At 34.3% G+C, this 72,089-nt stretch overlaps 1 pseudogene; it reads right to left on the bottom strand.

Annotated features, from left to right (window-relative positions):
- Window positions 1-42,063: 42,063 nt before the first annotated feature.
- LOC124985613 (60S ribosomal protein L6-like) lies at window positions 42,064-51,327 on the bottom strand (annotated as a pseudogene).
- Between the last annotated feature and the right edge of the window lie 20,762 nt (window positions 51,328-72,089).

The following is a 72,089-nucleotide window of genomic DNA, read 5'->3' as shown; positions in this document are numbered from 1 at the left end:
TTAAACTCAGAGCTGAAATCAACGAAATTGAAACAAGAGAAACAATCGGAAAAATTAACAAAATAAAGAGTTTGTTCTTTGAAAAAATAAACAAAATTGATAAACCCTTAGCCACACTAACAAAGAGAAAGAGAGAGAAAACTCAAATTACTAAAATTCGGAATGAACAAGGAAATATCACTACAGACATGAGTGAAATAGGAAACATAATTAGAAGCTATTTTGAAAATCTATACTCCAACAAAATAGAAAATTTCGAAGACATCAACAGGTTTCTAGAGACATATGAATTACCTAAACTGAACGAGGAGGACATACACAATTTAAATAAATCAATTTCAAGCAATGAAATAGAAGAGGTCATCAAAAGCCTACCAACAAAGAAAAGTCCAGGACCAGATGGGTTCTCAGCCGAGTTCTACAAAACCTTTAAAGAAGAGCTCATTCCAATACTCCTCAACGTATTCCATGAAATAGAAGAGGAAGGAACCCTCCCAAACTCATTCTATGAAGCCAATATCACCCTGATACCTAAACCAGACAGAGACACATTGAGGAAAGAAAATTTCAGACCAATATCCTTAATGAACATCGACACAAAAATTCTAAACAAAATTTTAGCAAATCGCATACAAACATATATTAAAAAGAGTGCACCACACGATCAAGTGGGTTTTTTCCCAGGCATGCAAGGTTAGTTCAACATCAGGAAATCAATAAATGTCATTCACCATATCAACAGACTTAAAGTCAAAAATCACATGATTATTTTGATAGATGCAGAAAAAGCATTTGATAAAATACAGCATCCCTTCATGCTCAAAACACTAGAAAAAATAGGGATAGTGGGAACATTCCTTAACATTGTAAAGGCCATCTATGCTAAGCCCATGGCTAATATCATTCTAAATGGTGAAAAACTGAAAGCATTCCCCCTAAAAATTGGAACAAGGCAGGGATGCCCTCTTTCACCACTTCTATTCAACATCGTCTTTATACTCTAGCCAGAGCAATTAGACAAACCAAAGAAATTAAAGGGATATGAATAAGAAAAGAAGAACTCAAACTATCTCTGTTCGCTGATGACATGATTATATATTTAGAGGAACCTGGAAATCCCACCAGAAAACTTTTAGAACTCATAAGTGAATTCAGTAAAGTAGCAGGTTACAAGATCAATGCTCATAAATCCAATGCATTTTTATACATAAGTGATGAATCTTCAGAAAGAGAAATTAGGAAAACTACCCCATTCACAATAGCCTCGAAAAAAATAAAATACTTGGGAATCAATCTCACAAAAGAGGTGAAAGACCTCTACAATGAGAACCACAGAACACTAAAGAAAGAAATTACAGAAAATCTTAGAAGATGGAAAGATCTCCCATGTTCTTGGATAGGCAGAATTAATATTGTCAAAATGGCCATACTACCAAAAGTGTTATACAGATTCAATGCAATTTCAATTAAAATCCCAATGACGTACCTTACAGAAGTAGAACAAGCAATCATGAAATTCATCTGGAAGAATAAGAAACCCAGAATAGCTAAAGCAATCTTTAGCAGAAAGAGCAAAGCAGGGGGTATCGCAATACCAGATCTTCAACTCTACTACAAAGCAATAGTAACAAAAACGGCATGGTATTGGTACCAAAATAGACAGGTAGATCAATGGTACAGAATAGAGGACACAAACCCAAATAAATACAATTTTCTCATACTAGACAAAGGGGCCAAAAATATGCAATGGAGAAAAGATAGCCTCTTCAACCAATGGTGCTGGGAAAACTGGAAATCCATATGCAACAGAATGAAATTAAACCCCTATCTCTCATCCTGCATAAAACTCAACTCAAAATGGATCAAGGACCTCGGAATCAGACCAGAGACCCTGCAGATTATAGAAGAAAAAGTAGGTCCAAATTTTCAACATGTCGGCTTAGGATCAGACTTCCTTAACAGTACTCTCATAGCACAAGAAATAAAAGAATCAACAACTGGGATAGATTCAAACTAAAAAGCTTTCTCTCAGCAAAGGAAACTATCAGTAATGTGAAGAGAGAGCCTACAGAGTGGGAGAAAATCTTTGCCACTCATACTTCAAATAGAGTGCTAATTTCCAGAATATATAAAGAACTCAAAAAACTCTACACCAAGAATACAAATAATCCAATCAACAAATGGGCTAAGGAAATGAACAGATACTTCACAGAAGAAGATGTACAAGCAATCTACAGATATATGAAAAAATGTTCAACATCTCTAGTAATAAGAGAAATGCAAATCAAAACTACACTAAGATTCCATCTCACCCCAATCAGAATGGCGATTATCAAGAACACAAGCAACAATGGGTGTTAGCAAGGATGTGGGGGAAAAGGTACGCGCATACATTGCTGGTGGGGTTGCAAATTAGTGTAGCCACTCTGGAAAGCAGTATGGAGATTCCTTAGAAAGCTTGGAATGGAACCACCATTTCACCCAGCTATCCCATTCCTTGGCGTATACCCAAAGCACTTAAAATCAGCATACTACAGAGATACAGCCACATCAATGTTCATAACTACTCAATTCACAATAGCCAGACTGTGGAACCAACCTAGATGTCCTTCAATTGATGAATGGATAAAGAAACTGTGGCATATATACACAATGGAATATTAGCCATAAAGAACGATAAAATTATGGCATTTTCAGGCAAATGGATGAAATTGGAGAATATCATGCTAAGTGAGATAAGCCAATCTCAAAAAACCAAAGGAAGAATGATCTTGCTGATAAGCAGATGATGACATATAATGGGGGGTGGGAGGGGTTAGTGTTAGGGTTAGGGTTAGGTTTAGGGTTAGGGTTAGGGACGGTGTCAAGAATGGAGGAAGGAAGGACTGTATAGAGGGAAAAGAGGGGTGGGAGGGATGGGGTGGAAGGGAAAAAATAACAGAATGAATCAAACAACATTACCCTATGTAAATTTATGATTACACAAATGGTATGCCTTTACTCCATGTACAGAGAAACAACATGTATCCCATTTGTTTACAATAAAAATAAAAGAATACTGCTATCTAGCAGTCAATGATAAGAAAAATAAAAGGTCAAAATACTTCCTCCTCTTTTCTTTATAAATGGTGTAGTAACTGCTGTGAGCAAGTGTCTTGGCATTTTTGATCTGAGGTCTCCCAGTTTGCAAACTCTTTTCTGGTATGCACAATTAACTTCTACAATTCAAATTTTTGATGTGATTTCATTTTTGACATAACAAAACCATGGAATCCACAAGTCATTGTGTCAACTATAGTGGAACTGGTTTAAACTTGGGTTAAAATTAATATATATAGTGATATAAATTCATAAAAGTAATAAATTTGCAAATTTCATATACATGACCATATGAAGTGATTATATCTATAATTACACAGTGATAAGCCATAATAGGAAATTCTGACTGGCAGGACATGACTTTCACTTATTTAGAGTTGGAGAAGAGCATTTGGAAATTGGATGTCACAATGAGCAACCTTCATAAACATGATAGCTGTTTGTCCAGCAGCTCATTTTCAAAAACAAATATGTATGGAGTTTGAGAACCTAGAAATTTATTCTCTTAAAACTATCTAGGCTCACGTGATCCTTGGAAAACCTTAAGGTTCCCCAGAGCATTCCAGACTGATGGCTACTGCCATTTAAAACCAAGTAACTGATCTGCTTGGACCAAGCACAACCATTACCAAACTGAGAAGGGTCAACTGCTGTCCAAAGGTATGCATAGACCAATCCACTTTTAGTCCCATTTTTTCAGAAAGGATAAATAATCAAATCATTCTGGGCTTGGTGGTGCACGCCTATGATTCTAGTGGCTCAGGGGTCTGAGGCAGGAGGATCAAGAGTTCAAAGCCAGTCTTAGCAACTTAGTGAGGTCCTGAGCAGCTCAATGAGACCATGTCTCTAAATAAATATGAAAAAAGGGCTGGAGATGTGGTTCAGTGGTTGAATACCCCTGGGTTCAATTCCCAGACCAAAAAAAAATCAAATCACTTTATTAATCCCCTAATTACCTTTCTTTATGTGTTAAGCAAGGGAGGATATAATTTGTGTTAAGAGAAGGTGCTTGTCATGATGAAGAGGGAGATGAAGGTTATCTCAGGAGGCATAGGAGAGAAAAGTTCCCAAAACAATGTTCAGACAACTTCACGTAGCAGAGTTTGGCACGCAGGGTAGGAGAAACATGCTCGGATAGAGTCTAGTATGACAAAAAAAGTCAGATCACATGCTAAGACCTAGTGCTTCACTTGCAGTTGCTGGTTTTTTCTAGAGGCAGCATAGGACATGTAAAGCTTTGTTTTAAGTTGAAACTAATAAAGCATTGTTATCAGAGAAATGGAAAAACCAAAACATGGACCCAAACTAAGGCAGTGGCAGGAAGGTCTGAGAAAGTGCAAATGAGAGATTCTAGAGATATAAAATGATCAGGGCTCAGGGGAAACCTGGTGGATGTGAGGTGCGAGGGAGAAGAAGCCATGAAAAGTGGTCTAGGTTTCTGAGTCAGGATTATGCTTAGCTAGAAAGGTTGGCAAGTCTCCAGCTGTTCTGCAGATTTGTGATGCTCCTCCCAGCATTCTGCTCAGCCTTCCTTAGCACAGCCTTTCAACTTTATGCTTGCTGTCTTGTTATTGCAGGCAGATGTGCTACTTCCAGAATCCTGATTGTGAGAATTTTTACTAACAAGTTTGTCATAAAAGGTTTTGATTGACCATAGTATGAACACAGTGGTGGTGTGCTTTCTTCTATTCTAAAATGTACTGTTGAGTCATTTACAAATTTTCCAAAGAACTGTATTTTCCAAAATTCTAACGACATAAAGCTATGAAAATTATTAGTGATCAATGTATAAGAATTACTGTAAAAATTAATTCTTCCATTTTGCTAATCTGGCAAATACATAATATCTGGGTTGAATTGCTATTTGCTTGTCGTTTTGATTGCTGAAATGACTTTTAATTGATGCTATTCCTTGATGTATATACTGTGCAATTTTAGAAAGACAAATTATGATAGTATTTAAAATATTTTAATGCCTATTTATTATAATCCTATCTTAATTTCATTTCTCATAGGCTTTTATGTGTGACATCTTCTTTCATTGTTCTATAGCTGTTAAATTTCTAATTATCAGTGTTTATACTGCAAGACTTTCCAAAAGTCTACCTATCTACAGATTTGTATTCATTTTAATAGGAAATACAATGATTATAAAATGTTTTCAGCAAATGGACACTCCAGTTTCAACTTATCTCAATGTAGGCTTTCCTCTGTCTCTGACAATCTGATAGAGCTAATTCACAAATTGTTTGAAAAGTATTTGTTTTGTGGAATTAAGTTTTCCCTTTATAACTTCAAAGCATTGGATTTTGTTCTTTGGAGACAGAGAGTAAGCTCATCTTTTTTTGAAATGATGATTGCTTTTGTTTGTTTGTTGCCAAGGTCAGGCATTGGTCATCATTCCACAATTCAGTTTACTCTTTTCCAGGCCCTGCAGTAATGATGATGATCACAAAACTGATATTAACTGAGCATCTACTATGGTCAGAAATGATTCATCATTTTTTGCACGAGTTAGCTTACTTAATTCCCCAGTAAAATCACAAAGATACCAGTATCCTCATTTAACATCAGAAAACTGAGGCTCAGTGAGTTTACACTGCTTCCCCAAAGTCATACCAGCTAGACAAGCAAGGGAGAAGCACACTCAGGTTTTTCTGGCATCAAAGCTAATTTCTCCCTACAACATACTCTGTATTTTACTATATTTCATGGGTATTTTGTTTCATTGTTCTTATGGCAACAGGATTCTTAGACTCATCATGGGAGTCTTCTTGTCTATTTGTTAAGTCTTCTTTTTTTTCTAAATCACTGATAGCACTCTTTCTGTGTAATGCATATGTTTATATATATATATATATATATATATATATATAACTGAGTGAATATATATATATATATTCATGTTAACTACAGAAAGGATTCCATGTTAGTGCTAAGTCATTCTTGAGAAATATGAATTACTGGGCCCTATCCTCCCAGATGGTTCTCCCAAAATCTCAGTTTTTCTTTTATAGTGTACATATTTAAGTACTTCAGTTAGTACTCTCATTCTACTCTAAATGCCGACTCGGTTACTGTGGAGACATAAATGTAAGCTAGAAAGCGATCAGGCCACTAATTGAGACCGACAGTCAATTAGTGCTTCAAAGGAGCTGGCTCAGTGTTTTACACATAGAGAACATGAGAGAACGATTATAGTTTGTTGTGGCCTAATCTCTGTTGCCTCATTGTGGACCACAGCTATATATGCTACTGGACGGTTTCTACAGAAACTAAGCAAGTTTCTCCCTGGTTGCTAATGGGATGGTAGCATTATGGGAAACAAAGATATTGTGTGATTTGAACCCATTAGCTTTCCCTTTCTAAAGTTCCAGACTGAACCAACTCCGGCTCTGTTCAGGTCAAAAGTCTTCTTAATCTCTGTGTTGTGCTGATCAAACCTCAAACTGTCGGGTCAAATTATTTCCATTGGGCCAGTTCTATTTGTGATTAATTAAAATTTCTTCCTGATTGCTTACAGTTCTTTTAAATGTATAATCCCTTTATTGTGTAGCGAATTGAGAATATGGTCCTAATTTAAAAACAAATATTCATGTGGGCCTCTCCATATGATGTAAGTCACCAATTTCAGTAAAGTGAAGAAAGAAAAAAAAAAAAATTTTACTATTTTTGCATGAGTATATGAATGCCATAACCAAGAGAAAATTATACCTGACTTGTCGATTATTGCATATTAAAAGAATTAAGGGGAAAAAGTCTTTCTATAAATAGAATGTGCGTGAATTTTTACCCAGAGGGATTTTGGTTTTAAAACAATATAAAAGGTGAAACTACACAGAAAATTTTAAAAGGTGACAAAACTTTTCCTTATTAGACTATAGGCATTTGAAAATAAAGGTTAATTTTCCTTAAGGTTATTCTGTGATGTAAGTGCAGAATTGGTTTGAAGCTTCATTCTTTCTCTCTCTTTCTGTATAATTTTGTTGTAATTAGTTACATGATCTTTTATGTTGTGTTTATTGTGAGGGATAGGGTACCTTTTTGTTATTTTATTCATTTTCTTCCTGCCAAGAAAATATCTACTTTGTATGAGTTAAAACTTTTCCCATAAATCTTGTATAGCTAGGAAGGTTGTGAAACATCAATCCTTTACAAAAATAAACTTGACTATTCTCACCATTAATGACTCTCCCAAGGGGGTGAGGTAAAATATATATTTATAAAAGCAGTTGAACTAAGCAGCCCAGAGAACTAAAGAGTATTGCTGAGAACAGTGGATTTGGCAAAGGACCAAGTAGTGGGCAAACTATGAGTCCCTGTGTGAAGGGGAGTGAGGAAAGAGATGAAAAGGAAACACAGCAAAGGAAAGACAAGAAGCAGGAAGAGGCGGGGAAGGGATTCTCTGAGAGGGACTCCCAGACAAAGAAATAGGAAATTCTCAAGGCCAGAGAAAAGGAGAGCTCCTGAGAGTCTGGCAAGAGACCCCTGAGATGAAAGAGAAGAGAGTGTTCTGGTCTCTGATACACTAGTGGCCATGCTCTATGGGGTAAAGATAGAGGAATAGGGGTCACATGGTCCTCAGCAAAGAGTCCAAACCCTGGCACAAGTCCAAGCAAGGCCACTGGCCTGAATAGGACTTAAAGTGATTAAAATATGTGAAAAGAATACACTTGTGATATCATAAAAAAAAAGCATTTTAATTAAATATTAATAAAGTTCTTTGTTTGGCTAAATTTTAGTTAGGTTTCTGAAACTTCTCCTGGGTTCATCTATGCACTACTTTGTAAAATCTGGTTTTAGTGAAGAACGCTGCTAAGTTAGGATTTAAAGTGTAGCAGAACTCTTCTCACTTTCATGCTGTCTCTCTTCTCTTCACATTCTTTCTTTCTCTCTTCTCCTCGCTTTTCACACTCTCTCTTGCGTGTGCTCTCTCTCTTTTCCTCTCATTTTCTCTCTTACCCTGCAGGGAGACACTGCTTAATAAATACTCTCATGTGAGTTCCCGTGTCCGGAGTGGTTTCTGGGTTCTTACATTGGTGCCGTGACTTGGATGGGCTCTTCCACTGTCTCTTAAGCAAGTGGAACCCCATCTGACGCCCCAGTACCCGCCGGACACAGCCTCACCTTCCATTCGCCCAGACGCTCTGCTTTGCTCTGCATTCATCACCAGACTTCAGATTGGTATACAAGCCTTTAAAGCAGAACATTTATCAAGCTACTATTCTCCAAATTAAACTTGTCTGTAATGAAGCACTCACCCCTAGATGCCTTTACAACCTGCTCTTCCCCAACCAGATTTCTACCATGGACCCCTAGATTAACCAGATTTCTAAAAAGGGAACTCCAAACTGCTTGCCCCAGGCTGCCCCCTTCCAGCTCAAAGAAGCCAGAGTGGTCGTCATCCCCCTTTCCCTACAGCAGTAAAGGAGTTCCTAAAACTAGAGGGGGGGATGAAGCCAGAATTGGGGACAGGCAGTTAGTGTAGAAATAGGGAATCAGTCAAATCGAGGAAATGAAGCCCATGAAAGCCATCTGCCTCTGGAAGTCTGGAAGTTGGAGATTATCCCTGGGAGAATGGACTTTACATCTCACCTGCAAAACCAGGCTTAGTCCCGTAGGCAGGAAGGAGAGATAAGGGGGAAAGAATTGGAGAACAAAAGAGCTTACAAAAACAGAAACGGGGCAATGTAATATAATATAAAGCTGCTCCCCTGCCCTTTATGCTGCAGTCATTTCCCCACCTCCCAACTTCTTGTCAGTCTGTGAACATCCTATCTAGCTACTGGTTCATCCGTCAGCTTGCAAGTATTCTTCTCGGTTATTGGTCCCGTTAGCCCGCAGAGTTTGACTGCTTAAGAATAGCTCCCCTGCCATTTTCTCTCTCTCTCCTCCTCACTTTCATGCTCTCTCTCTTCTCCACACATTCTTTCTTTCTCTCTTCTCCTCGCTTTTCACACTCTCTCTTGCATGTGCGCTCTCTTTTCCTCTCATTTTCTCTCTTACCCTGCAGGGAGAAGTAAAAAAAATTAAAAAAAATAAATAAATAAATAAATAAAGTGTAGCAGAAGTCCCTGTCTGAGTCCCTTTTCTATTATTACAATGTACTATCTAAGGTTGGTTATTTTGTAAAGAAAAAGGACTTATTTAGCTCATAGTTCTGGACATCAAAGGACACGGCACTGGAATCAGGTGCATACTTCATGGTGGATGGCATCACAGTGGTGGTGTGTGCACAAGAGGGAGAGTTTACACTGCAGAACAGAAAACCAAATAGTGATTGAGCCCCTAAGTTCAATGTTTTTTTTTTTTAACAACCCTCTCCTGAAAACTAACCAAGGTTCCATGAGAAGTATGTCAATTCCTTCCAAAAGCAGTGTGCCCTCGATGACTAATTATTTCCCAATAGGCTTCACCCCTTAAATGTTGGCCTACCAACTCTTAATATTGCCACACTGAGGACCACACTCTCAACCTATGAACCGTTGAAGGACACACTCAAACTATATGCAATTCACTCCATCCATCATATGCACTCCTTCCTCCTCAATATCTGATCACACTTGACATCTGACCAAGGCCTTCACCCTCCACCTTAGGTGATCAGAGGATGTGAGATCACTTTGGCCTGTGCTCAGCAAGGATCCTGTTAGGTTGATTTAGACAGAATCTCTCAAAGCTCTTGTAAAGTCTGTAAGTAATTTTCTGTCCACCAACCCCCACACCCTTACACTGCCCCATGGCAATAAATTCCTACTTTATTAAAAATGAGCCCAGTTTCTCCCAATCTCTGGCAGCCCCTGCTATAGTGACTCCTGTGACCTACCACAATGGCCCTGAATACATCTTCCTTATCATGATTTAACCAGTATTATGGAATTTTTTTTTTCATTAACAATGTCATGTGTTTCCTAAATTGAGTTGTCTTGAAACCAAGAAGTAAAGGAAACTTGTTTACCCAAAGTTTTGAGTAAAGGAGAATCTGCTCATAATCTTTGGAGTGCAACATTAATTGCACAATAATTATGTAAGAAATTCAGGACCAGCAACACTGTTTTGCTATGCCATCAATTCATATTGCTATGGCCACTTCCTAAGGGAAGTTACTGCATCTCTGTGCTTTCATATCTTCATCTGTGAAATGTATACATATATAGAATAATAACTGTCTCAGGGTTATGACTGCATGAGTGAATATATTTAAATCATTTAGGGTATGTCACACAGTAATATTTATACTTACATATGTGTGTGTTTACTCAATAAAATAATATAATTTGATTTCATAGAATTAACTTTATTTCATGTTATACAAGCAAAACAATGTCCTTATTAGAACACTGTATTTCTTTACTTCTTCCAGTTTTATGGGGGTTGCAGGGGAGGTGCTGAGTACCAGGGATTGAACCCAGGGGCACTTAACCACTGATCCATATCCTCAACCCTTTATATTTATATATAAAAATACATATTATACATATATACATGTGTATGTGTGTGTGTGTGTGTGTTCATATATTTAGAGAGAAGGTCTCACTAAGTTACTTAAGGCCTCACTAAGTTGCTGAGACTGGCTATGAACTTGCAATCCTCCTGCATCAGCCTCCCGAGCCACTGGGATTATAAGCATGCAACATGGCACCCGGCTATGTTTCCCAAATCCCTTTATTTTTCTTTTTTTGTGTGGGGGGGCGCATACCGGGGAATAGGAACACTTGACCAATGAGCCACATTCCCAGCTCTATTTTATATTTTCACTTAGAGACAGGGTCTTACTGAGTTGCTTAGCACCTCGCTTTTGCTAAGGCTGGCTTTGAACTCACGATCCTCCTACCTCAGTCTCCTACATTAATGGGATTATAGGTGAGCACCACCACATCTAGCTATTTTCCAAATTCTTAAACAAGGGGACTTCCTAGCTTCATTGCAGGGCATTCCACCTACCCTTCCTTAAAAACAAAACCAAACAAACAAAAAGAACTATAAACAGAAAGAAAAAGCAAACTTTTCAAAACAAAATCATAAGTAATCATCCTATATTACAAAAGATTCAGCCTGACATCAATCAAAAAGATATTTAAAAAGTGTGATACTCACTCCATGTCATTCTTCACTGTGAGTATGAACTTTTCTATAGTATATATTTTCTTTGGCCTACTCTCCAAGTCTTTGGGTAGTTTGAAAAATATTTTGTTCAGAGTTGACAGAGTCATATATCAATGAGATGTCAGTCAAAAAGAACCTTAAGTGACTTCAATCAAAAACAGAGCCCTGTGAATTCTACTCTAATAGGAGCAGGTGGAAGGGATCAGATGTGGAACCACTCCCTTTCTTGTGGGACCCCTTCTGGCATGTCTGGTGACCCTTAATTGTGAACTAATATATAAAACTTAGTTATTAAAGTTGCGTACAAGTTCTAAGAGCAGGAAAAATATGAATGAGCTACAAACAGATTACTTACTATTCAACCTATGTTTTAAAAATTTCCAAAAATCAGAATTTGGAAGTATTTTCTCAGGAGCATTATGTTTCTTCAGATAGGTATCCTTTAGTTGTCAGTCTTGAGTACTGCTCAGCTACCAGCAAACTTGACATAGGTATGGGAAGGGAACTGTATGTCTTAATGTTTAGGATATAGACATTGACATAATCTCATCTTTTTAGTTAGATTTCTCCCTTCTCTGTGTCTAGAGAAACTGAGTTTGTAGTATCCTCAATTAAAATTTTCTAGAAAATATATGTCCTCTCTCCTGAGGATGGAAAGAGAAGTAATAATCTGAGCACAAGTGGTAAAGGTGTGACCCTGCATGTCTAAAATTCCAATAAAAACCTTCAAATAAAGCAACTATTTCAGTCCACTCCCAAACTTAATTTCTGAGTCCCATCTGTTTACTATTTTTTTTTTTTTTAACATTCTGACATGAGTTGACCAGTCAGGCACAGTGGCACATGCCTGTAATCCCAGCAGCTTGGGAGGCTGAGACAGGAGGATTCAAAGTTCAAAGCCAACCTCAGCAAAAACCAGGTGCTAAGCAACTCAGTGAGACCCTGCCTCTAAATAAAATACAAAATAGGGCTGGAGATGTACCTCAATAGTCAAGTGGCCCTGAGTTCAATCCCCAGTACCAAAAAAAAAAAAAAAAAAAAAAAGAACCAATCACTGATTTGATCCTTCTTGTAAGTATTTAATTTTGATCCTACTTTACTTTGTTTAGTCATTTGCTGTGTCCTCATCTGATTTCCATTTTCACAAATTGTGGGAGAGCTTTATAGATTTTGACAAATTATAACAAAAAAGTGTCATTTGTTATTGTGTTTCTTATTCTTTTTGCAAGATTGATTTTTAAAGCAGGTAGATACATTTTGCATTTTCAAAACTTCTTTTAAGTATACTTTTAATTAAGTATAATATAACTGATTGAATAAACCAAAGTATTTTGAAAAATCAGTGAAATTCTCATATATCATTATTTTCAAGATTTAAAATAAATTCTAAGTTTTTCTATCACAAGTGTCTTACTATGTTCATTATTGATACAATGTAATTTTTGGCCTACGAATGCATTAAGTATATTTTTCACTTGCAAAGATACACTGGTTCTGGTTTTAGGAAAAAAAATAAATTTAAACTGGAAAAGCAAAGATTCTGAACTGTAAAACAATGTATAACATTTGTCAAGAAGAATGATGATAAGCAATTTTATGTCTTAGAAATGCTTATTTCTTTCACAAAAGAAATGGAAATTTATACATATTTTCAGAGCCAACCTTAAAAAGTAAGAAATTTATTCACTAAAAAAAAAAAAAAAAAAAAAAAAAAAAAAAAACCTAGCTTTAATCTGGCTTGAAAAAGTAAGAAATGGGTCACACTTATTCCCTGTTCACATGCAACTGGCAACAGGGAGTGAGTCCATGGTGCCACCTTAGCCAGAACCTGCTCGCTCATCGCATTCCTGTCTCTCCCTGCGGTCTCTGAAGCTTTTCCACATTACATTATCAGGCTGGTCCTTATAGGGTCAAAACGATACTCTAAAGTGCAATTGGCTGAATATTTGTGTCTCCTCCCAAATCCACAAGATCTAATGCTAACGCTCAAGGTGCTGGTATTAAAAGATGGAGACTCTGAAAGTGATTAGTTCATGATGGCAGAACCCACATGCCCCTGTCTCTCTAGTCACTTTTGAGTCCTCTTCCCTGACATGGGTATAAAAAAAGACCCCTGTATATGAGGTGGGCTCTCCCCAAACACTGACTCTGCCAATGCCTTGATTAAACTGCCAGCCTCCAGAACTGTGAGAAACAAATTTCTGATGCATATAAATGACCCAGTCTGTTGTTTTTATTACAACAACCTGAACAAACTAAAGCATGAATCTGATCTGTTCAATAGACAGTTTTGTACATAGATTTTTTCCCAAGAGTAAACAAATCAGTAAAAATTACTAAATTATACTACTGCAACAACTATTAAAATTATAAATGTATACTACTGCAGCAACTATTCATTTAATAGTTTTCAAATATTTAGTCTTATGAAATGAATATAATATAAAGGGAATAAGATCATCCATTCACCCTTAGCTTATGTTGTCTTAAATAGTGGTTATGTATATACAAATATTGGGTTTATTTTGACAACATATAATCTTATATCACACTTTTTAATACTTTATGATTAACATGTCTTACTTTGTGATATGCATTCTTTCTGGTTCTTAATTCTTTTTTCTTTTTGTTTGCCAAATGACTATCAATGGCTGCAGAAAAACTTACTATGTGATTAAGTCACTTTGGAATAAATATTTAAACAGAAAATTAAGTGTGTTTCACTTTCAATTGTGTTGAAACAGCCAAGATTTTATCCCTGAGAACATCTGGAATTGTGGAGAATGTTGATCTGAGATATAGTTTGTAAAGGTGATAATGAAAACCATACATCACCTGACAACTTGGACACATTAGTGTGATGCCTCTGAGAAAAACCAAAGAACATAAGCCAGGAAAGCTCTGGAGACCTACCAAAGCATAATCATAGAGGGAAAAAGAGGAATGAGCTTTCCAGTTAATGAATAGTCTAAGCAGTCCCAGTGAATAGATGAAGTCCTGATTAAAATGCAGAAAAAAAAGATGAACTGGCTTGTCAGAATCATTTTAAAGCTGAAGAGTAAACTTTCAAATGCTGTAGACATTGTCAGTCTTTGCTTCATTTCTCCAGAGACTAAGTTTCTCTCCCAGTTTTTCCATGAGCTTGATGTGTGGAAAATGACATTTACTAATACTCAGTTCTGTCGTCAGCAAAATGTCCCTAAATAAAATGCCTCTCACTAATGGGATCGAGGAGAAAATGCCTGGAATGATGATCAGCACACAGTTGATACTTCCCTATCACTCTGCTATTTTTTCCTTTCCTCAAAATTGAGTCTACACCATTTGAAGGTTCATCCCAGTCCGACATCCTACCAGTATGAGGAAGCACTTCAGTGCTGTTCCCCTGCATTTGCTAAACTGATTCAGAAGATGGTACTATGTGATATATCCTGTTTTTCTTGAATTTAAACACTCTTCCTTTCTGAGAATGGGACTATCAAATCAGTTTCCCTTGCTGAAATAATCCTTGCCACTTTTTCTTCCTTATCACTGATTCGGTTCTTAAAACTGGATCACATCACCCCTCTTTCAATTATCAAGAGATTAAGTGACTCCAGCAAGACATAAGTGTCTAAAACTTTCTTCAATGATTTACAGAGAATCCTACTGAACAGATATTTTCCTCCAGCCCATAAAGGTGTCATCAGTTTTAAAGAATAGCCAAAAAGTTTAGTCTTCCCAGCAACCTCATGCTGTTCTCTATCTCTCAGTGGTATAAAATTTATGTAGACAAGCTGTATAAGACATACCTTTAAAAACAAGATGCTTTTGCACTGAATCTTCCATGTTTTTCAACAGAATCAACTATGCAGCTATGTTCCTTATTTCTTTCATGCTGGGCCACTCGCCAAAACGCCCCTCATTTGCTGCCAACCCCCACTCAGAGTTCAATTTATCCATTAGAAAATTTCGCTAATTTTTAGAAGTTATCACATATGATGCAAATAATCCAAAAAAGTTTATTTTCTCTATCTTAATGCCATTGAATATGAAATAAAGAATCTTTGGCACATCATTCTGAGCACACAAAAAGACCATTTTCCAAATAAATTCTCTCTCCTCCTCCTAATTTTTTTCCCCTGTGTGGAGGGCCTCTCTCTCAAACCTACATTGATTTTAAATAGCTTTAATTTATATGCATGACCTTTTTGACATGTTCACATTCCCTCCTTGCCTAAATTAAAACCTTACTTTCCTGAGTATTAGAAGACACTGTTCATTCTCTTCTATTTCACATATCACATGATTCAAACTATTGGGATTAAGTATGCTTAGCTTTCAGTTGTGCTGAGACAGCCAAGATTTTGTTCTAAAAAGCATCTAAAAGTTTTGATTCCAACTTATTGGAATCAAACTTCTTTACATTTGCTATTATAACCTACTGATCTTCTGTCCCCATTTTGACTTTTGATCCTCATGTCATTCTTCATCATGTCACTCATGATAAGAAAAAAATTACCTTTGCTTCATCTAGATACTACAGACCATGCTGCTTATAAGGCTGTTATATCAAGCAAGTTTCTCAACTGTGGCACTGATTGTTTAAATCAGATCATTCACAGGTATAGAGCTCCATTTCATGCATTATGGCAAGTTCAGCTGTGTCCCAGTCCTGGTCATATCAGTGCCATCTCTGTCCCTGCCCCAGAATCTTAATGACAACAATGTCTCTAGATGTTACCAAATACCCCCTGGATGAAAAAAATTACTAGTGTAAACCAAATGACAAAATAATTTTAAAATTCATTTCTTTCCATTACCAGATTAATAAACTTAAACTAGCAAATTAATTCAGAAAGGAAAGTCACCAAAATATTAAATAAGAAATCTTAAACCCATAATTTTGGAAAATTGATCAGATTAAGATTCTTAAAACAATAGATACATTTAAAATTTAGAAAGCTACATTTAGGTTAAAACATCTGAAACTGAAGAATAAATCATTTCATAATTATACACTCATTTAATTTATGCTTGGAATTGCAAAGGGTTTTGATTTGGTTCTTATCATTTTCCAGATACTGTAATGAAGGAAGAAATAAGAAAAAAGCATGGAACTATTTAAGTGGCCTTAAAGGTAATAGATTCAGAGAGAAACAATATATTCAACGATAAAAGTAACTTGAAATGTCATGGATTTTTAATTATGTAATTATATTTTTAAGATGAATTAAAGCTAAAAAATATAATCTATTTCATGAAAAAGTAACACTGTCAAAATCAAGATTTGAATAACAATCATAGGACTATGCCATATATAAAGTGGCAAAAAACAAATTATCAACTGATGGAAATGAATCTAATATCAAATATAGCTATTTTTCAAAAAAACTATTATTTTTTCATTGTAATAGGTTTTTGTAGTGTAGTTATTATCCTTGAAATTTGAATTTGGAGTTGTCCAAAAACAATTTCTTAGATTTTTAGTAGAGAAAGAATGTTAGAATTACTTTTGGGATCTGATATTCCCAAGTGCATTGAGGATGACAAACCAGCCTGCAGGTGTTACAGCTTGAGGCTTGAATTTCTTCTCTCCAGTCTTGGCTCTGAATTTCTATTGTGCTGGAAAATGATGGCTTTTCCAAGTATGGGAGCGTCCACACCATTACCATGTATGGAGAAGTTGGGTTTTAAAAAAGATATCCATGTATCATTTCCATTTCCTGACAGATACAACTATGGTAAAGAGTGAATAATTTATTTGCTAAATTTATAGTTTGATTTGCATTGGGCCAGCATGAGCTTCCTTTTCACTCCAAAGTTATGTAAATGAAGTTTAAATAACACTAACAAAATGAATATAAAATACAGAAGCTCTTCAGCTTTCAGGGGGTATGTCCCAATAAACCCATTGTAAGTGGAAAATAAACTAAGTTGAAAACGCATTTAATATACCTAATTTACCAAATATCAGCTCTTATTTAGCTTCCACTTACAGGTGAGAACATGGTTACTTGCCTTTCTGTGCCTGTGTTAATTCACCTAACACAAGATCCTCTAGTTCCATTCATGCTAAAAACAATAATTCTTGTCTTAGCAAGATTGTTGGAAAATAAATTACCTTTGAGAGTAATTAGTTACTTTTGCCCCTGTGCCCTACTTATGCTTGAATAGGATCTTACTCCGTGAATTAGTTCTTACTGTGATAGTTTACATTTTATATTTCTTTTAATTAGAAATCTTTTTACTACCCTGCAAGAAGGTTACTGGTTTGAATGTACTTATTATACATCCTGCTATGATATATGAATTTCTTATAAGCTTTAAATATGTTGTAGCTTTTCTTCCTACAGATTTTTAAATATTTTAAAGATTTTTTCAAAGTATATAACTATACATGAAATTAAATATTTATTTCTAGTAATTATAGTACTTCATTTTCTCACATGATTAAACTTCAAAAACAATTCAATTTATACAATTGACTTTATAACATTAATATTTATTATGCTAATTACTATTCACTTGTAATAATCTTTCCATGATACTTATGTACTTCTTTTTTTCTTTACATGGACTTTTCTTTTTTTTTTTAATAAAGAGAGCCTGCTGAGTTTTTACCAAATCTGATTGATTTAACTTGTTCCTTAAATGCATTACTCTGGGAAATTTGTTAATATTAAATAATCATTGAAAGCTTAATTTTTGTATATATAGTAATCGAATTGAAGAAAATTCTTATGGGCTTTCTCTGATTTTTTTTACTGCTTCCTCCTTCTTTACTGACAGGCACCTCCACACTGGTGAACTGCTCTGCTTCCAAGCACAGTGGATGCAGCAAAACTGTGTGAAAAAACTCTGGCTTGACAAGCAACCTCCCTATCACTAAATTCTGAACCCTCTGAAAGAAAGCCGGTGGAACATGGACCAAGAAGAAACTGCCCATGAAAAAGAGCAAAGCAGATAAATCCCTCCTTATTTTCCCCTCCTCTTGACTACTGCTCTCAATTTTTCTTTCTTTTCAGAGCATTCCCACATCCGCATGTCTGTTGAGGGATCTTCTATATATCTTTGCAGTAGATTGGGAAACAATTGCCAACCCAGGCATGCAAGAAAGACGCTCCATTTCTTCCCATCTTTCCTTTTCTCATTTCATACTCTGGCACTGCATCTTCTAAATAAATCGCATCCTTGCTTTAATTCTTGCCTGAGGCTCTGCTTCTTAGAGAACCCAAACTAAGACATTTTACTGTGTACCATTAGCATTGATAAAAATTTTGTTATTTTTTTTATTTTTAATTAGGTGAAAAATACCATTTATGTTGCCTTTTTAAATATATGTACTTTTTTTAGTATTCTTTGATTGTCCTACTTCACAACTCCACTTACAAGAAAAAGCAGCAATAAATATCATTATTGTATTATTTGCTTTAGATAGAAGTTCCCAGTATTTCTCCACAAAGGGTCATTTTATTATAGCAATTGTTGTTTACACTTATTTAGCATAAGGATATATCCTTCATTCTGAGTTTAAAATGCAAAATTCTTATCATTAATAGTCATAGTAATAGTAAGAATGCATGTTAAATTTCTCAAATATTTTTCTGAGGATTTTTGAGAAAATTATCGTTTTAATTTTGTTCTGTTAATATTTTTAAATTATGTTACAGATGTTTTAAAAATGCTAACCCATATTTGCATCCTGTGATTGACACAACTTGGTTTTACTATATTTTAATTTTTTGTCTTCTAACTGCAAACTTTTATCATGATTTTTAAATCTCTGTATAAAACCGATACTAATAATATCTAATAATTTTTCTCCTCATACTTTAGTTTTCTGACTTGGGGATCAAAGTTATATTTGCAAAAATCTGTATAAATTAATGCTTCCCCTTTATCATTTCCTTAAAGTTTTTTGAAGCATTTAACTATGACACTAATCTTTTTCTTATTTTAATTTTGACAAATTATATAATTTATTTGATACAAGAAACAAAAAAACAAATGAACTCCTAAGAAAGTACAAACAATTAAAATGAAGATGAGCTTGGAAACCAATGGAATAAAAAACAGACAAAGCCAAGAGTTGATTATGTTTTTAGTTTAAAAAAATTGATGGAATACCAGCTAGATTTCTTTAAAAGAAATAAAGGAAATAGATTACTGGTATCATTAAAGAAAAAGACAGTTTGCATACCACCAAGACAATAAAAGTATAAAGATTATATTATAAATAATTTTAAGCCAATAATATTGGAAATAGGCAAAATATATTCTTGAATAATATAATTAAATTGAAGCAAAAGACAGGGAATTTCTTATTATCCATGTTTTCTTTTAAAATTCACAATTATAAACTATCTCACACAGAAAAATTCAGTCTTGTGTGATCATGTTTGTGATCCACAAAACATTTTAGAACAAAATGGTACCAATTTCATATGAACTCTTTCAAAAACTAAAGGAGTAACAGAACACTTTTGCAACTTCTTACATGAGTAGAACACATCTTGATACCAAACCATGATGAAGAATTACAATATCCCTCACAAAGATGTTTCAATTGACTATTTTCTATTTTCATCTCATTTTGATAAGATTTTCTGAATACTTTTACATCATCATAACCTCACCATTAATTCCTGAGATGACAGACGGACATCACTTAGAATTCTTAATTACAAGTTATTACATCAATGAATATATTGGGAGAGTGAAAAGAAAGATGGAAAATTTATGCATCACTAATCATATAAATTCAGTCTTTTATTTGTTCCCTGTCTATATTAATAGCTCTATTCTGACTCTATTTTTATTTTGCTAGTTACTTTTCAGATATTTTTGTAAATGAGTGCCATGTTTTCATTTCTATATACCCATGATACAATGTGTATGTGCGTGTGTGTGTGTGTGTGTGCACATGCACATGGCTGTGTATACTCAATCCAATCGAGCAATTAGAAGAAAGTTTACCATTTCAAAATCTTGTTCCAGCAACTCAGGTTCTAAGCAATGAACCAACCAAGAAAACATTTTTGTGAAAACTGAAGCTGCACCTGATGCTGGTGATTAATTGTCTTAAATTTCCTGCAAAGAAAAAAAGTTTCATCTTCTTTGAAGCTGGGGTTGAAGTAGGAATAAATTAAAAATCAGCTTATAGGGAAGATTTGTTTCTCCTCAGAGTCTGAGACTATCTCAGATTGTGTGATCCCTTAAGGAATTCATCAGATCCTCTTGGAATAGTATTATACTTGCCTTTTTGAAGTATGTTCCTCTGCATTGGTCACTTACACTTTTGCTGAACTTTTGTCTATAGAAATTGACTAAGAAAACAACTGAAATCACTCCTATCTCTACCTACAGAGATTTGAGAGCATGTCTTCTTCACACCTGACTCTACACTTGAATTTTCAATCATTCTTTGATGGCCTTCTAGATCAGAGACTTGTCTTCCAAGGTTTGCTTGTATCATTCATAGATTGCTGTTAAATTTGGTAATATCCATCAAAAGCAAAGATGATTATACTTTTCATGCATCAGTCTTTCTCTGGGGAATCTATATGGTTACAGGTACAAATATAAACTTACAAAATGATATATGTAAAAATTTTACAGTTGTGGAAAGTCTTATTAAAGCAATATCTGAAAATAAATAAATGTCAATTCAGGACTTGTAAATAGAGTATATTCACAAACAGGAACATTCTGAGTTACATTAATAAAGGATGTACTAATTTGGAGTTATTTCTAAGATATAATAAGCAAAAAGCAATGTCAGTTTAGTATGACGTGATGAGATGGACATAAATTTTACTTATACTTGATTAAATTTTCATACACTTTTGGAAAAAACTCAAGTGCCTAATAAAAAGTGTTTCCTGCTTGCGCTGGTGCTAACGTATGGCAAGGCATACATTATATATTTTATATATAATTTTATATATAATATTATTTTATATATAATTTTATATATAATTTTATATATATTATATATATATAAAATATATAATATTATATATATATTATATATAATATAAAAAATATATATTATATATATATTGAACCAAAATAGCAAGTACATACAGAGAATTTTTATCATTAACTACCATGGATACTTAGTCTCTTAGTTGTCCCCTATAGTGAGATTACTATTCTGATTGCCTTTTCATTTTGCTAAAGGAATTAACCCAGTTTTGATGAATAGTGTATTTTTTTATTTTTATGTGACTTCTCTGTGGATGATGTACCTGTATTTACTTATGTTGGGTTCAAATGCACATATTTATTACCTGTTTTAGTCAACTTTTTCACTGCTGTGAATAAAGGACCTGACCAGAACAACTGTAGAAGAGGAAAAGTTTATTTAGGGGCTCACAGTTTCAGAGGTCTCAATCCATAGACAGCAGGCTCCATTCTTCAAGGCTTGAGGTGAGGCAGGTCATCATGGCAGAAGAATGTGGCAAAGGGAAACAGCTCACATGATGATCAGAAAGAAGAGAGAGAGAGAGAGGCTCCACTTGCCAGATACAAAATATGTACCCTATATCTACACCCCCAATGAACTACTTCCTCCAGTCACCACTCAGTTAATCCCATCAGGGATTAAATTAACCCAGTCATTAGTATTAACCCTATCATTTCTCCTCCCAAACTTCTTGCATTGTCTTACACATGAGCTTTTGGGGGACACATCTAAACTATAACATTACCTATTACAGAAATCAAATAAAGTCAAGGACAAACACTAATCCCCCAAGTAAGGGTGCTTTTGTTTCTCTCATGCTCTCAATTCCCTCATATAATAACATCGAAGTTCCTTGTATTAGATAACAAGCTAAGTTCTGGAAATATATAAAGCCAAGAGAGAGAGAGATTACATGTAAAAGAAAAAAATAAAGAAAAAGAAGAGAGTCATTGTCCATAGGAATTTGCAATCTAGTGGGTAAATACCTGTTTGATTGCAATATTTTTAAAAATAACTCTTTTGGAGGCAGTGTCATTTAAAAAACCTATGCAAGTAAAGCTAAATATAATAAAGCAATAATATTGAGAATGTGACTTAATTTAACAGTGATTTTGCTGTAATGTAATTTAATTATAGATTAACTGATTTGGTTTTGCCAGTAGTCTTGTCAGGTGAATATCTTCCTTTTGTCTACTCCATGTGTATGTATCTCTTCCAGTTAAGAAGGGTTGTGGAACAGTTTCTATATAGAGCTTCTTAGATCATAAAAAAACATTTTTTAAAAATTTAAAGGGTAGAAGTATTTGGAATTGACATTATTCAGATATAGTCACCATTGGTTAGCATTCCTATTATCACTGAAGGATGCAGAGAGGAAATTATATCATCATCTCTGGTGACTCCTGAAGTTTGCAGAACATCACTGTATCCTCCCAGTGAATGTTCCAATCATGCTCTGAGACTGAATGGTTGGTAAAATGGTCAATGGCAAGGATATTAGTGTTAATGTCCTTCAAGACTACTCGATTCATTTTTCAATCCTTCACAGCTCAGGTTCAGTGCCTTATAGGAACTTAGCACGTACACAGAAAGATAAACAACAAAATCTCGTATTTGATGTTTCCTTGATTTTCCCATTTAGCCCTCAATCTACAACCTATTGATCTGGCTACCTGAATTCCCTAAATAATTCCATGAGCTGAGAAAACATTAAGTCACCAAACTGTATTTCAAAGAACATGCTTCCTTAAGTTCTATCAACTTTGGGATAAATTATGTGGCTCCTTTGCACTATTTCACTTCCTAATTTGATAAGTATACTACCCTGGTAACATGCCTATTGTTAAAATACCAGCTGATCTTTCTAATGAATGACATAATGCTTTGCAGAGAACCTAGTATTCAAATTTTTTCAAGCAGAATTAGTTTAGCATTTTTTAATTCCCTATAACCTTCTGGACCTTTAGTCAATATAGATACATTTGCTCTTATAACATTTCAATGGATGAGTCATTAAATTTATCTCCTTAGTATCCCTCAGGAAATTTATTTTGGCAGCCTGATCACTGACATAACAAGATAAAAAATTAAAGAAAACTACATAAAGTATTAAGAATTTTCTTAATTAAAGAAAAGCTTTCTTTAATTAAGAAAATTTCTTAATTTCTTCAAAGTTAGGAAGAAATTCACAGAGTGAGGTGAATATGAAAGAAATAAAGCCAAATCCCAAGTGTCATAGACCTATAGAAGAGTATTAGTCGGATTTTTCTAGAGAATGCATATATAATTATAAGAGGGGAATTTTTTAGATTTTGGTTTACAGGATAAAAGGCTGAATAGTCACATAATAGCCATCTGCAGGGTTCAAAGCTGAGGAAAGAAATAGTTGCCCAGTTTAAGAAAACGGAAGCCTTAGAAAAAGAGGGACCAATGACACAGTCCCAGTCTGAGGTTGAAGGCCTGAAATCTTCCTGGAGAGTCACTGGTTTAAGTTCACATTCAAAGGCAAAAGAATCCAGAGCCCCATGTACAAGGATGATCACAACAGCAAAAAAGTGTACCCCCCAAAGACGAATGGAGCTTACAGGTAAGCATTTCCCTATTCTATTCTTTGCACCTTTGGAGTCCCCCAACTTTTTCTTCCTGCCCTCAGTTCACTGACCACATACCAATCATCTCTGTAAATACACTCACAAACACACCCAGATGTGTGCTTAACCATTCTTGTAGGTGCCTATCAATCAAGTCAAGTTGACAACCAAGATTAACCATCACAAGAGGAGAACCAAGTTAGTACTATGGGACTGAACTTAAGTAGGAAGGGACTCTATCATGGGCAACTACAGATAAGAAAGGAAAACCAGAAATTACCAAATTTCTTGTCTCCCCCACACACATTTTTTAATTGGTGCAACCAATTTGTCTTATGCCTTCTGAAAAATCATTAATATCAATCACCAGGATATTCTTGTGATAAGCATTTTATGCAAGCATCTTCTAAATATATCCATTGTGTTTCACCACATGGAATTTTCTTTTGTTATTATTTGTACCTCTAAGGGGCTTCTTGGAAAGGAAAGATTTATAACATTTTGAAATCAAGTTTGTGAGTTCAGTGTTCTATAACTTTTATGCATGGGGGGAGAGTATATCTTTTTTCTTCTTATGTTAAAAATACCTACCCAAGAAAGCATCATATGTTCTTTATCACATTACAATAGTCTATATCCTTACCAAAGAGGCAGAAAGAAGAAAGATTAAAATTTTGTTTACTCTGTGCTATTTTTATCATTACTATAAAAGTCTGATTCTTAAGGTTAGATGTTCTCTAAAAAATTTTTTTTTGTTCTAAACAAATAAATAGCTTTAAATTTGAAAATCTCTCTCAAATAATCTAACCAACAGTTAATAAAGGTACTATCATTTTTGGTTCCTTTACTCACTGAGTTTATTGTGCTATTCCATGTAAATTACCCCTGCCCATTCCATAGCAAAATTTGGAGTTTTCCTATAATTAATTTAAATAATTTATATTAAAAAAGTTTAAACATCTAATACATTTCTCAAATATCATTTACTTTATATAAGTTTGTGCAGCAAATTGAAAAGAAACAGATTATAAGACTGTAGGTTTGGAAGAAAGTCAGTAAATAAAACTAAAGTAGAATCACACATTTGTTTTTCTGTCATGCCAGTTTGTTGTTGATGAACCTAACCTCACTACAAAACTCACAAGAAAATGAGTTTTTAGAAACAAGCACTGTAAAAATTCAGGCATTTTTAAATATATGAGTTATTTGTGATGTATGTCCTCAATTTAGGGAAATTAACTACCCTTCCTTCCCCTCAATATTTCATAAGATTGAATGCACAGACCTCTGTGCATCCCAAAGTGTCAAAAGATTATTTTATATGTTGGAAGATTCATTCCTTGCCTCTCTTAAAAATGTAGAACTTGTTTGCTTCTAAGCCTGAGTGCATTTTGGAATAACTTTGTGTTAGCTACAAATAACAATCTTTTCAAGCCCTAGCAACCAGGCTGTGCTCTTAGCTAAGGCTTTTGAAGAGTTTCTTTCACCGCCTTTCCCCCCTCCTCTTTCTACACCCACCCAGGTTCCTGCCATCACAATTTTTAAAAATAGGAAGGAGGGAAGGAAGGAAGGAAAGTAGGAAGAAAGGAAGAAGGAATCTTGGTTTAAAAGGAGATAGTACAGTGTTTCATGGTTTAAAAGCATATGAAGTCAAATGTACATTTTCTCACCTGCTTAACATGCAAGTTTGGGGATGTAATCCTTCAACAAACAACAGGTTTATTGATTATAAAGACTCCAGTAGAGCTTTCTTGCCAATGTGTGCTTTTTTGTAAAGAAAAAGAAAAAAAAAAAAAAAAAACGATTTGGAAATGAGCCATCTTTATTTTAAGTTCCCCAGTCAATATGTTGCCACAGCAACCAAAGTTCTTGCTATCCGGGAAAAGACAGATGTCTTTGCTTCAATCAAGATGCAAAGCTTAGTGAAGGAAAAAGGGAAAAAAGGGATAAAAATTCATCATTTCATTATTTTAAAATGTGAATTGCCCTGAGCTGGCTTTGAGCCACACTTGGTCGCAGTATCCTTCAATGTGTACTCAGTTCTTTAATATTGCAATACTTCATTTCCATTAATTAAATAATTATACCAAGTGCTGTCTCATGATAACATTCAGTTCAATTCATTCATTGCCAAAACAGTCATTATTCAATTTAAAGTTGAATAATGATTCTTCGTGTTATTCTGCAGTGTATTGACAGATGATGTTTAACTTTACTTAATGGGAGTGGTTGTGTCCAAAGGGGAAAAACAGGAGAACCAGGAAAGGGTTGCAGATAATGAGGACCAGAAAGCTTTCTACACTTTCAGTTAAACATGGTTGTTGGGCTCTCTATGTTTAGTCCTTTTTACCTCTGAATCTTCACTAAAATGGAAGCAAAGTAATTTTGAAATTAACTTTGTGTTTTGCCCTTGTTAGTTTAAACTAGCAAGGATAAAAAGGATGCAGAAAAAGACAAAGTGAACAGGAGATTAGTTTTTTTTAACATGGAAAATAAATTGGTGAGTCAATAGAATAGAGGAAATTTCAAATGAGTTTTCTAGAGAAGATACCAAAGAATAGTGAACGATTTTCAATTGGATTATAGTTAAACTGAGGTGCACAGCCTACAGGAACATAGTACTAAGAAAATAAAATGCCTTGGTTGAAAATCAACTTACAGAAAAGTCAGAGCTTTTAACCTCTTGCTACCCACTGTGGTATGTGACAGGGGATGGGGACTTTCACTCTTGAGTCTAAGACAGCAGATGAAGTACAGAGAGAAATGTGGGCCAGGTCTCAAAGTAGGAAAATGAATTAAAAGTTTTCATATTAAATATTAGATTCTACAATTTCCTTCCCCACCCTGCTATCAGAATCCTCACAATAAAATATTGGATCTTCTTAGTATAAAGTTGAATGATTCTTTTCTGACAGAAAGGAAAACAGCAAAACATACACTCAAGGGCCATTCCAGTAGAAAAAATATCTTGCTACCAAATCACCCTGACGGGAATCCCACAGGTTAACAAATCCTTCCCACCTGAACATAGCTTCCAATCCACATTATTTCATATTTTGACACATATATAGCCAAAGATCTTTAAATATTTGAGAAATCCAAAATTAAAGAAAAGGGTAAAAATAAGCAGAAAAGCAGAAACTCAAAGAGAACAAAGATACTGGTAGACATAGAACAAAATAAAACTATTGTTAATTATTTCCAAGAGACAAAATATATATATATATATTGAATCCTTTAAGGGAGAAATGAGAGCCATAAAATGGAATAATCAGAGGTACTTAAGACTCTTGGAAATTTAAAAATATGCTAGTCAAAATTTAAAAAGCAAACTGAAATAAGAGTTCAGATAATCTTAAAAGATGTTAAAAACAAAAAGTTATAAACAGTAGGAAGTAAAATGATGTGAAATTAGAGGATCAGCCTAGGTGCTCTAGTTTGTAAAATATGCAAACAAGAAAAAAGAGAGGAAACTCCCAAGGAAGAAAACCTTTTTTCCCTAGTTATGCTATTACATTTATTCCAGGTTTTTACTGAAAGATCTTTTGATGAATGAACCTAAACAAAGTTTATCATTTACATATGTCAACACTAATTATTAGGAGATACCTTAAAAACTCATGAAGAGGAGCTATATAAGATATTACTTGATCAAGTTATCAAGTACATGAATAACAGAATTCTCAAAAGCAACACTGAAAGCAGAAGTAGCTGCAAATCACCACATAAGCTAGTAGTTTAATGTGAGGGTAGAATAAAAATATTTTGGACACTGATACAATTAAACAAATGTTTTGCAGTAAACTCTGAGGAAGCTACTGAAGAATACACTCCTACAAAACAATGAAGAACACCAAATTAGAATTCTCAAAAGGAACAGAAACAATAAGATATCAATAGATATATGGATATAGATACATATCTACAGATATAGAATAGATACATAAGTGTATAGCAAAAGATTTAGTATAAGAAATTGACTCCTATGACTACAGAGAAGAGATGCCCCATGTTCTGCCACATGACCCTGTAACTGGGATTGGAATCTGACTTGAGGGGCAGTTATATAAGATGGAACCCTTATCCTATGATGTCTGTGCCAGCTCCAGGGAGTTCATATCAGAAGTGCATAAATTGTAGGATACCCAGTTGGTATCTGCAGGGAAATGGAGAATGATTTGAGAGGGAAAAGTCACACATTTGCTTTCAGAAGTGTTGTGAGTGTACAGACATAAGACATTCTCCTTAGGATTCAATACCAAGCACTCAGCACATATATACTAAATGTATATCAATAGAACCTGGAAAAAAGAAGGTTGGTTCTATCCCAAGTAAGGAAAATATAACATATTTTACAACATTTCCCAGAATGATTTCTATAGGAAACTATACCTGAAAGATACTGGTAGATATTGTAAAACTGTGCACACACACACACACATGCATACGTATTCAGACACCAACTACATCCACATAAGACTTAGGCTACACACATTTAAGAGATCCAGTGAGCATGCATGAATCTTCAAGAAATGACTTCAGTGTTAGCACTTCCTAAATTTATTTGATCATGAAACCCCTCCTTTTTAAGATGAAATTGTTCATGGACTGAGATTTCTTTCCTTTCCCCTCCCTTCCCCTCCCCTCCCCTTCCCTTCCCCTCCCCTCCCCTCCCCTCCCTTCCCTTCCCTCCCCTCCTTTCCCCTCCCCTTTCTTTCTTTCTTTTTGTACCAGGAATTGAACCCTGGGGTTGCTCAACCACTGAGCCATGTCCCCAGCCATTTTTATTTTTGTTTTGAGAGAGTCTTACTCAATTTCTTACAGCCTTGATAAGTTGCTGAGGCTGGGTTTGTACTTGTGATCCTTCTCAGTCTCCTGAGTCACTGAGATTACAAGTGTGTGCTACCATGCCTGGTGGACTGAATTTTCTAAAGAACATTCTGTGAAACACTTGATTGTATGATCAATAACACCTTGGATAAAGAAAGTTGAGAATAAGAGAACCCACATTTTTGAGATTTTGTTTTGTTAACATATTAATTTTTAAATTTAAACTAAACTATATAGACTTAGCCTTCAAGTGATTTTGTATTTAGAAGCATCTAGAGTGTCCATATTCTGATAATGCTCCCAAATCTCTGCTCAGGTTGAACAGGATGAGTAATTGTCTTCTTCAAGCTCAGCCTCTCTATAAAAACAAGTATTCTCCTTAATTCACAACAGTTGACAATTGTTTTTATTTTTTAAATACAGCCATAACTCTCTTTTTTACTTTTTAATTTTAATAAAGTGAATTTATAATTCTAAACATTATGAGATACGTGAACTACAGTCATATCTTAATCCTATTGCTGGAATTTAGAGAATAAGACATAGAGTAGTGACAATGATAAATAATGGTCTCATTATATTGGATACTGATTTAAGCTAAGAGCATCTCTCTCACACAAGTGGATATGTCCAGAGATCAGATTACTATAGCAGATGAGAACCAGAGGGTATTAATTCTACTATGTATTTACCACTTCCACATGTCTCAGCTAACCCATTTAATTTTTTTTTCTATATGAAAGTAAAATGTTAAAATTATCAGAACAAAAGGTATGTACTGTCCAGTTGCTCAAGTAGGTTTTCTCCTGTGGTCTTCACAAGCTGCATTTTCCATGGGACAGTTTCAGACAGGGGTATAAAATCTAACTGTGGAATACAGTCACACATTAAAGTATACCCTCAGATTCTCAATGACTGGGGTAGATAATGCAAATGCTTAACTTACCATGCAGAACATATTTATTGCAAATATTTTCTTGGATGGCTAGTTTCTTCACATAAAAAATGATAATTATTTCTTCCCAGAATATTTGAATATTCACTTTTTCATAATTGATTATATATAATAAATTAGAATCATCATCATAATACATATTACATGTATAGTCTCAGAGTTCACAACAGAGGTCATATAGTTTTTAAATGTTGGAATCTATATTTTCATGGAAATAATTACAATTTGGCTATATTTTATCACATATGGTATACTTAAAGAGTTAAGCAATATTAGTCACCTGTTTTATATTAGACTTGTATTACTTATTACACAAAATATGTTACACAGATCATACTTTGTTATGACTATTGAAAAACTATGCCTACTATGTTTACTGCTATAACCTGGTAATTCCATAAGAGTTCCAGTGTCCTCCTGGGAATTCCTCATATTGACATGACATTCCAAATTGCCAGAATCTGCATTTGGATATTTATGATTTTGCTAAAAAATATGTTGTAATCCATGCAGCCAAGCAGTTCTCCCTTTGGCTGCTCATCTGAGAAGTCTCAGGAGATTATGCATTTCCATTCCAGCACAGAAACTATTTACTTTTTGAAAGATATATAAAGAAATAAAATAAGTTCAAGCTGTGTTTAAAACTATTACTTTGAAAGGAAATGTTTCCTACCTAGAAAACCTTCAATAAAACAGTTAATTACCTATTTAACACTATGACACATTAAGAGCCACAGAATTATCTAAATAAATGAAGGATTGAAAGGTATCCAGAAAGACTCCTTCAAATCATATTACTACCTTTCAGCAAAATCCAATGAAAATCTATTTGTCAGAATCACTTCAAGAGAGACTATTTAAAATTTCCTCTTAAAGAAACTGGTCAGATAATTGTTATTGTGGTCTTAATGTGCTCTCAGACTGGTTTTGTTTTGTTTTTGAATAATTTTGAGTAAAATGAGTTTGAATGATTACCAATCTCTGTGTGGAGTTTGAATTGACTGGGAGGTTATTCCTGAATTACTTTTCAATGTTCTGATTTTCAATGAGTCATCTCAAATCATATCCTTAAAATCTATTTGCTTAATCTATCAAAATATAGGAAAATGCAGACTTTTTTCCTATTCCCCCCACTACCTACAACTCAAAACATAGGCAATGTCATATTAAAACAAACACAGGAAGTCTCTGAGAAAATGAAGAGAAAAGACAGAACAGTTAGGGACCTCAGGATCCAAAGAATGACATGATGGCAAGTTCCCTGGGTCTTCTTTTTCACTATGTATTTTCCAAACTTGAAGCTGGAGAACTGGCAAACCAACTGATACAGATTTTCTTTTTTAAAAGCCCCAGAAAAATCATCTGTCCCTCTAATAAAAAGTATCAGCATGGGTAGCCTAGTAAGATACTTTCAGATAATAATTGTTCTACTCAAACCAGACATCACAAGTAAAATGAGGGCCTCATTCCCATCCTCCCCAGCAAAGTAGAGAGACCCCACCCCCTTGGCTGGGTGGTGTCTGAAGAGGCTTAGCAGAAGAGTGGGACTCTCGCCACCTCTTAGAAGTAGTGAGGCACTCCTACCCTCACAGCTATGCAGGTAAGAGTGGAAATTTCATGGGGAAGCAGAACTCCCACCCTATCCAGCAATAAGGAGAAACTCTCTCCCTATGTATTCAAAAATTGGGAGGTTCTGCAGGGTATGGTGGCCCATGCCTATAATCCCAGTGGTTGAGGAAGCTGAGGCAGGAGGATTGCAAGTTCGAAGCCAGTTTCAGCAATTTAACGAGGTCCTAAGAAACTTAGTGAGACCCTGTTTCAAAATTAAAACATAAAAAAGAGTTGGGGATGTGGTTCTGTGGTTGAACAATCCTTGGTACCAAAAAAAAAAAAAAAAAAAAAAAAAAAAACAGAATTAGAATGTTCTTAAATTGAATGAAACGTGAATCAATCGAACGCTGAGAAGATGGAGATACTAGAATCAATTGATAAAGACTTTATACACACCATCATAAAATGGCATCAATAAGCAATTGTGAGCATGCTATAACCACTTTTAAAATATAAAGATATAAAGGAGAACAGATGGAAACTTTAGAAAAATATGACTGGGGAAAAACAAAAAACTCTGAAGATGGGCTGAACAATAAAATGGAGATACAAGATGAAAGAATCAGTGACCTTGAATATAGAAAATGGAAATTAGTAAATAGGAATAATATAGAGAAAATAGACTTAAAAATAAATAAAAAGAGCAGAATGACAGGGACTTGCTGTACAGTAACAAAAGACCTAACATTTGTGCTATCGAGTTTCTAGAAGAGGATAAGAAGGGAGGGACTTAACACTCAAGGAAATATTTTTCCAAATTTGAAAGAAGAAATGTGTTTGTGTGTGTGTGAGAGAGAGAAAGAAAATCATAATAGAATAAACCCAAAGAAACCACACCAAAACAGAGCATATTGAAACCTCTTTAAAAAAAAAAAAAAAGACAAAGAAAACTCTTGAAACATTGAGAGAAAACCCAAACCTTATCCATAGTGCAAAAGTAATTTACATTACATCAGATTTCTTATCAGAAATGACAGAGATGAGAAGGATGGACATATTTTCTAAGAAATGAAGGAAATGAACTATCAACTCAGAATTATAAATAGAAAATAACATTTGTAGGACTGAAAGGAAATGTTCTTAGAAAAAGAAAAAATCTAAGAGACATTGTTGCAACCAATCGTACCCTGCGTGTCAGATGCTAACAAGTTGACCCAGGCATTCGCTCCATTCCACTGTTCCCTGTACCCCAACACAGAAAGAGACCATCCAGAGATAGACTTTTTTCACCCTTTTAGTGAGAAAGCACTTTAACTTTAAATAATGTACATATCAGTATGAAATTAGTTATATACATTTATGTTGAAACTAACAATAATGTATTTTAAATGTTGATTTTGTCACTTCTGGTAAGTCCTTTTACTCACTGTCAGTATTCTTCCTGATATGGTTACAGATGGCAAGCTAGATCAGATGAATCCCTTGAACTATCACTAATTGTAAGTTCTGAGACAGCACAATATGCAAAACCAGTTAAGCTGTCCACCTCAAGATAATGCTGCCCCAATAAGTAGGGATAAAACATCTGCTCTACAGATTGACATATTACAATGAAAAACTCAAAACGTTAATATTATTGAATCTGGGGTTGTGGTAATGGAACTTCTATTTTCCTTTTATTTTACTCTATTTTCTCATTGTCTTTTAAAACGAGAATTTGAATTCTGTAAAGAAAGAAAATAAGCAATTTTAAATTTTGCAAATATTACATGATACTCATCCTCAGACTCAGATTCTGGTGTAGATAACATGTGATGTGTAAGTAAGTATTTGGCAATGCACAATGTGAGTTTGGGAAATGTGCCTACAATGGGATAATCTACTTAGGGTGGACCCCTTCCCCTTCATGAGACTAAACTCTTTATTCTTTAACTTGTTCTTTCAAATCCGCCTCTATCTGTTATTTGTCTGCCCTTCTGATACTATCATCCTTATAATTCTGTGAACTTTCCTTGTGTTTTCTATAACATGATGCTTGTATTTTATATTGTCTCTCATACAAATATAGGCTTGTATGGCTGTCTATGTGTTTGTGAATACGTATATGCATTTGTGTGTGAAAGTATGTACTTATGTGGGTATGTCTGCACCTATGCCTGTATATATGTATGGGGCTAAGTGTGTATGTGTGTGTATGTGTGTTATGGGTGTGTATTTATATATCCATCTTACTGTATTACATTTATCTTTTTGTCTATCTGCTTATTTTTATCTGCTTCTTATCTACCTGTGTTCCAAAGAAAGAATTGCATCATGCCTCTAAGACTACAGTTTCATTTAACAAATCCAAATAATATCTACTCAAAAATATATACCTAATACCTACAATGAACTAGGGACTATGCTAGCAGTAGTGATTGAGAAGACTAAAATGTATAATTTCTGCCTTTAAAATGGTTGTATGTCCTTATAAAGGTTATTTAAAAATTGAGAAGATAGACATACAACTAAAATGTAATTTATCTAAGCCATCTAACCAAAATTATAAAATCCTACCTGAAATTTTTCAACATTTCCTTTAAAAATATTAAGATTCTTTGGTTCTACCCTTCTTAATAATCTGATTCAAGTATTATTCCAGACAGGTGTCTGGCTACCCGTCCCCCCAAATACACACATCCAACTTTCTGACATCTAACTTGGGTTGGAAGAGAAGTGAGTAATTGACCATTTCATAAATATTTATTCCTCAAAGGCCTCAAAATATTGAACGTTATTCCTTTTTGTTCGACCCCTTCTCTCTCTTTCTCTCTCTCTCTCTGCTGATTTGAATGCATCTAAATCTGAACCACTTTTCCAAGCTAGCACAGACACCACACAATAATTTAGACTCCTTAATAGCCTTCTTCTAGTAGTACCTCTCCTGCCACAATTCCTAATATCTACATGAGTCAGTCAAGAATGGATAGAGTGTTAGTGATGTGCTAGTCACTGGACACTGGGGACATAGCCATTAACAAAAGAAACATTTCCCACTCACGGGGAATTTAGAGCCCAACAGTATAGGTAGATGTTTCCCAATGTATTGTAAAAAAATAAGTGTATAATGAAGAGTGGATAAGCTCTGTGAAAGAAGATATAGAATAGTAGGAAAGCTTGTAGGATGCATGTTTTTGTTACTTGTACGGAGAAGCACTGCTAATAGCAAATGCTTTGAGGCAACAGACCACATATCCTTTGCATCTACATGGTGCTCCATATAAATAGGAGACATTCAAATAACACTACTAAATGGATAAACAATTTTTAAGATACTCAAATCATTAATTCAGTTCAGCGTAATAACAAAATGGAAAGACTGGTTGTATAATGAGGGCTATTTTTCATTTTAATAATACAGCAAGCAAATGAGAATAAGGTTCTAATAGAACTTCACAACATCATCTTCATTTTAGTCTTATTCATGTTCTTAGTATGTCATAAAAATGATGAGGAGATCAAACTTTGATTTTTATATGCTAACCACAAATGTTGTTCTGTGACTTCAGGTATAAAAGTCTACTCTAAAGTAACAAAGAAGTCCAGTGAATAAATAAGTTTGCAAGTTTACTCACAGCATGGGAATTATTCTGGGAGTAGACTGTGTCATGCTAATTAAACAAAAATCACAACTTCACCAATGTTTGGCAAAAAAATCTCTATGAATTCAATTTCTACCAAAAGATCATCCCCCCCAAAGTGCAGCTACTTGCAGACCTTATTGGTTACCAGTATTTCTAAAAATGTACTTCAATTTCAACTTGATTATATTGCATTTCATATTTTATCTTGCTTTTAAGATAGAAAAAGTTTTCATTTTTTGCTAAAATAGCTTATACAATCACTGCCTGAATTGAATGAAAGTGATTTATAATTTCTGTTATCAAAGAGCTAGGACTCAAATAAGGATGACAACATACTAGCAGATGGAGAGAGCAATTTAATCAGCAGACTAGTAATAATTTGATTTCCCAAATCCAATGATTCAAAATATAGATGTGTTCATTGAGAAATTAAGTGTGAAGTGAGGAGAACTTGAAGCCTTAGAGAATAGTTATTTTCAAGGGCTGTGTTACTACACGGCTTGAAACAAATATGTGATTTTATCCCCACCCCCAACTCTTCTCAGATTATTTCCATGTATTTTATGAGGTCTTTGAAACACTGGATCTGAATCCTATTCAACAGATTATTACTTTCCATCAAAAGATCTATTTCATTATGTTAAAATTATAGAAGAAATAAGAAAAGATTTGATGAGAAATCAAACCTGACTAGAACTTTAATTTTTTCCAGTGTTGGGGATTGAACCCAGGGCCTTGAACCTAGTCAAGCACTGTAACATTGACCTGTATCTCCAGTCCTGACAGGAGTCTCTGATTTTATGCTAACTATATAAGGTGCTTCAAGACAACAAATTCATCTGTCTTTTTGTCTTAAAGTTTATGATTTTGAAGAAAATGATAGAAATCATTCAACCAGAAAAGTACAAAACATATGAGAAAATGTCACTACAAATCCTACCACCATAAGCTGCTAAAATTAACTCACTGGATAGCACTTCATACATATCTTCATACTACCATATGAGGATTGAAGGAGAGATACATAGAAGGGTGGATTGACAGAGCAGAAATATGAATGGGTGAATGGAGGGAGGAATGGTTGAACATGGTTTTATAAAACCTGAAGTATAGTATATATAATATTATAGTGAAAATTAATTTTTAAGTTTTACTTTATTTAAAACTAACAGAAGAAATAGGAAATGAATTAAAAACAAAGAATTTTCCAAACTGTACATAAATGTTCATTAGTGTAAGAGATATCAGTTTAAATATTATGGAGTTTATCATTTTAGCTACATGTTTTAGTTTATATGTAATTATTTCACCACTCTTACTATTCCTTTACCTCATGTCAGTTATATTCTTGTTTTTATATTTTCAAAATTAAAAAATTTTATTTTCTCTTTTTAGGACACAGTTTCAATCAGTATTTTATCTTGATTCTGTTTTTTAATAGATTTGGTACTTACCACCAACTCCTTAACCATTTTTTTAATTTCTGATGCCTTTATTTCAATGTATCCCTTTGAGACTAGATTTTTATCAATGGGTAGTAAAAAATGTCAATATAACTTAGTTTAAAATGCAGCAAAAAATAAATCTATCTTCATTCTCTGAATCACAATCTGATATAGGCTTGCTTCAACATTTGCTTCACAGTCATTGTGTAGGGGAACAGGATTAAGAGTGAGTAAAAAGCAGACTCCTAAAAGATACACATCATTTCCACTCATGGAAAAGGAAGGCAATTCTTAACAAATGTAATATCTTGATTGGGAATAATTTCCAGGATGGATGGATGTAGTTATGTATGGTCATACAGTTTCCTTACATTCAACAGCACCTAAATTAAGGATGAGCAGGGACAAGACTCTAGACTGTTGCTTTACACCAAGTTGTGTGCATGACAAACAGCTTCATCCACCCGTGGCAAGAGGCACTTTTCTAATTCATTCAAATGAATTATCTGCTCACCTACATACATATTTATAAAATATGCCCAGTGAGAGGGATATTTTTTCTCTCTAGTTCATGCAAAGGCAGCTCATTGGATTTCATATTATATTAAACTATAGATAATATCTCTCAAAGTCATATATATGAAAATTTCTCAAGAAAATATTAGCAAATTAAACTTAGCAATATATAGAAATTATATTACATCATGACTGAGTTGAATTTATTCTGAAGTATGCAAGCATGGCTCAACATTTTAAAAAATCAATTAATTTTGCATCTGGGGATGTAGGTCAGTTGTAGAGTGCTTGCCTAGCATGCATGAGGCCCTGAGTTCATAGGGGTAAAAAAAAAAAAAAAAAAAATCAACCAATGTCATTCATCATTTCATCAAACTATAAAAGAAAATACATGATTACCTCAATAAATACAGAAAAAGCATTTGGAAAAATTCAAATTCCATCCATGACAAAGACTCTCTGAGAAAGGTGGATCCAAGATGATTGAACACAGATAGGCCGCCCCACCTCTGCCACAGAGAAAAACAACTGTTAACAAAGGAAGGATTGCATTTCAAGAATAGTGACAGAGAGAACTCTGGAAATCACCAAGGAAGTGATGGGAAACCTAAACAGCAGGAGGAGTCAGGAAGGCAGTATAAAAAGAGGAACAAACCACACTACAACTTCAACCCTGGCTCCTGGGCCAAGGCTGAAGTCCACATTGCCAGGATAAAGAAAACGGGTAAGTGATAGCAACACCATCATAGCAGCAGACTGGCAGTCTTAACTATAGGAGAATTCCATAGGCATCACCGGCTTTATTCATTTTAGGGAACTGGCTGGGGTTTGAGTGACAGCTTTGTTTCAAAATTGGAACTCAATTAGGCCTCGTCAACAATCAGAACACAAGTTGCTATAATAGCCACTTCTAGGCTCCAGCCTGCTATGAGGACCAGAAGCAGACCTTTTGATGCTGCCAGGCAGCTTGGACTTTATGCAGCTCACAGAAAGGAGGACAGTGCCTTCAGCATTCTGCAGTTTCAGGATCTGTTGCTACCAGACCGCAAGCCATGGTGCCATCTACACTTGTCCCTCTGGACCTGGGCCAGGCCCCACCTGTGTCCTAAGGCTCCAAGTCCATCAACATCAGTACCACAGCCTCACTGCTACCGAGGTTTCCCCCATGGGACCTAGGGTCAGTTCTAAATGCATTCCGTAACTCCAGGCAAAAAGTTTTTCTTTTTATTTCTCTTTAAATTTTTTTTGAAATTATTCATTGGTCATTCAGGAATATGTTGTTCAATTTCCATGTATTTGTATACTTTCCATTGATTTTTTTGTTGATTTCCAGTTTGAATCCATTGTGGTCTGAGAATATGCATGATATTATTTCAACTTTTAAAAAGTTATTGATACTTGATTTGTGGCCTAATACATGATCTGTCCTGAAGAATACTCCATGGACTGATGAGAAGAATGAATAATCTGTTGCTATTGGGTGAAATATTCAGTAACTTATTATGTTCATTTTTTTGTACAGTATGGTTCAATTCTAATATTTCTTTGTTGAATACTCACGAATGCATGGTAGGCAATGGGACAGGACAGTAATTAAGAATGAGAAGTGTGGAGCAATCCCAGATACCACTTTTTAGCTGTGTGGTCTTGAACACATCCTCCATGTCTTAATTTCCCTCTATATAAAATGGAGCTGATGATATTCCCTTGTGGTTATGAATGTTGTGAGAAATAAAAACTAATAATCAAACTATTATAATATATACAAAACAAAAGAAAAAGGCCATATTCTTAATGGTAACCAATAGTTGCTGCTATTTTCTCCATGGACACCTGTGTCCTACCTCTTGCATCCCAACGCAAATTCATATCACTAGGGAATACACATGGTTTCTCCAAAGACACCAGGGAAAAGAAAATACATGGAAATTGAACAATAAGACAAAGAAGCCCTTTGTCTGCAGCCCAAGTCAAATCCATGGTTATATTTATGTTTATCCTTAAGTTGTCCTTTTTTCAATCTTATTTCCAGCACCCATCTCCTCCCTGTGCTCATTGTCTGGGGACTGATGACCATCCAGTCTGTCCTTGGGGATACCAAAGAAGCCAACTGTTACTAACTTTTTGGACTACAGGTCTCTTGGACAAATGAATGCTACCACACATAAAAGCACAGGTGCAGCTGTGGAGAAGAAGGGGCTATCAAACAATTCAGGAAACCCATTCCTGGGAACATAGCCAAAGGAAGTGTAATCATTATGTCAATAACATGTCATTATATCAAAGAGATACCTTCATGCCCATATTTACTGCAGCACAATTCACAACAGCCAATAAATGGAACCAAAGTGTCCATCAAAAGATGAACAAATAAATAAAATGTGGTCTATGAACATAATAGTAGGTCAAAAAAAGAATGAAATCCTGCTATTTGTAGTAATGTGGACATATTTAGTGAAATAAGCCAGACAGAAAGACAACTACAACATATTCTAACTCATTTGTAGAAACTAGAATTTTGACTTCATGAAATAATAGAGCAAAATAATATTTACTAGAGAAAGAGAAAGGCAAGGGAAGGAGGGACAGAAAGAAATCAGGTAAGGAATACAAAAATTCTTTTAGATAGACAGAATTAGTTCTGGTTTTCTGCAGCACAAAAAGGTAACTATTGTGAACAACAATGATGCATTTCAAAATAACTAGAAGAGTATGAAAGTTTTCAGCACATAGAATAAACTAATATTTTAGAAAATGGGATTGCTTATAACCTTGATGTGATCATCATGCATTTTATACATGTGTCAAACTACATACTGTACCCCATGAAGAGGTACAAATATCATGTCTCAGTTAAAACAGAGTTGGAGATTGGGTATGGTGATGCACACCTATAATCACAGCTATTAGGGAGGCTGAGGCAAGAGGATCAAAAATTCAAGGCCAGGCTTAGAAACTTAGCAAGACCTTAAGCAGCTTTGCAAGACCCTATCTCAAAATAAAAAATTAAAAAATAGCTGGCAGTGTAAGCTCAGTGATTAAGTGCCCCTGGGAGAGAAAGAAACTCAGAAAACTAAGAATAAAAGGACACTTCCTTAACCTGATAAAGGTAATCTAAAAAGTTTAAAAAAAAAAAAAAAAGCAAATAACATTATTAACGAGTGAAAGACTAAATACATTTCCCCAATATTGGAACTAAGAAAAAATATTTGCTAAAATAACACCCATTTTTATTTTGTACTGGAGATTCTAGCTAATATAGAATACAAGAAAGTAAATACAAGAAAGTAATACAAGTAAGACAAGTAAGTAATACAAGAAAGTAAAGTAATACAAGAAAGTAAAACCAAAAGTATCATATGAAACAGAATAGAGAAGCTGCTCTCTGCATATATGATTATTTACATTTTTAAAACACAAAGAATCTATGAAAAGTTCAGAGAAGTAATAAATATGTTTATCTTCTTATTTTTTCCACATTTTCAAATTGATTCATTATAATTGTACACCATGATAGGATATAAATGTGTTTAGAAAGAACACAGTGTTAAAGGACAATATACTATAATTGTGAATTGTGTCTACTTTAATTGTGTCTGCAAGCTACTACCAGTGAACATTTAAAAATTTAATTTTAAAAATAGTACCATTTATAATGTTACGAAATATTTAGATAAAAATCTAACAAAATACATTCAAGTTCTATATGCTAAAAAATATAATGAAACATGATGAAAGAAATCAGGAAGGTGCAGATAAATGGAGTGATATACCACCAGGTTCATGGACCTGACGATTCAAAAGCACTGCTATGTTGAATCTCAAAAAATTGATTTCAAAGATTCAAATATATTCTAATAAAATCACTTTCTCTTAAAACAAATGGGGAAATTGGTCACTGATAAGAAAATATCAAGTGATTTTTAGGAAGAAAATTGTCATAAGAATTTTTTAACAGTAAAGTTTTAGAAAAAAAGAAGAGAGAGTAAGTTATTGGTAAAGAAGAGAACATAAATCAACAATGTGTATCCTGTAAAAACTACATTTTCAAACTAAATAGCTTTCACTCAGCAAAGGAAACTATCAGCAATGGGAAGAGAGAGCCTACAGAGTGGGAGAATATCTTTGCCACTCATACTTCAGATAGAGCACTAATTTCCAGAATCTATAAAGAACTCAAAAAACTCTACATGAAGAATACAAATAACCCAATCAACAAATGGGCTAAGGATATGAACAGACACTTCACAGAAGAATGTCTACAAGCAATCAACAAACATATGAAAAAATGTTCAACATCTCTAGTAATAAGAGAAATGCAAATCAAAACTACACTAAGATTCCATCTCACCCCAATTAGAATGGCGATTTTCAAGAATACAAGCAACAACAGGTGTTGGCGAGGATGTGGGGAGAAAGGTACACTCATACATTGCTGGTGGGGCTGCAAATTAGTGCAGCCACTCTGGAAAGCAGTGTGGAGATTCCTCAGAAAACTTGGAGTGGACCTACCATTTGACCCAGCTATCCCATTCCTCGGCCTATACCCAAAGCACTTAAAATCAGCATACTACAGAGATACAGCCACACCAATGTTCATAGCTGCTCAATTCACAATAGCCAGATTGTGGAACCAACCTAGATGCCCTTCAATTGATGAATGGATAAAGAAACTGTGGTATATATATAGACAATGGAATATTACTCAGCTATAAAGAATAATAAAATTATGGCATTTGCAGGCAAATGGATGAAATTGGAGAATATCATGTTAAGTGAGATAAGCCAATCTCAAAAATCCAAAAGACGAATGATCTCACTGATAAGTGGATGATGACACATAATGGGGAGTGGGAGGGGGGCAGGCATGGAGGAAGGAGGGACTGTATAGAGGGAAAAGAGAGGTGGGAGGGGTGGGGGGGAAGGAAAAAAATAACGGAATGAATCAAACATCATTACTCTATGTAAATGTATGAATATGAAAATGGTATGCTGTTACTCCATGTACAAAGAGAAACAACATGTATCCCATTTGTTTACAATAAAAATAAATTTAAAAAAAAACTACATTTTCAGAATAGAAGGAAATGTAAGATCTCAAAGAATATTGCATTTGTGAGACCCTTCTAGATATTTACTAGGGAATTCCCTTCAGATAATAAAAAAGATAAGAGAATGTTGACATAGAGAGACAGGTAGTAAACATTAACTATGTATTTAGTTGTAGAACTATCAATGTCATTTAAAAATCTAATTGTTCAATTTTGGAGACAAAAAATAAATGTACTATCTAGAAAATGGTTAAATAAATATGAAGCACCTAATTTGTTTTTCTTATGTGAATTATGTCAGTGGGTAAGATACAAAGGAAGTCTTTTATTTTTTTTTAATGTTTCAGTTATTTAATTAGGTTCTTGATAAGAAATTTGTGAGGATAAATTCCATTTGTTAAGCAAAAGTAGATTGCATATAGTCCTGGAACTGAGGAATAGCTTTGATTTTGAGTAAAATTTATGAGTCCACAGCTTTCTGATCAACCTTGCACTGCTCTGTAATCTCATATTCTCTTTCTATGTGTCTAAGGTTTCACCTTCCTGGTGTCTGGGCTTCCTCAACTGCTTCTTCCTGAAGTAAGCATCAGTGAAGAGTTTGGGGATTTTCATATCGCTGATTATTGATCTTTGTGGAGGTGGTGATAACAAATTTCTGGTATGTTCTACGTAGAGGAATCGATTGAGGGCAAGAGGTCCCATCACAAGTAGCATGCCACTGCTCAGCTGCTTCAGGAAAACCACTCTCTTGCCTCTGCAGCACCTGGTGAGGATGATCAAGATGGTCCCAGGAGGGATGCTGGTTTGCAGTTTTCTCACATGCTGACTGAAGGGTTTTTGCCCTGGCTCAACAGCTTTGGTGACACATCTTCAGTTGGATAGTATCTAGGCATTTTGTGAAGCTTAACCACCTGGTACCACCCACTGTTCTTTCACCACTGACTAGTTTTGTGACCTTAGCAAGAACCTTCTCCTTCTTCTCAGCCTTGGATTTAGCAGCTGGGCACTTCCTCTCGTGCATGGCCTTTCGGGAATACATAGCGGATCAGGAGTATCTGCCAATTCCTCTAACCAGGCAGGGTTTCGGCCACAGTGAGGCCTCTCTTTCTTGGGTTTCTTATCCTTAGGGTGTCCCTTTTTAACCTTGCCAACATCATCAGCCTCTTGGCTCCAGGTTTCTTCTCCTTAGTGACCAGTTCTCAGCCTTTTCAAGAGTCATTCTTTGCTCCCTGCCGCTAATCCAGGTCAAAGAAATAAAGCAGCTGGATGGCCTCTCAGTTGACCCTGAGCATGCTCGACCCCCGTAGGTGTGGACCTAATGTCCTCGGGTTTCCAATGGCAAGGATTGAGGCCTTGAAATCCAGCCTCAAGAGAAGCCTTTTAAAAATACAATTAATAATCTTATAAGAATGGTAATACTATCATTTTTCAACCTACAATTTATAGACGAGCTAGGCCTTGAACATCAATGACTATGAATATAAAAATTAAAATTATTAAAACCAAAAATTTCACAATGTGTCAAAATGTATTCTACTGTCATATATAACTAATTAGAGCAAATTAAAAAATAAAAATAAAAAAAATTTAAAAATAAAACCAGAAAGTATGAGCCTTTTGATGAATTAACACACTACCACACAGAAACCTGCCAAAGGAATCAACCTGGATATGATAAAACCTTTGGGTTCAGATACCAGCTTGCAGAAAATAGAAGAATCTGTTGAAGTGCCCATAAATTTTTAATCAGAAAAATGCAGAATATGGGAAACACTGTATCTCAAACAGCCCAAGTACTTGGGCGGATACTTTGAAAAGAAAGTAAATGAATGAACAGGATAACTGTAGATTGAAAAACACATAGAAAATTAAAATTAAATGAATAAGAGCAAGTTTAAGAATGAATAGTTGTATGATGTAAAGAAAACAAGAAGTGATCACTATAATGGTTAGTTTGGAAGAGAGTAAGGTCTTTGTGAGTGGGATAGGACAAATGCAGGAACTTTTGGGGTGGCTAGGATCATTCTAATTTTGTAAACTGGGTGGTGATTACAAGCATGTCTAAACTATAATTCTTTGAGCTATATATTTATTTTGTATGATTTTATGTATTTGTTTTATTTTATAATAAAGACATTAAAACCAAATAAAATTAAAAAGATTCTAAAATCTATTATGGATAAGCTTTGTTTTAAGCACTGAGTACAGAATTTATTAAAATAATTCTTATGAATTCATGTATGAAATGAAAATACTGGTTGATCATTTACATATGACCTGGTACATGCAATAATGGAAATACTCTCTATTACCAGAGCACTAGCCCAGGTTCTAGGATAGAGTCTTAATATTTCCTAGGGTAGACAGCATTTAAACTGAGAAGTAACAATCTAGGAGAATGTGTAGAGGGATATTACAAATAGAAGCAGGAGTAAAAGCAAAAGAGAAAGACAAAACATGCTGTGTTAAGGTCATGTAGGAAGCATACCTGGAGCATAAAATATGAAGTGAAAAAATATAGCATTTACTTATTTACTTATTTTGAAATAAAAATGTCAATATGACTCTTAAGACAAATATATTTTTATATTTCATACTCTGTAACATATTAATACAAAATTATGTTCTGTAATGACTCAGTACAATTTTTTCTGGCCATAAAATCTTCAACAACCTAATAAAAATCAAATCAGTTCTTCCAATTGTAATGATGATCACATGATGAACATTTTAGAACAGTCCACATGCAACCCAATCATGTTGATGCTTTCAGAGATAGCCTTAGATTAAGTAAATGACTAAACAATCTTTCCCCCCCATACTTCTGGTGTGCAAATAAGCAAATGAATATGGCATAAAATATTAGCCCATATTTCAATGAATATCAGTTATTGTGCTATTTTTGATACAACATTCCAGAATCTAGCCTAGCAGTCCTCGATTCATTGAAATCGGTAAGTCATCCACACCTATAAAATGAGTTCCCTCCAATATAAGTTAATTTATCATCTGACAATTATTTAAGTGATCTTGGTCTCCTTGTGCTAAAACCTGAAATACCTACTGAACTATGTATATTAATACTGTTAATACTATGTATATTAATATTGTACTGTTAATATAGCAGGGAAAGGATATGAATTCTTGTGATTGAAACCAAAATATCTGGGCTGGGATTGTGGCTCAGTGGTAGAGTGTTTGCCTAGCATGTGTGAGGCATTGGGTTTGATGCCCCGCACCACAAATAAATAAATAAACAAACAAACAAATAAAAGGTCCATCAACAACTAAAAATTATTTTTAAAAATAAAGAAAGAAACCAAAATTTCTCCCCTTTTGCTGGCATAGAGGGAGGGTCTGCATAGGCTGCACATGTCAGGGGATAGAACACTGCCAATTTCACCAATTTCTTCTTTCTTCCTTTTTGGATTCTTTCTGGAATTACTCAGCTGGCTGTGCAGCTTGGCAGCCAGAAGGCCATATCACCACCCCATTTCCTAGTAAAAATCCAGTGAAGAGTATTAGAGAACATAGTATGTTACTGAGAAAACATAAATCAAGTAAGATGATGTTTTCAGTAAGAACTTACCATGAAGATGTAATTATTAGATAAAGATATTTTCAGAGACTTGTACTGGTTAACAATTACTAAATCAAGATCTTATCTATTAAAATATGAATATCAAAGAGGTATACTATGTAAGCAAGTATATTACATGTGTCTTGAGCCAGCATCTTTTCAGTAATAGAAGTTGGACAGTCACTAACAGTCACTCCGATCCATTGTCCAAGGAATATATTAAGAAACACATTTTTTGGCACATTTCTTACATAACATTATGCAATCAGTCATTTTAAATATTTTCTTTTGGAATGAGTCATTGAAATCCATTTTAATATTGCTTTATCCTTTTAAAAAAGTTATCAATAAGCAAAATATCATCCTACAAAAACTAAAATAATGATGAAGATATACTCTTAATTATGTACAAGAATAGCATTTACCAAAAGATGTTTTAAATATACTTAGAAGTAGGAAGCATTCATCTACCCTACCTTTAGGGAAAAATGGCTAGGTCACAGGCATAAGGTAATGGTGATATTAAGAATAACTATTGCAGGAGAACTACTGTTTTAGGAGGATAGTATTTCCTTTTCAATTGGTAAAGAAAAAGTTATTTCAATTTTTTTTTTTTTTTTTAATAGCAAAACAGCCTTATTTTGCTTTTGGGATATCACAAAAGGGGCATGAGCATAGTCTACCTATCACTTATTCTTACTATTATTTAGTAATTTGTGCAGGCTTCTTTTTCTCCTTTGAACATTTACTAAACAGAGTTGTTGTGTTTAGAATTGATTTTGCTGTCTCAGCCACATTAAAGCTGAGATGCTTTTTGGCTTTCATCTAAACGAACAATTTCCTACTTAGACACACTGGATTTGGAGTTGGATCAATAAAAGCTTTACTGTGTCCTTTCTCTTTCCTCTTAGAGCTCACAAAAGAGAACTAAATTCCATTCATCTTTTCACTTGCTGCAGTGGAATCTTTAGCAATGCATTTCTGGCTTGAATGAAGAAACATAGCGAGAAATTGGCAGAGAAACAAATAGGAATTCACTATTTTCCATGCTTGGACCCCTGAAGATTGGTTACCTCTGGGTATGCATGTAAATTTGCCTAACTCTTAACTATTTGTTTTTGCTCTGCTTCAAGAGCACAAATCCTTAAGAAAGGTTTAGTGTAATCCTACTGAATCTTATGTGGCTCTTTAGTTATCTGCAAGGAAGCCAATTTGATTAGAAATCCTGGTCATTTAAATTTAAAGAATTTCAAATGAAACAAGTCAAGGAATTCTTTTAAATGACTTCCAATGGTGCCATTTCAGGTGATCAAATATTAAATGTCAAGATTTGTAAATTCATGAACATTTATAAAAATTACTTTTAGATATCTACACTATTTTATAGATTCTAATGCAAGAAACATGATTTCACTTTATATCACACACAGCAACAAATAAAAAACATGTCATTAACCAGATATATTACCACTGAAAAAAGTATGGTAGAGGCAGAGGAAATACTGGGAAACAATATGGAACAAATTATATTATTATATTGTGAGTATGTACAAATATGTAACAATGAACTCTACTATTATGTATAAATGTAATGCACCAATAAAAAATAAAGATAGTGCCCAAGGATAAATTATGATTTTTGTGCTATTAAATTCAGTTCTGGTTATACATCTTGGGTAGTAGTTGATGCTCAATTCCATTCCACTCTACCAGGGGTCATGTCATAGGTAATACTTTCTGCAACACAAGGATATGGGGAAAAGGGTATACTCATACATTGCTGGTAGAACTGCAAATTGATACAACCACTCTGGAAAGCAGTATGGAGATTCCTCAGAAAACTTGAAATGGAACTACCATTTGACCCGTTATACCATTCCACAGTATATATTCTAAGTACTTAAAATCAGCATACTACAGAGATACAACCACATCAATGTTTATAGCAGCACAATTCACAATAGCCAAGCTATGGAGACAACCTAGGTGCCCTTCAACAGATAAATGGATAAAGAAAATGTGGTATATATGCACAATAGAATATTATGCAGCCAAAAAGAAGAAGACAATTATGACATTTGCCAGTAAATGGATGGAACTGGAGACTATTATGCTAAGGGAAATAAGCATCCAAATAACCAAAGGTTGAATGTTCTCTCTGATGTATGGATGCTAACACACAATGGAGGATGGGGGATAAATAGAATTTCAGTGGATTATACAAAAGGGAATGAAGGGAAGGTATGGGGGATAGGAATGGGAAAGAGAGTAGAATAAATTGAACATAACTTTCCTGTGTTCATATATGAATACATGACCAGGGTAACTCTACACCATGTACAACCACAAGAATTGAATCCTAATTAGGATAAGTTATACTCCATTTATATATAATATGCCAAAATATATTCTACTGTCATATATATCTAAAAAGGACAAATGAAAGTCAGAAATTCAATTCATCAATGGGAAGGAGAAAAATAGCAGAGGACATTTAATGATTAATATGTAGAAGACATGATAGGAATTAGTAGAAGTAACAAAAAGACTGAAATAATTTACTCAGCAAAAATTTGTCATGGGACTATTCTACATCAAGTAGCATTCTAGAGTCTAGACTACAAAAATACAAAAATCAATGAAAAAAGTGGTTCAATTTCCCTATCTATAAGGCCTTTATAATACAATAAGGAAAGGGGCAAAAAAAAATTTTTTTAACCATTTAGTAGGCTGGAGATTGGTATATCCCATGTGAAAAATAAAGAAGATGATGGGAGGGATGGGCACATAGACGTTGGTATTTTACTTCATGCCTTGTTCTTCATTGAGGAAAATATATGACAAACACCTATTTCTAAATAGTTATTAAAAGTTGAAAAAATACTCAGGTTTAAAATTCACTATGTCTATCAGATTAGTTTCCTAAAGTAAGCTAATATCCATGAGAAGCGGTTAAAAAATACAATTATGAAAATCTTAAACTCTTGGTTAAGAGGTAAAATTCATTATTTTAGTTTCATCATGGACTAGGATTCTGATAGTGCTAATACAAATCAAATAAATAAAATATCATAAAGGTTAGACTTATAAATATAAATCAATGAGTATCAATTTCTTGACAAATGTGTAATGTTTACACAAGGGATGGACCAATTAAACACACATAGTGTGAAAAAGACCAAGAATTTCTATAAGGAAAAAAAAAAAAAGTCATGCTTAAACTATCAGGATTTTTTTTTCCAGAAATAACCAAAAAAGCTTATATATGAATGGGAAGAAATCAGTGAAGAAGACTTGCCTACACTTTCAAAAGACCAGTGACATGAATCCAGATGAAAGATTATTTTAAATAGAGAACAAGTAAAAGTGGAAATTTTGTATAGACCCAGAATTGAAGAGTGAGGTGAGAGAAGATCCAGAGTTTTCTTAAGATATAAATATCTAAACAGGTTTTCTAGAGCTTATATACTTAGTAAAGAAAGAGTGCACAATATAATCTCTCATGTGATCAGCATCACATTGCCTTTCTAGGTAGTGAAATGTCAAGTTGATGGAAAGGAAGTCACCAAATCATATTCGGTAGCAGTTCTTGAACAGGGCACTAAATTATAGAGATATTTTTAAAATGTAGTTCCTGTATTAAGGTAGCCACCAGTCAAGTGGTTAGGTCTATGAGGTAAAGAAGGAATTAAAATGTCAGACTCTGAGTGAAATGCATTCACACACAGGATGCTTTGAGAGTACCTACACCAAGCTGCAAGTAGAGGGTGGTCCTCAAACTATAGGCTGCTTCAATTAGATGCCCATGCATTCTTTAACTGCCAACAGCTGAAAGCAGAAATGGAGAAAGAAGAAGAGTCAAAGAACATTTAGGAAGAAAAATTTACTTCAATAATGGCTTTGGAATTTTTTTTAATGCATTTCAAGGTTTAAGGGGTATTCTTCCAGTTAACATTAACTTTCTAAGAACCTGCTGTGTTCCAGGAACTCTGTTGAGACTTTGAGCTTACAAAGATGAATTAAATGGCCAGGCATTGTGGCACATGTCCATAATCCTAGCAACTTGGGAGACTCTCAAGTTCAAGGGTACCTCCACCACTCAGCAAGACCCTGTCTCAAAATAAAATACACAAAAAGTACTGAGAATGTAGATCAATAATAAAGCAACCCTGAGTTCAATCCCCATTACAAAAAATAAAATTATTTTTATTTTATTTACTCACTTCTTATTTCCCTCCTATTTTGTGACCTATTCTCAGTCCCGAATAGGTTACAAAATAGGAGGAAAATAAGAAGTGAGTAAATCCATTACATTGGGACATTGCCATAGCATACACATAGTTTACACATGAATGCACCACATATGCAGATGACCCCAAAAGGTTATCTCTGCTTGGCTGATATGATAGGATTCCCAAAGTATCCTTCGGGATTTGAGAGAGTGATGTGTAATTCAAATATATGAGGAACAGGGGACATCTGAAAGAACAATATGAGAGCTGGGAAGGTAGCTCAGTGGTAGAAAACGTTCCTGTTCAGCTAGAAGCCCTGGGTTCCATCCTCAGGAAAGCAAAAACAAACTCAAAAAAGAAAGAGCAACATGATGTAAAGGCACAGATGAATCAATTGTCTGGGAACCTTAGAGGAAAATCAGATAGTATCCCTCATTTGGAGTAGAGGGTAGGTGTGTAATTACTGAACAGAAGGTCACTTAAAAGGCCTTCCTTATCATATTAAATATTCTCATTTTTCCATAACATGGACTTTATGTAAAGAAATTATAGAAGATGTCAGAGGAATGTTGATTAGTACCAAATTTTGAAGAAACTTGCACATGAAATAGTTTATACATTATCTGAATATCAAGGAGAAATCACTGAAGGATTTTGAGCTAGAAAGTTTAGAGAGTACAACTTTAAAAAACTTTAGTCAATAATGGTGTCCAAGATTACTTAAAGAGAAATGGTTGTACCTGTAAGGATAGATCCAAAGGAAACTTATAAGGATGATAAAAAATCAATATTAAAATGTCAGAGAGAGGTGTCAAAGATGACTCCAAGGTTTTGAATATATGTATTAACTGGGAGAAAACAAAAACTGTTCTTATCTACAAAGAACACAGAAACTAGTACAATTGGCATTTGTATGCAAGCATTCTACAACCATGAATTCAACTGTCAGCCAAAAATATTTGAAAAATATAACAATACAACAATAAAATCCAACAATAAAAATGAAACAAACAAAATAACACAGGATTACATCTATTTACATTCTATTTACATCATATTAGGTATTATAAGTAAACTGAGATGATTTAAAATACACAGGAGGATGTGTATAGGTTATATGCAAATACCATGCCATTTTATATTATGAACTTGAATATTCTCAGATTTCCATGTCTACTGGAAGGTCTTGGAATGAATTCCCCATGGATACTGAGGGATGACTATATGATAAAAGCAAATTATTGTAAATACTCAAGATAAATTCTTGATTACACATGGTTGGGTAAACATTTACAAAATGAAAAATGGAATACTTTCCTCTCCCACTAAAAAAGAAAGCAATTTTTACTTTATATTCCTTGGAAGATATGTTTTCTGCTTCTATAATTTTTCTAAATAAATCTTTGGAAATCAAGTCTCTCTGAAGCTCTTACCTCCACAGTCTCCTACTTTAGATTATGAAAGTCATGGAATCCCAGCAGCCAGGTACCTTCCCAGCTGTTCTTTCTCAGCACCTCAGGATGTGGTATTGGGCCACACACCACTTAGGAAATAGCCTTTACTTCCTGTGATATTAGCTCTCCTGATTCTAAGACAAAAACAGATGTTCAACCAGAAAAAGAAGGGAAAAAAAAAAAAAAAGAGGCGTAGGAGTATGTTTCCTCAGACTCTTCCATTTGTACTGACCTCTATCGCAGACAGACTTCGCTTGTTCCTGACAGGCCCAGGGGCTCCAAGCTTTTAAGGCAATGAGCTGATGAGTCAGGAATCTTGACCAAGAACTCCTTCACCAAGGACATATTCCAACAAACACTGTACTTTCCCCCAACTTCTTCTTCTTTGTCTAACTTTTTAGTTTGGTACAGACTATTTGTTCTTGATCAATAGAAAATTTAGTCTTTGCTCCATATCAGCACAAAATATACTTAATAAGAGAGTTAATGGTGAGAGATATGATCTATTAATTCTCTTTACCTTCCTTTTCTGCCCAATGTTATAATCCAATTTATTATCCATCTAATAAATTGATAATAAAAGGTGTTAGTAATTATTTAGAACCACCACATACAGAGGAAGGCCTAGAAAACAGAATTATCCAGCTGTATGGCATTTTTTATCTACTACTTCTACGTGTTCTTAAAAGAGTACTTATAGGATGCGAGCGGGGGCAGTGGCACATGCCTGTAATGCCAGCAGCTCCAGAGACTGAGGCAGGAGGATCACAAGTTCAAAGCTAGCCTCAGCAAAATGAGACACTAAGAGCAACTCAGTGAGACCCTGTCTCTAAATAAAATACATAATAGGGTTGGGGATGTAGTTTAGTGGCCACATCCCAGGTACCAAAAAAAGAAGAAAGAAAAAGTAATTAGAATGACAAAAATTATTGCTAAAATTTAAGAAGAAATCATAGGACTGGTTTTGTGGCTCAGTGGTAGAACACTTGTCTAGTATGTGTGAGGCACTGGGTTCAATTCTTGGCACCACAAATAAATAAATAAATAAATATCCATTGACGACTAAAAACTTTTTTTGAAAAAAGAAGATATCATATGGTGAATAGTAATATGCATTTGAGGATTAAACAAGTAAGCAAGTTAGAGATGTATGTAGTGCTAAAATATTCCCCTAGAAGTCAGTCAAATAGAGTAAGAAGTCAAATATGAAAGAAATGAGAGGCAGACAAAATACACACACACATAACAGTAGCTCCCAAAGAGGAGAACAAAGAGAGTGGAGGGGAAAAATCAAAGCAACAGTGCAACTCAAGTGTCCTAAACTGAAGAAAGATTCTTTAAACTAGACTTGTACATACTTTTAATATATTGCCAGAAAATGGAAATTCAAATCAAAGAATTTGTAAAGTAAGTTCATCTTCTTAAACACATACAACAGAACTCAACAAGTCACATTTTTACTTCATCAAAAATGTTAGAAAATGGCTGGGTGCAGTGGCACATGCCTATAATCCCAGAGGTTCAGGAGGCTGAAGCAATAGGATTGCAAGTTCAAAGCCAGTCTCAGCAACTAAGGCCCTAAGCAATTTAGTGAGATCCTGTCTCAAAATGAAAAAGGGCTGGGGATGTGGCTCAGTTGTTCAGTGGTTGAGCACCCCTGGGTTCAATCCCTGATAAAAAAAAAAAAAAGAAAGAAAGAAAGAAAATGTAAAGAGCTTTAAGAATAAAAAAAGTTACATAATTACAAATAGGAAAGATTCATAAATGACAAGAGATTATTACTTGTAATTTTTCATGAAAGTTTAGCCTTTGGAAGGTAAATAGGTCATAACAGTGAAGACCTCATGAATCAAGATTAGTGTCCTTATAGGAAAGAGCCAGGGAGCTGGCTGGTTCCATATAAAACCTCATTGCATAAATGTAAATCCAAACTTTCTTTGCTTGAACACAAAAGATGATTCATAATGTGTCCCCAGTTTACTTTTCTAACCTCATTTCCTCTCAACTCAATTCATGCACTTTACATCCCTATGACAATAAACTTGTCACAATTCCTTAGTGTATGAGTGAGAATGGGTCTCCCTCTGGAATACTGAATTTAGTGGAGTGAGTTTCAAAGTTATATATAAGTGATACAATGAAGCATGTCCAAAGGGATGTTATTGGTGTGAAGACTCTTTAGAGGGCTGTGGAATCCAGAAACCATATCAAATGGGCACCAAGAGACAGGGAAGGTAGCAGGGAGGGTGAATGTGAGCCAAGCACATTATATTGATGTACAGAAATGTCATGATGAAATCCACTAATGTGTACAATTAATATATGCTACTAATTATAATTTAAAATTTTACAAAGAAAAAAGAGGCAGGGAAAGGATGATTCTAGAAGTTTCAAAATTAGGAATAAAAGGTTACTTTCTTAAAATATAACTATAATTTGAAAGAGAGATATGTCCTATGAAGTTACAAAAGTAAAACGAAAGCAGGATCAATATAATAAATAGGATTATTTTTAAGTATCCATGAATGATATATAACAATCCCTGTCTGGTCAAGACAGCACCTCTGGCCAAACTAAACAGTAGTAAGACCAGTTTTGAACACAGCAGAGATGGCTAGAATGCTAAGTACCAGTGTGAAAAGTAATGGGGGAGGGCTGACCTGAGAGACAAATAAATCCAGTTCATAGTAAAGTGAGGCAAATATCATTACCAAAATATACAGCTAGAAGAAAGGTCAATAATTAAAACCGTCTATGCTTTAGAACAAGTCCATATACTTCAATGTATTTCAAAACTAAAAAGGCAATAAATGATGTAGTCAGAATGAGAGGGAGAACCCAGGCACACCAGGTAGGTCCCAGGGCAAGGAGAACTGGAAAAGGGATAGAGACACACCACAGGGGAGGCAACACAGAATGTTCTTCCCATTCATCCAGGGAGGATATGTCAGGCTGTCCATCTCCTTCTTCAGCGAGTGTGACAGTCCAAGATAATGTGCTATCACCCAGTTTCCAGACCTGTAAAAAACCTCAACAGAATTATATTTTTTAAAAGATACTAGAAATAAAAGAAAGTCCTAAAATAGAGTAAAGATTTTTTTTTTTTCCTTCATCAGGGTGGGTAGATAAAGCAATACTAGCATAGTGCTATTTTGAGGAATCCTGAGCTCTGAGCACACAAAGCATACAGTAAGTGAGTTTGTTTATAGTGAAGGATACTACCAGCCCTACCCCCAACAAATACCTACTGGAGCTTGATAAGACAGTTCCTACAGATCAACATTTTATTTGTGCTCTAAATTAGGACATAAACACTGTGTTCTAGAAATCATAATATTCCTACTCAATGCATTATTTGCAGATGATTAACTTTAAAGTCATGAGCTTAGCTATAGAAGAAATGGCCCCATAACATATATTGTTTCTTACATAAGCTGCTCTTGTATAAGGACTAGATATAATAAATGCCCCCAAATGGTAGAGCTATTAGTCTCATAATTTTTTCCTGGATTTCAAAATTTTTTTAAAAAATGTTCTGTCTTTTGGACCAAGAACCTAAGATTATATTTAAATGATTGCTACATGATATGGTAGGAATTTTTAAAGTGTGATAAATTGTAGCAAAGGAAGTGGTGTTGCTGTTGGAACAACCATTTGAACTTGAGAAGGAAAGTCCTGATTGTGCAACTCAGTTCCAACTGCAGGTGCAGGGAATAAGAAGCTGTTCTACACAAACAGAATTTTTACAGCACAGAACTAATCAAGAGAGGAATAAAATCATAGTTGGCACCAGCATTGACTGCTGAGATGGCTAAAATGAAGTTCCACCACCATAGGGACCACCTTAACTGCATGACACTCTAATGAAAGAATCACAGCTGGATGGGACACTAGGGTCATAGAGGCCAGGCCAGAGTCCAATTTAAGAATGTCCCTGACAGATGGCCTGTGCAGCTCCAGCCAGAGGTCAGTACCTTAGAAAATAGCCCTGTCCACTTTTAGACATTTCTAGAAGTTAGTTTTACTTAAACTTACACCAAAATTTCTACCATTAGACATAGATCTCTTGGTCCTAGTTTGTCACATACCAAAGACCTAAAATATCTTCTACTTCCACAGGATAACTCCTTACATATTTTGCTGTATCTATCATATCAAGCCTTCCCGTCTTTAGGCTAAACATTCTCAGTTTTTTTAGGCTATTTATTTCACATTTGGCAAATTTCCCAGAATTTTCAAACTCTTTTGTCTTCTTTTGCTAGACAAGTTTGCCCTTCCAAAACCTGCCACAAATTGTGGCATCATAGATAGGCATTGTATTCAGAAGTTAATTGATTAGCAAAAATTATGGAACTACTAATTCCTATATTTTAAACTATAAAGCAATGATAATTAGCCTAAAAGTAGAAGAGAAAGGCCTGTTACCATTTAGTCATTGTTGGAACATATTAAGTTATGAAAAAATAAGAAAAATCTTTTGTACTGAAAATTATTCCAAGTACTATTGATTTTTAAAACATGTTTACCCTATAAGTTTAAATCACATGCATTCCACTCACACTTGCAATAAAATGATAAAATATTTTGACTTAAGTTTAAATAGCAAACATGCAAGTGGATATGAAAAAGCACAAGATTTTATGGAGGTAGATTAACAAAACAAATGTAAAAATAACCTTTTGCTCAGAAAAGCTAAATATTATAAATACACTGAAAGTCCTGAAAATATTTATAATGAATGCATCCATCTAATGTTCCCTATGGAACTTTTTAAGGATTTTAACAAAGTGTTTCTAAAGTTCATTGAAAGAACATGTGGCTAGAAATAAGCAAGGCATTTTAGAAAAGAGAATGAATGAGAACTGTTCTACAAGGTATTCAGACATATGATAAAACTTAATGTAAAAGCAGGAATTATGTCTATAGAACACAGAAATAAGAATTCATAACCTCAAATCAGATAATGCATTGTACTAGAATAAAAAGAATAAAATCATAGGTTTTCCATCAGAAATCAGTGGAAAGAATATTAGCCTAGAAAAATTGGAACCTTTACTCATTTCTTATGGGATTATAAGATTGGCACAGTCTTTCTAGAATGAATTTTGGCAATACTTAGCAAATCTTTTTTTTTTTTTTTTAATTCTGCATTTTGACATAGCAAATTCCTGTGTAGAAGCCCTAAGGAAATAGTCAGACATTTAGACTGGGAATAGCACAGAATAAGTTATTTACAACAGGGGGAAAAAAAAAAAGAACAGTGGAAGAAATTAAAAGGTTATATCCATTTATTGATAAATGAGCAGTAGTTTCAATAAGAAGCAACCCCTCCAGATACAATGCTGTAGATCTGAAATAATTTGTTCTGTATATAAAGTACAAAGCAAGTGTTCCTGATTAGGGATGGCTCTCCACTAATTTGGAATTTAGGACCCTTGCTCTTTCTGACTTGTGACTCTGCTATTTCTAAACCATGGTTTCCAGTGAAACCAATCAGTCTCTTTCTGGCAAAAGGCAAAAGCCCCTGGAGTAGCTTCTGAATGAGGTGTCATGTGTCAGGCCTGTTCACATTCCAATCGCAGGGACTGCTCGCACAGCACTCATAACTGTTCAAGAAGGCTGGGAACGACAGCTGAGTTAGATCCACTAGATGAATGAAAACTGTTTGCCAAACAACTGTTTCTGTAACTGCCACAGGCTCTTCTTGTATCTTCAAATTATACCTTTCTTTCCAGAGAATACACCCACCCCTCTCCTCCAGAGAAATAGGAAAACCAACCAAAATGCCCATCTTAAAGCCTAGAAACTCTAAATGAAGGACAGGTCTCTCCATCACATCTGGAATGAGGTTCCCATATCTCCAGTGACCTGAGAACTAAAAAGACCAATTATTTCTTGCTTTCCAATCTCCTTTTCTCCATGGGACCAATTCATTTTGTTCAAGTGAGAAATTTATTAGAACTGTTGCCCAAATCCCTTTTCAGTCTTCCTTAACTATCTGGGATACAGAGCAATAGTTTTTTAATCTTTTAAGCCCTTCCTATCTCGACACTCCCTGTTATAAGATCTCTCCTTCCACACTAGCCTAAATTCATTTCTATCACAATAACTTTCAGTAATGCCTATGCTTTTTCTTGCTCTTTAAAAATTTTTTTCTTTGCTCAGTGATTAATAAATTTAATTCCATTCTATGGAGTTCCATGCTATGATTGCTTACTGGCATTATGTTTTTGATATGTAACACAACCATAGGTTTTGGATTTTTTTTTCCAACTCAAAGGAACTAAAACTAGCACTTCCCCTTATCACGACTCTTTTCCCTGCTTCTCTATAATAGCGAACTGGATACTCTGCCCATTCTCCAATCTTCACCTTCCCAAGAATTCTTAATTGGAGACCTTTAGGATTCCTTTATTATTTCTGTAAAGAAATTTGCCATCTTTTTTTTTCTGGAGAGATATGCATTAGTTCTTGATATCTTACTTCATTTAGACCCAATTTTTCACTGTTTCTAAAAGGTAGTATGTACTTTGGTGATGTGATAAGTCCTTGTTCAAATATAGTTAGGAAGAGCATTATTTGGCTTTGATCATTTCAGTAATTTCAGACAGAAATTTAAATGAAAACAACTTCCTCCACCAGAAGTATATGTATGATTTCTAAAACTTTGCCCATCTGAAATTCTCTTTTTGTTGCTTTTGTATATGAAAGATTACTGAAATGACTACACATTCTTGAATCTTCTGTACTTTGTATCATTCATTACCCAATTATATCTAATTTTGTAGAATCTGAAGTTAGACTTATTTTCACTCTCTTTATATATATGCAGGGTTTTGTTATTATTTTTGGTTTTGATTGAGTATTTGAAGTTCAAGATTTTCTCCAGCATGATAAAAGGAAATAGATCTACTCCCATTATCATATTTCTGCATGGATCCATAAAAGAGAAGTGTCAACCAGCTCTGATGTCATCTCAATGAAACATTATGGAAATAATTTCTGCCATTCTCTCTGCCCTTTGTCACTCTCACCCATTGAAAAGGCAGCTAAAAACACTGCAGAGAACTTGGCATCCTTTGTCTCCTCTGCTGACTGGGAATTGTATACAGAAGTCCATTGCTCACCTGTGTCATGCAGGAGAACAATTGGTTTTGCTCTTTTGTAGGGGCCTGGCTATAAAAGTAAAATTTGTTCCTTGATTTCCACTTCACCTGATAATCTCACCAGGGTAGGATCTGTCCCTTTTAAAGAAAAGTCTGAGGGTATCCGGCTGTTGAACTATAACTGAGTGTATGAATTTATCTTGAAAGGAAGTTGTAAAATACCTACTATAAGTCTAAGCTGCTTTCTCCAATCAGGAAACAATTTGGTTCAATTTTAATGCCCAGTTGTCTATTGCATATATTTCAATAGTTAAGAAATCAAAGGAAGGCAGAGATATGGCAAAAAAAAGAAAAAAAGGTTCAATACACACCCCCAACAGAGATTAATTTGTTTTTATCTACTTGGGTTCTTAGGGAATTCTTTTTCTCTGTGCATGAGAACTTGATATGTAGAGAACAATTTTGGTCTTGTTTTTGTTTGGGAGACAGGTTTTGGTATACACACACACACACACAAACACAGTGTATGTGTATATATATACATAGACATAAATACATGTATAGATATATGTATATATACATATCTAATGTACATGGTCTCTTTTGAAAAGAGAAAGTTATTTAAAATAGGACTAATTTCAGATGAAGAATTACATGTCTTTTTAAAATTTATTTTGATTCATTGTACACAAATCAGGTACAACTGTTGTTTCTCTGGTTGAACACGAAGTAGAGTCACATCATTTGTGTAATCATACATGTACACAGGGTAACAATGTTTGTTTCATTCTGTTATTTTTCTTCCACCCCCTCCCCACCTCTCTTTTTCCTTAAACAATCCATCCTTCCTCCATTCTTGCCTCACTCCCACTCCCCCATTATGTATCATCATCTGCTTATCAGAGAGATCATTCTGCCTTTGGATTTTTGGGATTGGCTTATCTCACTTAGCACGATATTTTCCAACTGCATCCATTTACCTGCAAATACCATAATTTTATTCTTCTTTATGACTGAAAATTACATGTCTTTATGCACTTTTTTCTCTTTAATTTTATCCTGTGCCTTTGTTTAATTTGTGAAACACAATAGAGATTCCAGATCCTGAATAACAGTTCTCTTTCCTGGTGTAGTAACAGCTTGGTCACCTCTAAAACCAAATTTATCTAGTGATAAGAACTCATTAGAGCAACTCTCATGACTGTTTCTCCATAATGCCTATACCTTCTTTTAAAAAAGCTTCTGGTACCATGACTTTTATAGCACAATTAATTAGACTGCCACATGCTAACTTGATAACCCATCCCTCCTGACCTGTGAACACCACTGTTAAGATACCTTTTCAGAAAAAAAAAAAAAAAAAAGATACCTTTTTCCTTTTTGTATAACTGTCACCTGCAATACAGCACCTAATGAGCATGTTGACTTAAAGTGCCTTTCCTTAACCTGATTTTATATTCTCTGTATCTGGCCCAAATCCTGAAAAGTTGCTGATTATTTGGTGACTTCCATGATTTCAATCATACATGCATATTTTCTCTTGCTTTATATTTTAGAGGAAAGAAGAAAGTGATAAACCATGCATATATCCCCAGGATCACATCATTTCTCACAATTTCTGAATCACAAACTTTTGAAATTATAAACATCTACAACTCTGGAATTTTATAAAGAGAAAAAATAGGGAAAAAGCAAGATCTTTCATGTAGCTAACATACCCTTTGATTTCTCTGCACATATTCAAATCTGGAGGTATAATTGATTAGAAAGGTACAGGGAGTTGAAATATACTGTTTCATTCAATGTGCAACTGAATCTATTTGTGTTTCCATTAAACATATCCTAGTGAACTAAATTAATCAACAGTTCAAATTCTTGGGAGAGAGGAATGGAAAAACAAATACTTTGATTATTAGTTGGTATTGTATTTGTCCTAATTTTTGCATAAAGAGGAAGAAGTTCAGATAACTTAGGCCTGGACAATACCCTGACTTGAAAATATATGACAAAGTTCTGTAAGTTCCACCATTTGTGTCTTTTTTCAGTTAGATATAAAATAATATTTATTTTGGTGATTTTCCAAACATTCTCTGCTCTTGAATAATATTCATATTGACAGTCGTTAATTCTGATTACAGTCATTCAAGAAGCCCATTGGTTCTCAAGACCAGAAACAATGAGAAATTTAAATAAAACACTATGAAATATACCATACTACCTAAATAGGTTTGTGGATTTTTGTTTGCTTTTTCTTGAGAAGTTTGTTTTGTGATACTAGGGATTGAAAGAAACGTGCTGCTTTTGATGAATGATTTGTGTTAATCACACACAGGTCTTCATAAATAAAATGTGAAAGCACAACAAACTAGGAACAAAAGCTAAACAAATTTCATTCTTTTCAGCAATCTACTAACTCATAATTAAGAATGTATTTTCCATATCTCAAATAATATATTAGTGATAATAAGCTACTAACTCTGCTTTATGTGAGGGTTGCAAGTGGTGCTACCATTTCGAAATGCAAAAACATCTAATATGACTAAATATACTACAGAAACTCTCAACCCAAAAGCAATTTATGTTTTGATGTTGTGCTTGTTGATATAAAAGAACATAATGAACTCAAGTTTCTCCCCCAAAGGAACATGACCTCCTTAACCGAAAAACGGAGAAAGAAAGAAAAAAGTAAAGAAAATAAAAAGCAGCTGCTTGGCCTGAAGCAAGAAAAGGATTCCCCAATGACAAATTTACAATCAAGAGGAAATCAGGTCCAAAAAAAAAGGGAAGAAGTAGAAGGAAAGAAATGAAATGAAAAGAAATGAAATAAAGGCAGGCAATGCAATAGTCTATAAATGTAAATAAGATTGAGCATCGAAAGGCATAAAAGAAAAATGTCTCTAAAGAAAGAAATTTCACAGAAACTCTCCAAAACAAACAAAGAAGAGAGAAGAAACAGAATTTAAGATGTAGTTAAATATATCTTGCATATCTGAATTTTTTCCAACTGACATGAGGTTCCAGTGTACTTAGTTAATATGTCCACATTAAAGGTCTCTTGTGCTAAGACTTAACTACCCACTCTACCACTAGCACCTTGACTACAGAGACATCAGCCAAGTCCTATGAAATAAATACCTTTCTGAGACATTATATAAATTTAGTAAACATGGTTTTAAATACAGATTCTATTTCTTTAGTAATTGAACTGAAATGAAATCATGTAGAAGAATTCAAAGTAGTCATGAAAAATGGATCTGCTTTGATCAAGTATATCCATCTAGAATCTACAAGTGGGCTTTGTTCATATGAAAAATCCATTATCACATATGAGCACCACAGAAAGTTTCAATTTGCTAGTCTTTTTTCTCACAAGGAACAGCTCCAAATCCTTAACAGCTCAGTTGCCTGCACTATGCTTACAATCTGTGTTATTACATAGACAAGAGCAGATACCAAATGTCTTGCTAACTTGTTGAGATTTAAAATGGAGTTCAAGATTTAAAGGTGAAGACAGGCATGGTGGAACTCACCTGTAATCCCAGCCACCAGGGACACTGAGGCAGGAGGATTACAAGTTCAAAGCCAGGTGGGCAACTTAGTGAGACCATGTCTCAAAAATAAGTACATAAATAAATAAGACTGGTGATGTAACTCAGTGTGAAGAGTGCCCCTGAGTTCCATCCCGAATATCAGGAAAAAAAAGAAAATAAAAGATTTGAAAATGTCTTAAAAGTCTCAAACCATAAACCAAAGACCTTTGTTTAAAAAATTATATTTCATTTTACTCACCTTTGGTGTAAAATCTCAAAAGATAAGATTGAAAGATAAGATCACATCAAAAATGATTTAAAAGTGATTTTAAGTGATTTTAACACTGATCCAGTTTAGTTCTTTAAAATCAGAAAAGGAATTAAATCTTAAATCTTAATAGTACTGATAAAGATTCTTGTGGTATCCCAAAGATCCTATCTGCAATTATCACTTCACATTTCCAGACTCAGTTCCTGTTATTCATTTTTCCTTTACCTGCCACTATGAAGAGTTATGAATACTTGGCTTCCTTTTTCACCAAAAGAAAGTTCTATCAAACTATGCAATAAGAGAAGTAGCTTGAAGATATACATAATTCATACGATTAAAAACTTTTGAGACTTTTTCTCTAAAAAAGTCAAATTTTATTTTTGAGATTAATATGCACTCTAACTTGTTAAGATAAGATTTCATTTAGTTACCTTTAAAGTTTTTAATAATATACCATTGCTTGGTGCTTCACAATGATATTCACAAATAGGCAATAAGAAGCCCATATGTAAGACCTTTTGTATTGCCATCGAATTTAAAATGCCAACATAGGTAATCAATGATAAAATAAGATGAAAAAATGTCAAAACAACCTATACTATTCCCAATAGCCACAAATTATTTCTGTATGAATAATGGCATATATGAAAAATGAATAATAACTTTAGCATATTGTGCTTATACTAAAAGTTAAAAGAATAGTGGTGACTACATCCCAGTGCAATGAAAAAATAATTGCAGATGTTATGGCTCCCAACCAGAAAAGGCTGAACTCCTGAGCAAGGAAATTCTCTGGTGACCAGCACTGTTGAACACACATCCTGAAACCAAGAGACACTAAGGCTTGATAAGAACACTGGAGTGTCAGCAAAGACAAAACAAACTTTGAATTGCAAATTCAGTTTTCTTTATTTTACCTGAAATTTGAATTATGTATCACAGAATTTTTCAATCTTCCCCCACTAAAATGAGGGAAAATAGCAAATAATTTGGGGGCACAACTAAAAAATCTGCTTTTCTTTCATGACTTTGAAACAATTGTTCATAAGTGTGTTTAAAAAAAGAAAAACAGAAGAAAAAAAAAAAGAAAAGAAAAAGAAAAACAGAACTGGAGTTGTGGCTCAGTGGTAGAGTGCTTGCCTGGCTTGTGTTAGGCCCTGGGTTTGATCCTCAGCACCACACATAAATTAATTAAATAAAAGATCCATTGACAACTAAGAATATTTAAAAACAAAAAACTGAGAAGAAACCTTTCTAGGAGATTTATAGGTGGTGCATGCAGAAAAGATTTTATCTGTGAGGATCTCAAAGATAAGTTTAGGGCTAGGGATATAGCTCAGTTGGTAGAGTACTTACCTTACATGCACAAGGTCCTGGGTTCAATCCTCAGCACCACAAAACAAAACAAAAAGATAAGTTTAACCACACACATAAGGAAATAGCCACAAAAGTAGTATTGTGTATACATGGTTCTTTTAGCTCAAAGACTATCAGTCACTGTGGATGAGAAATAGCTTTGAACATTTTAACAAGCATGGTTGTCATTTACACCCAAACATTATTTGTATTTTCATATTTTCTACCTTTTAATGACACTAAGTCTAAAATGTTGCTACTAGAATTTTTGGAACAAATATGTTGCATTAATTTAAGTATAATTCATTTATCTTTATTTGTTAAGCAAATATATATTGCACATACATGTATATCGGAACAGTGTAAAATAAGCAGTATAACATTGAGTCAATATGATTCCAGCTGAAAGTGAAAACACTTGACATTTTAGTTTTTTCCACCCTCATCAATAAACACCAACAGCTCCTTATATATTTTTTAATTTGGAAAACAGCTTACAAGCCCACTCTCTCTTCTCATAGTTTCCTTACATATCACTCAAATTCTAGGAATGCACGTTTGTATATAATTATATAAATATTTATGAAAGATTCAAAAGGGTTTCATTACATTTCAAACTGAACTGATTTTAAGAGGACTTCAATTTTTTTCCCCACCCCTGAGGAAATGTAAGCATATTAAAAAGTTTTGGGTATTTATTTTACCATCAAATAGTTGTTTCTGATGAAGCTAAAATAACCTTGAACTTTTACAGCTGAATATCATGTCTGAAATGCAGAAGCTGAGAATCCCTTTCTACTCTTCTAAGAACATTGCTGAAATCTGTGTGCATTCTGAGCACTGGGTTTTTAAAGAGATATTGATGAATTTGAGCCTTTCAGGAAAAGGTTGATATAGTTGATAAGCGAATTCAAATTCATTTTCAAGGGGAACCACTGATCTAGGAGAACCTGATAGGATTAACTATTATCTATTTTATGAACAAATTTGAGGCACATGCAAATATTATTATATATTGTATATTACATATATGTATATATGTAGATTATATATATAAATTACATTGAAATGAGAAGTTCTATGGTTTTTCATTCAAATTTGTGATTCAAAATACCATGGCTTAATAAATCAGGTTAGAATTCAGAATCTAATTATACTGCACAAAAACAAAATGCACATATGGCTTCACTTACTTTCCATCTATATAAAATGGAATTTTGAGACTCGGAAAATTGAACATTTTACAGGGTGTCTAGATTTTACTAAGCAAAACCTATTATTCTGTAGAATATATCACATATATGGATAAGAGAAAAATTTGATTGCCTTTGACATGTCATATAGTCTTATTCTTTACTTAATTCAGTATTTTTCAAATTAAGCTTCTCAGTACTGAAGTTTTTTTAAAAGTGCTTAAAAGAATCTTCAGATGGATGAGGGAAAATACCTCAGCAACAAAATAGGATTTTGGTTTAGAAAAATGCATTCCATAGTATTATATGTATGCGTTTGAATACAGACAAATCCCCATGTGTTGAAACTACAGCTAACTCTTTTGATCATCACTGCTATATACTCTGTCTTTTTAATCATTATACATTTTTGGCACTAGTTTTACCAAATTTGTCTTAGCTCTTTCAGAATACTGATAAGAGACTGCACAGTGGATAAGAAATGACTGTTTTCATATCTATATTTTGTGGGCCACTTACCATCATACACGGAAGGAACCAGGGGAACCACTTCTTCTGTAGTAGTTCTGGGACAACAATTTCAAGGACACTTGAAAGTAAATGAAGACACGCCTCCTTCATTTTTAAAAATAAAGGTGAACAAATAGATGATTTCAGAATTATCACATTCTACTAGAATCATTTAGTATGCATAATTTAAAATATCACCAAATGTTTTGCAGAGATGACTTACCATCCTATAAGACATCTTTTTCCCTCCATACCATTTCAACAACATGCACAAGGCTTTTCCCAATCTGAATGTCTAGCTTCTCTCTCAAAAATGCACCCTTCCTCCTTGATTGGAGTACCATCTTCTCCACAAAGACACTGCCTGGCCACCTATGGAAAGCACAATTTGTAACAATGTTAACCCACTTCCAAATACTAATGCAGACCCAGTACTTTCTCTTCATTTTTGTTACAACTACCTCAGTACCAAAGGGCTTCATCAGTCTGCCCTGGAGCCACAGTTATATCATAGCACTCAGTTCTTTCTTCATTTAATTTAGTTCCCTGAACATTAGATAGTTTTTCATGTATGTGGATGAACTAAGTATAAAACCAGCTGTGACACACCCATTTGATTGGATGTTTTCTTTATTTTCACTTTATTTTTCTATTTTCTGAAAAAGCTTTATCTCTTCAACTAAGTAAAAATGAGTAATAGAGTGAATGTTGCCTAGAAAATGTTCTACTGCCTGCTGGTAAAACAAAACAAAACTTCATAATCTATAAGAAAACATCTTGAGTTTTTATCTGGAACATTTAGAACACTGTACAAATATAAAATCAACTAGTGGGTAACTATCTGCATTCATTCTATTCCTTAAATGTTATATTTAATTTCTTCTCTAATGCCTATACTTATTCCATGGCAATTCCAAACAAACAAACAAACAAAAAGTTTCAAACTAACTTAATAGGACTATATCAGAAAACAAAACAAAACAAAAAAATTTCCTTTAAAAGTAAAGAAATCCAAACCAAATCAAGGAATGTTTTTGTATAAATCATTTAGTACGAAGCCTCTCTCACATACTTCTGAATGCTTTCTTTGATTAATAGGGTATTTTTCACTTTTGCTTTCAACACATTGGAATCTCTGAGGTGAGAGTTGGGGAGCCAGCCGTTGTCCCTGTTGTCCCCTAGACAATTTGAGTGAGGAGCTAGCAGGACTGAGGGGTCCTAGCAAACGTCAAGGGACCCCTGCTGAGTCACAAGTCAGTGAATGGCATGTCAAGTGACTTATTTTACCTCAGAAGAAAGACACAATATCATTGCCCATTATATGCTTTCCCATTTCTCTTGACAGTTTTATCTTTTCATGTCCCAAACTGATGAGAAGCTTATTTTTTCTTCTAAAAGGGGAATAGAAAAAGGAAGAGACTACTCCATTTAGAGATAAGAAATGTTACATTGCACAAACAAAAAGAGCAAAAAGATAATAAAAGAAGACAATAATGGAGTCTTCCAAAAGATCTTCACTTCAATATAGGCCAAGCCCTGATCACTGCTTTTCTTTAGCTTGATTGGCAGGGCAAATCCTCCCTGTGGGTAAAACAAATTCACTCAGAGCTGATTGCCTAAGGTCTGAGTGCAGCAGAAATCTTTCTCTGGTGACATTTGCTAATACCTACATGGCAGTTATTTCTATCATAACTTCTTCAAATAAAATACATAAATTATACTCTAACTGAATGTGTTCTCTGAGTCCAGCAGGGCTATGATCATTTGTACATGTGCTCCATACTCACTACACACATTAATTTATCAAGTGGTTATTTCCTAAGAATGAAAGACCTTTTGGCTTCTCACAAAACACAAAATACTTGGTATGCTTTTTATACTAGCTGGTAAGCTATTTCCAATGGAGAAAGACTGTTTGGGAACTAGAAAATAATACAGTTAGTTGGAAATACTTGTTAGAGTGCTAGTTTAAATCCATAATAAAATATGCAAAGTTATTTTTTAAGATTATACAAAAAAAGAATGGATGAGTGCTTTGTGAAATCAAACGGAGGATGTTTTAGATCACTCATGGATGTCATAAATCAAACAATAGCAAACCCTGAAAATACTGTCTTTTTTTTTTTTTATGAAAGACCATAAGACTATAAATGGAGACCAACAAGCAACTTCAGAACATGTCTAGTTGTGTCTCTACCAGAGATACAAAAGTAATTGTTCCTTCCTACTTTAACCACTATTTTGATGAGATAGGACTCTGATTTCAACAAAGTCCACATTGGAAAAAATTCTCTCAAACCATTCCACTGTTATGTGTATAAACCAGGTCCCTGTCTTATGACACCATCTTCTCTCTGTATTTTCATTTTTCTTTTAAATTATTCAAAGCATTATATATCTGCTGATTTTCCCACCATACCTATTGCAGAGAAGTATTATGATTTTTAAAAAAAGAAGACTTCCTGGGAAAGGAACTGATATTCCTGCTCCCAAGTTTCTCTCACTGCACTCTGCTCTCCAGACTATCTCAGAACTTTTGTGGCTTGAATAGCCACATATACACTAAAAAGTCTTATGTCCATACATATATCCCTAGATTTTCTCCTGATCTCCAGACCCCTATCCGACACCTATTAACTTTTCTCATTAGTCTCTTCTCCTACACAATCCTTAAACTTGGAAATAGTACAAAATTCTGCTCCATTGCCCAACCTGGTAACATTATTATCCAAAACCATCACTACCTCCCACATACACATATCCACATTTCAACTCAGCTATCACTTCCCTAATTCACATTACTATCATATTTTGCCTAAATTTTCACCCACTGTCCTAGTCATGTGCTTTATTTTTTTCCAAACTATTTTCTAAATTGCAATGTAATTTTTTAAAAACTATGCTCTCCAGTTCTTCTATAGCATTTTCTTGCCCTGTAAAAAATTTCAAGCTCCTTGCCTTAGTCTAACAATATGTTTATCATCAAAGGGACCTCAGCTTGCCTTTGCCACCTGATCTCTACAACTTCTTTTCCACAAAATTCAACCCCAACCACAGAGATCTTTTTCTAGTTCCTTGGAATTACCATACACATTAAATCTATTTTCTGTATTGCCTCCTGAGGAAATATTCATCCCCCATTGCTCATGTGACTAATTCCAACTCATACTTTGAGTCTCAGTTTAGAAGATTTTTCTGCCAAAACTCTTGCCTGACCCCCTAACTTTCATATCATCATACAAAGGACACTATATTATAATTGCTTCTATTTATTCAAATTTAGCTTACAAGCTCTAAGAGGAAAAGAAATAGTTCTGCTTTATATATCAAGGAACCCCAGAACCTAGCATCCAGAATTTTTGGCACATAGTACTCAATACCTTTGGATCAAATATGGAGTTTTCAGAGTAGGCAATGTCCAGAATATGAGTTTCAGTTCTATAATATTACCAAGTTAATTAATTAGGTCAAGGATAAAGTAAGTCAGATCTAAAATCTGAGGCTGTTTTTTAAAAACTTGAGAAACATATTTTCAAAATGGGCTCATACGGTTTTCAGTTGCTCTGCCTTAGAAACTCAGGTCAGATACCACTGGATAGATGGTTCTTCCATTTCAGAATTTAGTGAAAGTCAAAGTATGTACAAAAGAAATGTTTTTCATTTCTTTGTTTATCATCATTCCCAATTTTAACAGAAAATGAAAATTAATTAAAATTGTATTTCAAAAATTCTTTCTATAATTTCTGTCTGTGAATTAACACATAGGTTTGATTCTGTTATTCCTACTCAGGCTCCTTGCTTGGTGAATGCTGATTCAGCCTTCCACCTCTGGAGATGTGGAATAAGGTTACTGGCAATTTATTGAACACAACCTGAGTTTTCCTTATTCACTTAACCTAAGTGGCAGAAGCTAAGTAATTTACAATTGGATGAGTACTGTTTCACTAATGCAATAGAAGGTGGGTTTAACTTTCCCAAGAAAACGTTAAATCCAATGTAAAAACTGAGCCTTCTTTAGTCTCATATCACCAAACTGTATTTTAAATTATACCTTTTACGAACATCACAACTTAGACAAACACTATTCAAAGCAATGCATTAAACTAAATGATCAAAACAGTGGCTTCATGGTGATAATGGAAGTTTTAGTCCATTTTTCCTATCCGGTTAAAACCATATTTGTGTACAGAATGTTGACTATTGATAATAAGCTGATTTTCATTGCTTCTTTCTTCTTAGATAGATATGAATATGTACATACTAATATAGGTATAGAGATAGAGATCCAGATATGGATATCATATTGTTTTTTCTTTTAATTCATCAATTTGCCTAAACCATTTTATAGTTTACTGGTATGCTTTACTTACATTTATTAATATACTCAAAATATTTCTATTTTAAGTTATTTTTTAGAAATATTATTTCTTTGAAAATTCATTACCTGCTCTGATTCATCACTTATTAAAAAAAAGGAAATGATTTAGAAAATCTCAGCACAAAACCTCATGTGAAAGTCTTGCTTTTGAAGTTAGTTTCTAAAAATAATATCTTTTCTTTTTAAAATGTGGTGTCACCCTTAAATTCATATTACTAAAGTTGTATGGTTTTTCCTTCAGAAATAGTAAAGAAAACCAGCAGTTCCTCTTTGTAATGTTCACTTTCACAGCAAGAGATGAAAATATATGTTTTAGTGACCTGGATTTTTAAAACAGCTCATTAGCGCCATTTAGCATGTAATAGATATTTTGGCTAAAGAAGTTTATAGGTTTTACAAATAATTTCTTCCTCCCACACACCAAATTTAACAGTTTTATGGTCCTTTACAACTTCCACCCCATTCATGCACCTCGTCATTATACCAGGAGCCAAACTTTAATGATTTTTGTTGCCTCTAGCTCCATATACATGTTTAGAGATGATGCACCCCAAACTCTGATTAAATGCCAAACTTTACTGATGGAAAACAGGTCTACTAAGTAAGTAACAATGATGAGTGAGATTGCAAGCTGTTTTATTGCCAACAGACCATCAGAAACAGAGTTCAGTTCGTGTAAAAACAGTCTCCACCAAATAAGTCAGGACGACTGGTGGCCTTGGTAAACATGTAAATGAACTTGATGACCCTTTCTGTTTGGAGAATGCATGTAAAATACTCTCCTGCTTGCTTTATTTGTCTGGGTTTAAAATGTCAAGGGATTTGCAATGGGGCCATTGGCTCCTAAACTCCTAAATTAACTGAGCATTTATTATGAAGGCCATCCAGTACCTAAAGTACAATGGACAAGGACTCTTAGGAAACCTGAGAAACACAACAGAAGCTAAGATTTTCCCAAGAATAACATGCACAGTAGCTAATACAGAGTGATAGTGGTTTCTATAATGACTGAGCACAGTCATCTTAAAAACATAAAGAATTGGCAACAATAAAAAATGATTGTATTGTGTTATAACTCATAATGATGTAATAGTAGTAGTAACAAATATTTACTGAGCACCTACTACTTGCCTGATCCAGTTGTGAGTTCTTTCCATGTATGAATACAACTGGGTTTTTTTGGTTTTTTTTTTTTTTTTTGGTACTGGGGATTAAACCTGGGAGCATGTAATCATTGAGTCACATCCCCAGGCCCCCACATATTTTTTTTTAATTTTTTTTTTAGAGATAGGGACTCACTGAGTTGCTTGGGGCCTCACTAAGTTGCTGATGCTGGCTATGAACTTGCAATCCTCCTGCCTCAGCCCCTAGAACTGCTAGGATTACAGAAGTGTGCCACCAAGCTTGACTGAATACAACATTTTAATGTGGAGAACATTTTTCACATTTTGTATCTATGAACACTGAAGATCAGGGAAATTGTGTACCTTGCTCACTTGAAGTCACATATGAACTTTGAATATAAAGCCTATTTCAACCCCTGATATACTGGATTCAGATTCTTCTCACTACAAAAATATACATCCTGGACACACGTCACTCACACACACACACACACACACACACACACACACACACACACACGTTTCTCTGGATGGCTTCATGATGAACATCCTTTACCCATTTGTGAATTTTCCTCCTGAACATCAGATTTTAATTAGATGGTAACCTCACTCTGTCCTACTACCATTTCATTCTAGAATCTATTTCCACCAAATTTCATTGTACCTCAAGAGTCATAAATCAAATTGATTCTTTTATAAAACAATGTTGTGAAATACTATCATTTTATTGAAATGGATATACTGTTTTTTTTTTTATTATTTCCACACAGATAAATAATGCCATCAAGTAGTGAGTCCCAGAAAAATAAATGGGTAAGATAATTTTATTAATTGGCCTTTGATTTCAGAATAAAGGACAGCTTTGATCTATTTAATTTCAATTGCTTTATCCTGTGCCTTAAAAAAAAACTCTTCCAAAATGAAAAAAGGTGTGAACAGTTTTGATTAGAAAAATAAAGTGCTGATCAGCAACATTACTAAAGTAAGTAATATTGCTACAAAAAAGGTTTATATAAAAGAATTTCTAACAGAAATACATATTAAAGGAACATACAGGAAATGTGGGGAAAAATCCATAGGAGAACATGCTTAAAACTAGAGTCACAGAGTATATAAAGTTTAACTTCCCTGGAGAAATCAGAAAGAAAAGGAAATAAAAACATGAAAATAACCACAATAAAGAATTAATTGTAAAAAAGGATCGAAATATTATCTTAAGGAAAACAATTAAAATAGGATGGAAGGGAGGCAAGGAAAATGTGGGTACTGAAATGAAATAAAGAATAGTAACATTAAAAACAGCATTTAAGATAAATCCTTGAAATGCTCCAAAAGGTATTAGTTTTTTCTTTCTTTTTTTATTTTTTTTTTTAATTTTTAATTTTTTTTGGTGCTGGGGATTGAACTCAGGGCCTTGTGCTTGCAAGGCAAACTATATGCCCAGCCCTTAAAAGTTGTTAATTTTTTGTTCTCAAAAATCTCCAGGCAGCAAACAAAAATGTTTGAAAAGTCTCTCACTTCAAAGAAAAAGCATGCGTATGACCCCAAACATAGAAAAATGCAAGCTTAAATATAAAACTAATCATTTATTTTACCAACAAAATATTAGTTTTATGACTATTGACAAGAAAAAATTTAC

The sequence above is a fragment of the Sciurus carolinensis genome, chromosome 5 (genome assembly GCF_902686445.1).
Source record: "Sciurus carolinensis chromosome 5, mSciCar1.2, whole genome shotgun sequence".
In the NCBI taxonomy this organism is placed as follows: Eukaryota; Metazoa; Chordata; class Mammalia; order Rodentia; family Sciuridae; genus Sciurus; species Sciurus carolinensis.
The sequence above is the reverse complement of the archived record's forward strand: the minus strand, read 5'-3'. Positions and strand labels throughout refer to the sequence as shown.